Source organism: Lagopus leucura, unplaced genomic scaffold (assembly GCF_019238085.1).
Source record: "Lagopus leucura isolate 7727_CA_CO unplaced genomic scaffold, USGS_WTPT01 Super-Scaffold_100027, whole genome shotgun sequence".
In the NCBI taxonomy this organism is placed as follows: Eukaryota; Metazoa; Chordata; class Aves; order Galliformes; family Phasianidae; genus Lagopus; species Lagopus leucura.
Window position 1 is genome coordinate 6,666,390 of NW_024962278.1, and position 51,201 is coordinate 6,717,590.

Here is a 51,201-nt window from a genome sequence, read left to right on the forward strand (position 1 = left end):
GGCCGGGGCCTGCCGAGGGGCCGGGGCCGAGCGGGGGAACCGCGCCGCTCCGCGCCCGCCTTCCCCGCGCCGCGCCCGGCCGCGGGGCTGCCGCCCGGGCCGCAACTTTCCCGGAACGATGTGCGGGCGTGCTCCGAGCCCTCGGCCCCCGGAGGGTCTCCCCCCTTTCGCCGGGAAGGGGCCGGAGCCGGGGGGCCGACGGGCGTGTGTGTGTCCCGCGGTGCTCCGCGGTCGGATCCCGGCTGGGGGCTCTGCTGCTCTCCCCGCCCGCAGCGCTCCTGCAGCGCACGGCGGCGGGGCAGCGGCCTTCCCGGGGCTCCGGAACTTTGTTTTCTTTGGGTTCGGCTCCTTGTGGTGCGTGGAAAACAGTTCTTCAGATAACTCAGGTCCTGGCGCTGCCGTGGGTTGGGCTCTTTTCTCTCGCTTTTTATTTTTTTCTCTCTTTATTCTCTCCGAGAAAGATGGATGCTTTCTTCTAGCCTGGCTCACCCTTGCTAACAGTCAGCTTCCAATGACTTTAGAAGCTGGAGCGGTGTGCTCTCGCTGTGTGGAAGCGTGTGCACCTCCTTTGTGCAAACACTGCTGCGGTGTGAGTGCCTCAGCCCTTGTGCTTCCCTCCACCTAAACGTCTGACTGATTGCCTTTTCAATCTGAGGTTTGTGGACCCCTGATGTTCTCCAGCAGAGCTGTATGTGCTGTGCGGTCATTTAAAGTCAGCCTACCAGCACTACAGTTGGTGTATCGGTCGTCCTTGCACGTACAGGGGCCACGGATTCCAGGCTGAAAACTGCTGACCTAGATCTGCATCTTCCCCCTTGCCTTGCAGAGTGTTATTTATTGGTTTGGTTTCACTTCAGGCAGCCCAGCTGGTTGGTGTTCTGTCACATCAGTGACTTTACCATCATTCCATAATATATATACAAAAAATGCAGCTTGTACAGTTACATCTGAAGCGGCCACCTGCTGATTAATGCCAGGTACATAGTTTACAGAAATACCAGGAAGTCCAGCTGTGTGGGATTTAATCACATCATTTTCATTAAAGGAAATTGCATAGCTTTGTCTAGTACAAGTCTTCCTTGCTCTTTGCATCTATTTTTTAAAAAAGTTATTCTTAAAAGCTGTGTCCAGTGCTAAGGAAATTTATCAGCCAGTAAGAAATGGAAAACTGCGTCAGGGACATGGAAGTCAAGGAAAAAGAACAGCGGAAATCTTCACGTCCTCTAAAATCTTGACAAAAAAAAAAAGCCATCAGAAAGCTGTGTTGGCAGTTTTTTGAGGCAGGTGTTATGAGGTAAGATTGTGTCACAGCAATAGCTGTGGTTTAATTTCCTTACTCTTATCTTGCCTCTGATGTCCAATGAATGAGATAGGGGAAAAATAATTATTATCAGCATTTGGCAGATGTTGTAAAATAGTAATGCTGCTTTCTTACGTGCTTGGTAGCAGTGCAGAGGTACGTGATTTCCATCCAAGTTGTGTAAAGATTGCTGTCCCAAGAAGACTTAGTTGGAGCACGTTCCTGTAAACACCATACATGGCATGACACGCTGCAGCCTTTGGGGTAATAACCCACTGTGCTTGGTGCATCAGAACTGCAGCTGGATTCCTCAAGATTGTGAGATGCAGAATGCATGTCAGCTGGCTCGTGTTGATTCATGCTCTGAGGATAATGTTCCTTAAGGTTGTCTTGCTGAAGTGAGAAGTGATGTAATTTCGGTTGAATTATGTGCTTCTTAGGACTGTCTTAAACAATGAGCTGCAGTGTGCGATAGGCTGTTCTGTAAGGCTGCGTATCTGTTCTGCTTCTCCAAAACAAAAGAGGGGAGGTGGGGATATAGGTTAAGAGGCAAGAACTTCAGTACCTCTTCTGTTACATTTAACTCCCAAGGCACTGAAGGCCTGCCTTTGCTAATCCTTAGGGTTACGAATTCTGAAAGTGTGCACATGCTGAGAATGAAATCTGACTTGATCTCTGGAGGAACCTTTTGTCTTAAGGCATCAGAAAACAAACCAGCTGAAGTCCCAAGTGAGTGTCATTTTTGAGCCCTTCCTGGACAGAACAGCAGCCTGCTCATCCTGATAACAGGGCTTACTTCCTCCAACTGCTGTTTTGTGACCAACTCAAGTGTAATCACTTTCAAATTGCTGTCAATCAGCAGGGCTGCCTCATTTTATAAATCTTAGGAAGATGTTTTAGAATAGAAACGTTCCAGTTCCAGCCGGAATGTTGCTGCTGATAGACTTACTTTGGAAGAGGTTTGTTTTTTTTTCCTCAGAACAGGAAAGTTTCTTAAAGAATGGCAAGCAGTCATGAGATTGATTAGATAGTAACAGCAGTGCTTGATGTTGCATAAAAGTGGGAGCTGGATCTCCAGTCTAATTCATACCAGCCTCAATCTATTACAGTGCAGTGAAGAGCTGATGAAATCCTGCTAGATGATATCACTGGAATTAAAATCAGAATTTGTCACATCCCTGTATTGTCCTCCGAGCTTTTGTCAGTCACCGGCACTTCCAGTTATTTCCCTGCTGCTCAGCAAAGCTGACAGTGTGCTGACTGTGTGCGGTTCCTTTCTCTTTTCCTATTGGAAAGGTCAGAGAGATGCTTGCGTTTATCCAGAGAACTATTTAATGTACTTAGGTGTGTCTCTGAGCGTAAGAACAAGCTAATCAAATATACCAGCTCGTATGTGTGTGTACAGCTTACTGTGTGATCTGTTCCCATTGACCAAAGCAGGAGGAGTCTGTCACTTAGCAAGAATTAAACAGATGCTGCTCTGCCCATCCTGCTGGAGATGAAATGGTTTTTTCGGCTTGATGCCACCTGTTTCGTTATCACTGCTCTTTCTAGTGGGTTTTCATTTTGATAGAATAGTTTTGTTGTATTTAGAAAAAAAAAAATCCTGTCTAAAGCTTGGGGCATTATAGTCCAGCAGAGCTGCGTGGTGGATCCTGGATGATGAGGTGGATTTATTGGAGACTCTTTAAAGCAGATAAAAAGAACAATGGGAGATGATTGTACACACAGATGTTTTTTCCCATTGCTTTAGCTCAGCTGTCTCCTGTCAGACATTCCAAGCTTTCAGGAGCCAAGCAACAAATCTCCTCTTGCTGTGCCTTGTCAAAGGTGACGGAATTTCTGCCGAACGGGGAAATCGGGGGAGAAATAGCTGCTCTCTGGCTGCATGCAGCTTGTGTGATGACCTCAGATATCTGTTCAGAAAAGCTTTGAAGCATTGGGTTTGGATTTAACTGCTGGAGAGCTCTACGTTGTGTTTCCAAGCATGGTCTAACAGCTTATCAAGTTAAGTTTGGTTTGGCATGAAGCAGAAAATTTGCATTCCCACGTGCAAGTCCTCTTCGGAGGGTTCTTATTTCTTTTCCTTTTCTTGGAGAGGAGGATGGGAAAGATTGTGAAAGAAAAACGAATCCATTCATTTTCTTCTGGTAAACTCTGTTACTAGCTGCAAATTACTTTGTCTTACTTCCCAAAGTTCAAAGAGAGTTATCTGTGGAGAGTAACACAGGGCAAGAAATGTGGTGTCCTGACGTGCTGGCATGACAAGTCATTACAGATTAAGTCTCTCGGCTGTGGCTGTCTGATTGCTGCTGTGCTCTCCTTGTCGGGATGCGAGCTGCCTGTTGGAGCTCTTATCGCCTTCTTTGTTAGGTAAGACGATGATTCTGTTTGAAATTTGTCTTCTTTACTGCTGCCCCTATCACCCAGCAGTGATAATGGCAGCAAGCAGAAATAGGGCTGCACATCTGACTGCCGCACCAGAATGTGTGAAAAGTATCAATTATTTCTGCAATATTTGGTACAGTGCTGATGCTTCGTTAAGTTCTAGCAAGCCACATGCCAGGCTTGACCTCTGCTTTCACTGGCTGGACAAAGGTTTCTGAAATATCTTCAGCTGAGTGGCATCGTGCTGTATATCACATGTCTGATCTGGAGTTACAATAACTGCTTTCATGGTGCTTCTATGGAAGGCTGACCAAGGGAATTTGCATATTAAGTAGTCAGATTTGTTGCTCACAATTGCACTAATACAGTAGGCCCATGCACAGCTAGCACAGGGCTTTTAAACAAGGATCTTATGACTGAGCAGTTAATAGCATTTGGTGCATACCCCGTATGTCAGCATACAAAGAATCTCTGAGATTGCTTTTTGCAGTGGTTTAGCAGTTGATTGCAAGCCATGGATAGTGTGTGCCAGTTCATAGCACCTTCCTGGGATTGTGGTGTTGTGTGAAACAGGTTGTTTGGGACTTCAGGTTGTTCCTGCTGTTTTATAGTGCAGCCCTAAGATAAGGTGCTGTTTTGCAACTGTAATGCTAAATTCGGAACAAGCATTGGGCGTCACATCCTACTGTTTTTTTTTGTTTCAAAATGGAATAAAAAGGCTTAGTATGGTTCTCACTGTAAGTCTCTCGTGATTTCCACAACAGTACATGTGGTTTTAATCAGGGCATTTTAATAAAAGCCATTAATGAATGACTTGGTTTTCTAATGGCTGGGCACCCTCAGCCTGCTTGGGTTCAGTGGGATGTGCAGTTTGGCACAGCCAGCACCTGAGGATCACTTTGATACCATTTGTAACCTTGTAGACTTTGTTTTTCAGGTGTTAACAAATAGCTCTTAGAAAATGAAATAAGGTATTATTTTTACTGCTAATAAGGGCTGACTAATGCAGCTGTTCTGTTTCCTTTTTGGCATTGTTCCTTTGTGTAATTGTTTGTTTGGTTTCTAGATGAAGCAATTTGTTTTAATTTCTCTGCTTGGGATTTCGGTGTTGAAATCGCTGAATATTAAATATAATAAATTGAACATTCTTTGTGCTTTGGAGATTTTTGATAAATGAAAACATGTTATTCATTGCCTGTTTGAATAAACTCTAAAAAATAACATCAGTAATCCCCTCTTATTGCAGCGGGATAAAATGATAGCTATTATTTTTCATATGAATGTTGAACAATGCAATTTATGAGTCACGAGTTATAATACAATTGAAGCCAGAAATAAAGATCTGCCTTGCAGTTAGGTCCTAGCCATTCCTGCAGGTCCTTTTGCAAGTACCAGGAAGGATGAAGGAAGCCACAGGTGCTCTGATTGCCCAGCTTTTAAAAATAGATTAATTCTGATTCTGAAGAACTTTGGACCAGATGTTGATGTTCCAGCAATCAATGCAGCTATTCCTTTGTTTAAGTATCACAGTCCTTTGCTTGGAGGGTGTGAAATAAGAAGCACTTTTGCTCTGTCCTGAAGTCAAATACTTATATGTCACTTAGGGTTTTTAGGCAGTTGTTACCTGCTAGTAACCAGTAGCAGCATCTCCTTCACTTAAAATTCAGGCTCCACTGAAGCAAGTTCTTACGCTTTATTTTCTTTTTCCTCTTAGACTTCTGTAGATTTGCTTTTTCTTAATGTTATACATACATAATCTTGTAAAATATATATAAGTTTGCAAATTTTGCTTGTGCATGCTACAGCGATGAATGATTTCTTGGCCTTCTGGGCAGGTAGGTACTGACCTGGTACCTCATGATCCTCCCAGTTCTTTCCCATCACATTGCTGTGACTTTGAGCTTGGCTGCTGTGGTGTGGCCATCCTCTGCTGCAGGTACCAACATGTATGCTGCTGTGCTTTGTGGCTTTCCAAAGAAGTGCTCTGGAGGAAAATGCAGTGGGTTGTTTCCATTTGTGCTGGGGATAGTCCATGAGATTCTAACTGAAAAGTACAGCTAGGTGTGCAGCAGGAAGCTTTGCTTTTTCAGTGTCAGTGGCATCCCTGCTCCTGGAAGGGAAGGACGAGAGCCTTTCCAGCTGGGAGTCCTGCAGCTGGAAAGAAGACCATGTGGCATCAGTTGGGTGCATGTCTGGCAAATGTCAGCCTAAAGGCAGGAGCCACTGGTTTGCTTTCATGTGCAGGTGCTTAGGGTGTAGTTCATGGGCATTTGTTTTTTCTTCTTCCAGCTGGAAGCCCTATTGGTCTTAAAGGCACATTATGAAAATAAGCCTTTTTTTCTACATGTTCCTGTATCTAGTTTTAAAAACTATTCCATTTAGACAATTCTCATCATCTTATTCATAGTATGCACGCAGTGAGCAGGATGAGCTTGATGACTCCCCAGTTTGGGGTGCTGGAAGGTGGCTGACCTTGGGTGGGTGCCGGGCAATGCGAGCAGTGTGTGTGCACATGCTGGGCTCTCAGTCCTCTCTGTGCTCTGTTTACTGACAGCACATGGTCTCTATTTACTCACAGTGATGCTAAGCCTTGGGTGTTTGCGTTGCCCTGCAGCAGCAGTGCCACGGCCCCCGTTGCCCTCCATTGGGGACCACTGTAAGGACTGGAGTGGTCATTATATGGTATGGGAACAAGGCAGGGGTTGGAGACCTGGCTTCAGAGAACTGGCCCTTTCTGTGAAGCATGCAGAGCAGAAGGAAAAATAAAAAAGGTAAAGTCAGTAACCTGGTTTCTGGCTGTTGGAGAACAGCTTTACTTGCACCTTGGGGTTTCCAGTTACAACTTAATCTGCTGCATGTATGTTGTCTGGCTGAAACCTAAGATTTGAAGGAACACAAATGTTCCACTGCTTGAGATGCAAAAGAAGCAAAGGTTTGTTTGTTGACTTTAAAGAAAAACAGTTTTTCCCTCACAGTGTGATTGCATTTCTGGTGTGAGAAGTGCAGAATTGAATTCAGTGCTTCATACTGGTTTATCAGAGATGGGCAGAAGAAGTACAAGTGACACATCCAAAAGCTACCAGCTTGTGTTACTCGTACAGTTAACTTGCTTGTACAGTTAATGGAAAACACCTCTAACATCGCGTGTAACTGGATATTTTACTGTCTTGACCTGCTTGCAGTAAAATATGCAGGGATGTCTGATGTGGTTTAAGGTTCAGTCAGATCCTGAATTTTGCATTTCTGCCTTTGCTGACCCTGGGCTGATCTCCCAGATGTCACCTGGCAGCAGCTCTCTCTCCTTGCAGGCTTGAGTTAGGGCTGTGTGAGTGAGCAATGGCCAAAGGCAGAGCAGTGCAAACCGTGTAAGTGGATTTTAATCTGTTTCCTACCTTTTGAAGTGAACTAAAAGCTCTGTTCTAAATGCTGAGTGGTGCTGGTATCTCTTAGGCTACCTTAAATATTTGAAATGACATAAGCAGCCTGTCATCCTGAGGCTCTACAGTATTGAGAGAAGCAGAGCAACTGTAGACTGTGCAGGTGAGAAGTGCAGAAGCACCTAATACATGCTGTTAATGAATTTGCATCCATTTGACCCATTGGAAGCTAATGTGCAGCATTTGAAAACTATGTGAAGTACAAATACAGGTGGAGTTGGGGGAGGCTGTGCTTGCTTATTAGACTACTTTTTCAGCTCCCCCATTCTTCTTTTTCCTCATGTCCTTTTCTTTTCCCTTCCCACGTGCTCAATGAATGTGATTTAAAAGGAAAAACTCAAAGCATTGCTTGGAAGCCATTTGTGGGAGGAGATGGGAACAGTTCAAAAGGGAAGAATCATTTCTTCAGGAGAAACTCAGATGTGTGCTTATGTGTGCATACGTGTATACATGCATATGTGCATATAGACATCCTTATGCTGAAACGAGGTAGAAAGGAGAGGGGCTGGGAGTTTCTGCATGAGCTGTCACGTGATTTTCCCACATTCTCAAACTTGAAAGAAAAGGCCCTTTACAAATGGCAGTCAGGAGTACTTCAGTGGTTTTAAATGAGAACAGGTGCTGCCATGGAGAAAAAGATTACAGGCTAAAGCATTTGGAAATGTACGGTGTAATGCTGTACAATGCATATTTCATTTCATGTTTCGTAGAGACTGTTTACTCTTAGTATATGTTCCATCTCCCATTATTGACATTTTTTTCTATAAGTAACTAAAATATTGCTCATAATTATTAACATTTTCAATTTGTAATCTCAAGTAAATGTCACAACTGTAAATAATTTGTGTAGTGCAGAGAACCTGTAATGTAGGAAGGCATTTTTCACCTTTTTCTCATTAGAGATGCGTGTTCTTTGAGAATACTCATAGGGTCTGAAATTGCATCAGAAGCAGAGCACGATAGTTCGGGGCTGGAAGCTTGCTACCTTTGTATTTTTAAAATTCAGTTATGGAACTCAATTTCTGCTCTCACGCTGTGATCAAGGGCACTCCAGATTCATGAGAAGGATCTCTTGTGGCATTTACTTTGTCGCTTTATTTTTCTGCCATAGAACTATCATCTCCTGTGATTTCTTGTCTGTAGGGATAAATACAGTCTTTTTGTAAAAGAGTACCTACAAAACAGTGGATAGCACCTGCAGCTGGCAAATGCCATTTCCTCCTGCCAATTTTTGTTTGGCAACGTGCTGCTTTTGAGCAACTGAGCCTAGTGTGGACCATTGGTAACTGCAGAGTAATGCCTATCTGGCGAAAAGGTAAATAGTTGAAGAAAAATGGCTAATTCACCTGCTTACAGTAGACTTATAGAATGGCTTGGGTTGGAAGGGACCTCAAAGATGGCCCGGTCCCATGCCCTGCCATGGGCTGGCTGCCCCCCTCCAGCTCAGGCTGCCCCAGGCCCATCCATGGCCTGGGCCACCTCCAGGGATGGGACAACTGCAACACAGAATGAATTGTGAGATGAAGGCAAAGGAAAATAAGCTGTTTGGAAATGGGAATGGCAATGAGGAAAATGGTTTGGAAATGATAAACATTGCGTGGAGGTTAGACTAACAATTTCACTAACACTTGCTGGATGCACTCTCGAGGAAGCTATGTTTGGTGGCAGCAATGGTTAAACATGGGTTGAGATGAAGCTTCGCGCTCCAGTCCTTCACACCTCTCTCTCACTGTCCTGCTGCTGCTTTTAGTGCTGTTGTGTTTGGGACGTGAGCAGAACGCCCTGCTGCTGAGGGCCAGCAAGCTGTGCTTTGCATTGCGTGTGTTGTGCTCTGAGTGCCCACCACAGGTGGGGAACTGTGGTCCCAGCTGGGGGCTGGCACATCCAGGGCTGGGGAAGGGGAAAGCTGTCAAATCACTCTTCAAACTTTTTTTAAGGAGTGGGAACTGATTTGAGTTACATGTTGATGACTTGGCTCAATAAAACGCATAAATTTTTTTTATTTTTTTTTTTTACTATATGCTTATAGATTACAGTAAAAGAACATGGCTTGCTATTCACTAAGGGCTTATGTTCAGTGAAGTGTTCATCAATACTGGGTGTTGCTCTTAGACAAGTTAAAATAATCACTTGAGATAAGTTCTCTTATTTGCTCATTTGTACATCAGTTTTTCACATCTGTGTATCTCCATTGTATCCCTGTCCAAATCTAAATCTAGTTCTGGTGCCAAAACAGCTTGAGTTCCAACAGAAAACCACATGTGTATTGAAATTTCATTGCTCAATTGAAGTCACATGCTTTGAATCAGTCACGTATTGTATAGCCTCATGCTGATGGTACTTAAGACAGTGATGGAACATTGCATTAACACGACTGAAACAAACACATTCATTGTACATATCCAAGGCATTCCAGCCGCTGTATTGATATTACGGCACAGAAATAGCTCCAGAAGTATTACAGACTCAGTTTCTGGCCTCAGCAAAATGCCTTCAGAAAGGAACAAGAGGGAATTCAGAATTTTGGTCTCCCCTCTGAGAGAAGCAAGGAGCAGCACTGTCAGAGCAGGCAAGCAGGGATGTTGTGGTTCAGCATCTCAAAGGAGCACTGAAACGAGGGGCCTTGGGCCGTAGGGAACCCACCAGTTCTCCAACTGCAACTCACAGGAGAGGCTCTGAAAGTCTTAGTTTTTCTCTCAGTGTGAGAAGAACAATATAGAAAAGAGTTTATTTTTCTGTAAACCTTTCAAAACAGCTTAACTATGTTGAGATTCTTTACAATTTATTTGAATGGCATGATGGCATGAACCCTTTGAACGCATACCTGGTGCTCCTACGCTGTGATGAGGTGCCAATGGCCTAGGCAGCTCCAGAGAGGTCATTATAGAGTTCATGCCATGTCTCCAAACAGGTTTCCAAAAGCTTTTGTACAAAAGCTTATTTCTTCTGGGGAAAAAAACCTTGTCAAAATACTCCAAATACCCTTTGAGTTAATTTGCAGTGAGCAGGAATACTGCAGTGTTTCGTGACTTGCTGCGACCTTGTGGAGCTGTCTCGGATTCTGTTCTGCTGCTGATTTCTTTGGGGAAGCTGTGCTGGATCACACTGTGTGAGTAAAGACACAGAGTCCGTGTTGGACGAGCTAATGAACACGGGGTAGATTGAACCAACGGAACAGAACCGGCCCCAGAGGGTTCATACTCAGATGGCCCTGAACAGTCTTCTTAGAGGCAACTTCTGCATTTTCTGTTTGCATGTACCGGTTTTTGGTCAAGTCGGTCTGACTAAAAGTGGTTTTCTTTGATTCCTTTTCCTCCCATCTTGCTTCTGTTGTCACCTGACTTGTTTACCATTAGTCAGTGCTCTGAGCGACCTTGTGTGAAGTGCTAACTTCTGCAGTGGTTGGCTGTGTGGGCCTTCCCTCACTGAAGTCCGGAGAGATGTCAGCAGAGGTGAAGCTCAAGTTCTGCGTTTGTCTTCCTGGGATGTTTCATATCCTTTCTCATAGGCTTGCTAGTCTGTTGTGCCTAATTCTTCCAAATAACATACTTTCTGGGAACTGGTTTTAAATTCAGAAGGAGGAGAAGTCATAGCTTGTGGTTAAATGGCCAACAGAGCTTTTTATGCAACTTGAAAAGGCAAATACTTCACTGATGTTTGGAGAGTCAATGCCCAGCACTGGGGAAGGCAAAGCAACCTTATTTTAAGTAGGAATAATTTATATTCCCTGTTTAACTTTAAAATAGCGAGTGCAGCTTAGTTTTGCCATTGGGGAATTCCAAGCATGTCTGACATAAGTCAGTTAAGTGTGGATTATTTACCAGGCAGCCGAGGAGTAGAGGTCTGGTGGTGTGTTAATTTGTGAACCCAAAGGGAAGCTGGCCCTTAAGCCTGCCGGAGGCTGGGTCCTGCTGCTCAGTGCTGGAGTAGCAGTGGCACATGGGAGGGCTCTGTCACTGCCCAAATCCAGACCCCAGGGCTGTTGTTCTCTTCCTGTTGTTTGTACTTAGGGAAACAAGCATGCTGTAGAACTGTGGAAGAAGCAGTAGTGTTTTACCATCTTGAGGTGGAAACGTATTACCGAGAGCCAGTAATTAACATGAAGCTCTGCTTTGGTTAGGAAAACACGATGGGTACTTGGGGCGGTGGGGGCGGTTCAGTTCCTGCAGGCACCTCGCCTTATTAACGTATTTTGGCAGCCTTTGTGCAGAGGGATGCTGTGAGAGCTACTGTCTGATGAGCAAACCCATTAATAGTTTTTGTTTATTTGCTTTTGTAGAAGTAATGATGTTTCAGCTTGAACCAAGGTTGTACGAAGTCCAAGATGACAGTGCTGGCAGAGGTGTCTGTGTTTTCTGATTCAGTGCTGTGTCAAACAGAATATTCCCTATAAGAAATGCTACCGACCAACTTCATCTTCTCTTAAACTCTTTTTCCAGGGTTGCCTACTCAAATATGCTGTCGCTATCTGATTGCTCTTCCTGCCAAATTTCCCAGCTGAATTCATCTCCCATTGATAAAGCGTGCTTCTAGTGGCTCAGTACAGCCACCCTTCATTCTTTCTCATGTTGTATTTTGTTGTTATTAAAAAAATGAGACAATAAAGGATTTTCTCCAGCGGGCAGTGCTCTTCCATGCAGGTCAGATTTAGGTATTGCCCCTCCTCTTCTGTTGTTTTGTTTTGATGCGTTCCGATGCAGATTCGCTTGTTCGTTCTGAAGGATAATAAATAAAGAACATGGTTTCTTGGAAAACAGCTATTTTCTAAGAAGAGTACTGACTATTATGTATGAAAGTCAATTTTATTGCTGAATAGTGAGCCCACATGAACAGGCTGTTTTCGATTAGGAGAGCAAATGCTGTTTTTATTCTACAAAATGTGTCTTAGGATGATTCAGTAAATGGTTCTGGGCAGTGAATATTCTGCATTGCTTTTGAGGACTGCTGGCAGGCTTAAGAGAACCCTGCCTTGAGAATGGGATTAAAGACAGTTATGCCTGACACAATCTAAATTTCATATTATTTTCACTGTTTTTATAACTCTCTATTGAATGATGTGTTAGAGGGCAGTAGGGAATGTGTGATGTTAGCAAGGCGTGCTCATTACAGCTGCTTAGAAAACTTAATCCTAGCAAATATCTGCTATCTAGGAGTAGCCATACCTTGAGCTGTATGAGCCAGAAATTGGCCTTTTTTGTTTGTTTTTTTTTAACTCAGTGGCTACCAAATGAATCAGAAGGCACAGGCTATTCTGTGACAGCTGAGAGGAAAACGCCGTGATCAGAGGAAGGGAATTGCAGCTCAGTTGTAAAAATAGAAGTCTGTTCAGAATGCAGGAAATCAGGTTCAGGTTTAGTGTGAAAAGAATAAGAAATTCTTTCTGGTGGTTTCTCCACCCGTGTCAAAGTAGCTTGTACTCACCATGGACATACCCAGCAAGGATTACTCTTCCCACACCAAGGGAATCTTTTGTTTCTTGCTGCTTTTCTGGTTGTCTTAATGGCCTCTGTTGCTAATAGTGCCTAAATATTGCTGGAGAGGGGAGGGTCCTGGATGCTGGCCATAGTTCTCTGAACCAGAGATACAGCCTAAGAAGTAAAGAGAAACTACTGTTGGAAAAACCCCCTTGCCTGGGGGCTGGCTGTGATAACAGTGCTGGATTGATGGCTTCCAATCCCGGCCGTACGTTTTTAGTTCTTAGTTTTGATACAGGCTTTTAAAAGCAAGAAAACTCAAATGGTTTCTTTGTGTGTTTGTTCTATTCACTGGGGGATGTGAATGGCTTTCTTTCATGTTTACAATGACATTGCTGGTGTCAGGGAGGCAGCAGTGGGGTCCCTGCTCGGCCAGGCCCTGGGTGCAGGGTGCCCTGATTGCCGCTTTGCAGAAGCAGCGTTCTGTGTGCATAGTTTGCTCATTAGAGCATAGCAATTAGCAAACTGGGTGAATCAAAAGTGTTCTTGCAGCCAGTCGTTCTGCGAGTTCTTCCCTTAGCCTCTGTAAGCAGCATTTTGCTCAAGGCTTTCAGTATTGCCTTCACCTAAACAAAAGAGTTGTACCTGTGCAGTAAATGCATGGAACTTTGCAGGAGGTGGCTTGTTTTCAAATGGCCCGAATAAGAAGCTCTTTTCACCGATGTTCTCATACTCATTATCTGCCAAAATTTCTTATCCTTATTTTTAGCTTAAGTGTATTTTCTCATCAAGAAAGGGGAAAGGTTGGAGAAGAGGCGTCTGTCTGATGATGCCTTACCCTCAGGGCCGAAGACTTCACCTACAAGAAGGTGTACTTGGGAAGTAGAAAATCTTTGTCAGTTTTATATGCCTAATACTGACAAATAGACACAAATTTTGCAGCATGGTCTTCTGAAATTGCTTGGGCATTGTATGTAGAGCATAAAATACCATAGATACTCTTTGTGCAATTCTAGAGAAGTCCTGCTTGTAGATAAAAAGTAACAAAACCTCCTATGAGTTGTTCTGAAGCTTTACCTGTTAAATAGCCTTTCAGAATGTCTCGATATCCGACCAGTCTGTAAGTTCTATCAGTGTTAATCTGATCAGCGGTGAAAAGTAACTAAACCAGTAGAACATGTTCAACTTGGCCTCTGCTAAAATACAAAAAATACCAAGCAAACCACCCCAAGCCCTTGAGCAGAGTTTGTTTCACGTTAACATCATATGCTATTAGCTTTGTCATCCTTCATTGTATACGTTGTGCACAAAAGAGAGGGATTTCTCTGCATTTACCACCAAAAGAAGGCTTACTCAAAGGTAGCTGTGCTAACCAATGGTGAATTATTGTTATTATTAAACTCTAGCTACTTCTGAATTATGTGGCAAGGCAGTATGGAAAGTAAACCTTCATTGTTATTACAGAAGAATAATTGGCTGAAAGATGACCCAAAACCCTCCCATTCTGGGTAACATTTTCTCTCCTTTACTTTTAAGGTAGTAATTGAAAATCATTTTTACCATGAAAACTCAATTCCTGGCATGTTTTAACCTTTCTTCCATGATCCACCTTTCCACATGGAAACCAGAGCCAGGAGGATGGCTGGCACCCTGTCACTGTACTGGAGCCTGATGGCACGAGAGGGAACTGCATGCCCCAGTCACAAGCTGGGACACATGGACAGGTGCTGGTGTTAGTGGAAATCATCCAGCTTTGCTTATACTTGAGAGAAAGCGGTCCTGATCCTGTTTTCGTGCTGTTTGGAGATGCTGGTCTGGAGCCATGTTGAACTGCTGTGCTGGAGGCCACGGCAGCACCTGCTTGGAGCCTTCTTTTGCAGGCTGACCAGCCTCAGCCCCAGCCTGTCCTCACGAGGGCTGCTGTGTGTGCAGCAGCTGGGCCAAAGCAGAACGGCTACTGGGCATGAGGTGAAACTATTAAAACATCTCTTAAATGGGAAGCACATCAAAAGCATCTAAAAATTGATAAAGAAATAATTTGTGAGGGAGTGTGAAGCAGTAATTTCATCATGGAAAAACTGCCTTGTAAAATAGAGCTTAGTGAAGCAGCAAGTGTAAGAAACAGAGCTTATTGATTAAATCCTTCAATGTTTGCTTATTGTGTCTTACCCGTTCCTTACACTGAGCAATTGCCTTTTGGCTTTCCAAATGGTGGAACATAAAGCAGAACTGTAAAATTAAATCATTAAGATAATGTATGTTTGGTATGTGTGTCAGGTGAAATTCCTATTTTCAGTTCATACTGATCTCTTAATTAACTGACAAGCTTAAGTAGCTGAGATGCAGTAGCAGTGCATTTAGTTAATTGGCTAATGTGAAATTCTATCCCTGCCAATAGCTGTCACTGGAATAAATTCAAGGTACGGTGTTGGGCCTTGTTACCAAGCTAATTTAATCATTGATCTTTGTAAAAAACAATTGACAACTGTGGGCTTTTTGTTCTTTCCCCTCTGGAGCTGGTGACATCTGAGCACACCTGGCACTGTGCTTCCCATCCCAGCTCTGCTGGAAAAGGGGGAAGCCTTCAGAAGTAGCAGCATCACATTGCGTGCAGCTAGATGTGGTTCTGCTGGCAAGGGCTTGCTGGCTGGATGTCAGCAAGATTGCACCTAATCAGGGTGGACCCAGCCGCATTGTTTAAAAAAGTTAACAACTTAATAATATTCTTATAACTCTAGCAGGATGAAAGATAAGGCTGTCTTTGATATGTTATCCTTTTCTTACATAAGTCCTTCCAACATCAGCAAAATTGTGGTGCACTAACTAGAGAGCAGATAGGCAGCAGATGACTCTGTCACTTGGTGGATGCGGGGAACTCGTGTCACCTCTGTGCTGCCCTGCTGCACGCAGGGGCTCAGCGATGGCACCGCTCCATGGACGCAGCCTCTGGGAAGCTGGGCTGTGCTCTGAGCTGAGCCTGGTGCTGCCTTTGTCTCACTTGAAGCTCACGCAGCTCAGCTGTTAGCTTGCAGGGAAACGCTTGCAGCACTTCGGCTGAAAGTTTTTTGGTGTTTGCTGTCCCGTGCAGCTGGCCACGGGAACCTCACTGTACGGTTTTATCAGGCGGCTGAAGTTCCTCTGCTAGCGGAACAAGAGGGAAGCTACAGCAAAACCTTGGTACGTTAATAGTGAAGTTGCCAAATTGCATTCTTCCTCATAATGGGAGACAGAATGCCCTGGGTTTTTAGGTAATTCCTGCAGAAGCTTCCTGCTGCATTCCCACTGTGGTTTCCAGCTTTGCTGTGCAGCATGCTGTGAGTGTTTTGTTTTGCCCTTGAGAAGCTGTGTTGCTGCCAGGATCTCAGCTGTGACCAAGTCTCAACTTGAACCACATTGTACAGCCTATCTCAAACAGAATCTTAGAATATCCTGAGTTGGAAGGGGCCCTTAAGGATCACTGAGTCCCGCTGACGCCTTTCTTAATGGTGGTTGCCATAGGTATCCAACAGGATGGCCAGGTCACAACCTGGCTGTCATGATGCACAGTGAAGGTCTCGGTGCTTGCATACAGTGATTTGCAAACACACGAATCTTTATCCTGCTCTGCATCAAGCTGAAAACAAAATGTTCCTATCTGCCAGACATAGAAATAGTTTAGATGCTAGTTTAAAGAGCACTGAAAGATAGTTGTATTGATAAGGACAGTCCCTTGAAGCTCATCTACCGCAGAAGGGCTGAAGCTGTGCAGTCAGCGTCTGTGCACTGTGTTTGCCTGCTGCAGAGCAGGATCTGTGTCTCTGAGATGCCTCTGGGGTGCAGTCATGGCAGGGCCATCTGGCCATCGCCCTGCCTGACAGCATCTGGCTCCATGTGCCATCACCCCTTGGCAAAGGTGGCTAAGGATTGGAGGTGGCAATTGCTCCCACAGACATTTCCTCTTTCTAAAGATGTACAGTATTAGAACTTCGAGGTGAAAATTTTTTGCTTGTGCTTCCAGCAAGGAGCCGGTGGACAGGCAGGGCTCAAGAGTAACCATGATGTCCTTTGAAGCTTTTGCAAGCAGATAATAATGCCATAGAACTAACACTAGGAAATAGTGCTGAATTTCAGTGACAGACCAGTGTGAAAAAGTTCCCTTTGAAAAATTGTTTGAGAAGTTGAGGCAGATAACAATAGAGAACCTCGCAGTGGCTTTTCTTGCATTATTGCTCTACCCTGCAGCACTTACTCAGAGCATTTGTAAATGTCAGGGTTCGGTGTCCTATTCTCACAGCCTTGGAAGCACAAAAACCATCCTCGTAAAATGTGAATGAACAGACCAGAGGCTGACTCTCACTTCTCGCCAGCTGGCTCTCTGCTGGGAGCTGCACCTCACAGACAAAACACAGGTAGGTTCCTGAGTTCTGTGAACAGCACCTCTGTTATCACCGTGCAGAGCGGGTGCCAGGGCTGCTGGGTGGCTGGACAGAGCCTGTGTGTGTTTTGGGATGGGCAGGGATGCTTGGGTCTGGTATACTGTCAGTGTGCACATCTCACAGCTTTGAAGCCTTGACTTCTTGTTGCAGTAGTTAGTTTCCTTGGAATGTGAGAGGTGATGAGATGAGCTGCTGGAAATCCATGCGCTCTTGATTTCTTCTGCAGTTCCTGTTGAAAATGATGTGAGCACTGGAAAATATAGCGTAATAGCTGGTAGTTAGAGTCAGCTCTCTTCTTTGTCTAGCACATTTGTACACCTTCATCCTTCCATGTGTTTTATCTCGTGATGTGAAGCCTCTGCAAGGATCTAGTGCCATGTGTCTGCGGAGTGCCTTCTGTATGACTTGTCCAAAGCTGCCTGTCGTTACCAGCATAACTTACATTTTGCACCATGAAGTTGTTTCTGTACAATGAATTGGTTTTAGAGGAAGATCTTGGGTAAAAGTTGAAGAGAAACTTTGAGAAACGGGGAAGGTGTGTTCCCTGTTCCTGCTTCGAGTGATGCTCTGTGACACCCACGGTCTGGCACCAGTAGGCAGTAGCCACTGGGATGGCACAGGGATGGCACCTTCATCCCCAGTGGGCTGCGTACACTGCTTAGCACCAGCACACTGCAGTCATGGAGGAGCACAGACTTGGCTTTGAGTGATCAGTTCCCTGGCCTCAATTGCTCCTTCCCTTCTGCCACCTGTTTCTTTCCTTCTTTCTTCTGTAACATTCTGTTTCATGACACATCTGTTCAAATACAGAACTTGAATTCCTATCAGGTGATACAGTTTTACTTCTGGTGTTCATTCCTCCCTGCTTCACCGTCTCCCTTTGTGAAAAACTTAGTTTCACAAACGCTTAGTTTCAAGCATTACCAGGTGGGTAGGTATACATACATATACAGAATCTGGAAAGTTTGTGACTTTCCCAGTCCTCAGCATCCCCAGAAGCATTACCCTGCTCTAAATACTCTCATGACTGTCCTAATAGACGTTTCTTTCAGTTTTCTTATGAAATCTCAATGTTCCTTCTTTTACTTGTTACAAAAACTTGGTTATTTGGTGACACCTTACATTTGTAAGGCAGAAAACTTTTTATTACTGCCCAGGGACGCTTCCTTTCCAAGATACTGTTCTTGCCTTGCAAAAATGTAGCCTCCAAAAGAAAAAATAATGTGGAAAGCAGTAAACATCAGATTCTGCTATTTTCCCATTGATGTGTAAGCCTGCATTGCTTAATGCAGTTTAGATTGTATAAGCCTATGTGACTTAATGTAATTCAGATTGTCTTCATCTTAGATGCAGTGCATTTCTCCCTACCCTCTCCCCAGTTTCTCTGTTCTTCTGCACCTATCCTTTGTAGTAACTTTTCCTCCAGATGTGATTGTCATTCAGTCTGGAAGGATTACACCAGAGACGGGCACAAAGACAGGTACCGGATAGTGACGCCAAATTACAAGATGCCTTATGAAGAAATTGGAGCAAAATAGATTTAAAATGAGAGTCATTTGATGATAGAGTGCTACTCACTGATTTTGGGGAGGGAAGCCCTTGGGACTATTACTAAAAGAAACTTTATCGGTAGCAATTTATTACTTTGCATTTCATTTGTCTTAGAAAAGTATTTTGTTAGCAACCGATCCTGAACTGCAAAGCAATTTTTCAAACATTATGTTTGATTAGTTCAAATTGGCTGACAGTTAGTTAACTTCTCATGGCTGTCTTCAAATAATTACCCTTTGCTTCCCAAGTTGCTCATCCCCGGGAGGATATCACTTCCACTGTTGAAGCTGTGCATACCTATGGTTTAAGTGCACTGCGCAGGAGCTGCATGCCGTGATCCTTGCTGCCTTACACAGAGCTTGGTCCGTGCTGTCTCCTCAATGATTACTGCTTCTGTCCTCCCCCCCCCCCCCCCCCCAAAGCCTGGTAGTCATCAGACCTCGCCTTTTCACTGAGAACAGCTTTGGAAAATCTGTCTTTTTCTTTTCTATTCAAATACTCTCCATTTTGTTAATTTTCTGCCCTGCTTTCAGCACTTCTGTTAAATGTTCCTGCTCTTTTCCCCACACTTCATCCAAAATCTTTCATCTCTTAACACTTAAGCAGTTGTCTCCATCTCTTACATATTAAAAAAAAAAACAAACCAAAAACAACCACATTCTCCCAGTGCTGTTGTCATTTCAACATTTTTATGTTCTCTGCTAATGCTTGCCCATATCTGTTCTTAACTTGTGTTCTCCAGGCTGAGGAATCCTCCATGCCCGTCTTGCTCTTGCTGTACATCTGCAGAAGTGAAAGCTGCAAAGGGCTTTTGTTCTTTCAGCTTCTGATAAACACGTGGAGATTAGCAGCTTTGGGCTTCAACCCCAAAGCAGAGTCTGACCAGACCACAGGTCTCCTTCTAAGAATCGTGCTGCCAGGCTCTCCACACCATGTGGGCTATGTGTCCATAGAGACATTTCTGATGCATGCTTTGGCCAAATTTGGATGTGTTTTCTTGCAAGAGCAGCAGAATTCTGATGCTGCAAGCAACTGTTTCAAAAGGAAAGGAAGAAATTCACAGTGGAGCACTTGCATGGATTTAGCGTAAGCCAAATATTATTCCTAACCTCATTTTAAGAAATAGATGAAAGATTTCTTAGAAAGTGGAATGAGAGGAAAGAAGCTGGCATGAGGATGACTGAAAGCAAAGAGCCCTTTCCTGAGGTGGTTATGCTCAGTTGCAGGAGGTAACTCAGGCTGTTGCGACAGACCGAGTCCTGTGGTCTTAGGGGGTTACCTGGGTGGTTAATAGCAGGGAAAGAAGGAAGACAGAATTCAGCACTGAAGCAGAGATCTACCTGTCCTTCTGTGGAGAGAGTACTTTGTCTGATGTCTCATCTGACTGTTGCATTTGTGTTATTTGATTTGACAGTAAGCCCTCTGGGGCAGAAAATATTATCCCATTTGATTATCGAGGGCTACAGTTCATGGGTTTATAAATGAGAAATTATGAGTGCTTTAACTGGATATTGGCATTCAGTCATAGTCTGAAAAGAGTTCTATGTAGAAGCTTTGATGTTCTGTGAAGGAACTGATTTAAATATCTGGTTTTATCTGCATAAGCTCGCTCAAAGCGTAGATAACCTACTGATTCCATTGCTGTGCCAGGAGGCTGTGGGGAGAGGAAACAAACCTTCAGAATTCATGTTATGAAATAGTGTGAGAGCACAGGGGTGTAGATCTGTTCTGCTGAAAAACAAGATTTTGAGTTTTTTCAGGACTTTGGTTAACAGGACCTGCAGTAGGAGCTGCCGCCAAGATTCAGGGGTGTCCTCTATCTGTGAAGAGAAAGCATCGCATGCTGCTGCACAAGCAGCTTACTTGCCTCTCTAAATAGTCTTAGGCCACTCTCAGGGATGAAGCAGCCCAGTAAGGGACGCTTGGCTGGGTAGAGACTTGAGCAGTGCTTGCATTCTGCATGTGTAGGAGCAGCATGTTGCGGCCATCCCTTGTCCTGCCCTGACCCCCCCCCTGTACACTGCAGGATCTCAGCAGACAGGCATTTTTCTTCCTCCTTTGCATGCTGAGCCCTAGGAAATTCAAGTCTCTTTGTGCTGCCAGTGCAAGAGAACTCCAAATATATTTTTTTGAGGTGTCATTAATGTGCTGACCTTTGTCTTTTTGAAAAGCAGACTGTTAATGGTCTTTGTATTTCCATCTAAATAAATGACTTGCCAAAAGATCAACCATTGCCATCTATCGAGACTTTCAGTATTGCTTTAGAAAGAGTGTGCCTTTTTGGCATTTAGAAAACAGTTTCACATTTTCAAGGATATTAATAATTTCTTAGTTATGTTGAAGTGATGTAAGATGAAACTTTAATGTGGATGTGACTGTCTATTTGAGACCTTGTAAGCTGTGTGCCTCTGATATACGTGGTTTAAATGAAGTCAGCGTTTTCTTCTGAGCTGTAGTTAACTTCTGAAGTGAGGATTATAAAACTGGCATTGTAAATACCTGACAAACTGCTAACATTCATTTCAGTGCGGATTCTAACTCATCTTTATCAGCTTTATTACAGCTCTGATGTTGTCTAAAACTTTAACGATACAAGTTCATGTAGTGATGTTTCTCTCTAGTGACTGAAAGTTGAAGTGGAAAATGAGAGATTTTAGCTATTTCACACATCACATTTTTTACACGTCTTACTGCTTTTTATGTCATTTCTGCTCCACCTATTCACACAGCTGAAGAGATGAATATTTGTTCAGCAGGGCCTAAAGCTTTTAGGGGATTCCTGAAGCGTTTCCAATAAATAGTAAACACATTAAAGACCTTTTTGAATACTAGCTCCTGAAGCCAAGTTGTGTTTAAAGGCTTAGTGCTGGCATGGATAGCTTTCACCATCCTTTCCTGCTTGGAAAGAAAAGTTATCGCTGGGTTGTTCATCGCTGCTGTCTGTAGGCAGGGTTGTATTTCTAGGGAAAAGTTACTTGAGGCTGCTGAGGTCTCTGCCTCTTTTGGTCTCTGCCTCTTTTGGTCTCTGCCTCTTTTGGTCTCTGTGCTGCTGCTCTTGTCTGGTGATGACCCATCTATTCAGGTGCTGTCTTGGGCGGGGAAAGATGGGAAGGGGAGAGAAATAGCCTTATGCAGCTCTGGGACTGCAGGAGTGCCTTAGCCTGCTTCCATAATTGATGTTGGGTAGGAGGAGAGGGCCCAGTGGGATGAATTAGCGTCCATTGAACATACATACTAACAGATGTTAGCTGAAGTAAAATGGAAGATGCCCACTGACCCAAATTTGGTGCATTGTCCTGTTTACTCTGTCTGTCTGAAATTTCCATGCTCTGACTGTTAAGCCTTAATATGGAAACAATTCCTTGCTCAAGTGTTTTACCACGTATGTTTTTACAGTTTTAATGCATGCAGTGCATCTTGTCTGGACTGCATCCCTTCGCCGTTGTTCTTTGCTGAGCCATCATCAGCTCCCAGCCCACATGTGCCCAACCAAGGCTTGGACCATTAACGTGGGCACTTTGCCGGGAAACTTGGTGTTTTGTAAACACTTAGGTTTGCTGTTTTGAAGTCTACTAAATGGTCAGCACTTTTTTGAAAAGCAAATGGAAGCAATCTTGTGGAAGCAATCCCATGGAAACAACAGGCAATAAATGCTTGTGGTCACTTGAAAGGATTCTGTTTCAGAAGTTTATTATTGTTAGTTTCTGCATGGGGCACAGAATAACGTCTGGAGTGCCAAGCAGTTGTCAGTTGGTACTTTTGATTGTGATCTGACTTAAGTTTCCATGCAGATAAATTCTCATCCATAGTTTTATTTTTGAATTTGAAGAAGACTCATGGCTTCACATAGTTGGAAGTGTCAACTTGCCCTCAGAAGTTTCATTAAATGCTCTATTTTTAATGACTTATATCACCGCTTCTTAAATATGAATATCCTTCTGAGCTATGATTTGAAGTAGATGCTTCTGTGGTGCTAGAAAATCAGGTTGTATGAGGGGGCAGGCTCTAATGATGAGCGTGTTTTAATCTCCTTAAAGACTGTGTGAAGTCAGGTTGCCTTCTGCATGACCAGACGCTGGTGGTTGGCCCTGAGACGCAGTACTTGCTGCCACTGCTGTCCTGAAAGCAGAGCTGAACGCGTGTGTGGCAGAAAAAAATAAGGAGGGAGAAGGAATATCGGAGTAGGATATTTAGGCAAAGTGTTACAGCTCACCTGAGGCTAGTATTTCTGACATATTGAAGTTTGGTGTTCTCACTCATGTCTCTTCCCCATCCCTCACACGCACCCGTGCTAAAGAACTGTAATAGACTGCGAAAATATGTGCTGCAGCTAAATGAGGGCATCATAGAATCATTAAGGTTGGAAATACCGCTAAGATTGCAGGTCCGACTGGCAGCCCATGCCTGTGACTGCTCTAAGTCATGTCCCGCAGTGCCACATCTTCCCTTTCCTTTAAACACCCCCAGGGACAGTGATTGCACCCCCTCTCTGGACAGGCTATGCCAGTGCATCACCACTCTTTCAGAGAGTAAATGGTCCAACCTGAACCTCCCCTGGTGGAACTTACGGCCATCACCTCTTATCGCTGGTTACCTGGGGTGCATTGTATGTCTGGATCGAGAGTTGTGAAGAATATTTAGACATAACATTATCCTTCTTGTGGAATCTGAGCTCTAAAATAAGACTAGAAAGAGATACAAGGCTGTTTGGTATCTGACTCCAACTCTGACAGAAAAATCAGAGGATCTGGAGAAAGACAGTGTGCCTGTTTATGTGCAACGACAGCTGGGGGATGCAGGATGCCGAAGGCCTGTGTTTGTCCTGCTGCTCTCTGGTCCTTGAAGACTAACCAGGAGCCTGATCTCAGCCTCCCAGCAGCTGGGAAACCACATTCCCATGTGAGGTGTTCAGGCCTCAGCTCCGCAGATGTGGGGTGACAGGAGGTCTGCTCCATGGCATGGTAGCAACTGCAATCCCTCTGCTCTCCTGGGACTGCCCGAACACTTCACAGAGAAGGGCTGTCATGACTGGATCCTTACTGGTATCCTAATAGCGTTTACCTGTCCCTCGGGAACATACCAGAGCCATCATCTAGTGTTTGTGATCCCTCTGTGTTGATGCTGCTGCTTATTTTCAGCTGCAAACACCCTTAACTGCAGTGTGACTGCTGCAGGACGTCTTGCTTCCTCTGGAGACATGTAAGCTGTGTACTCGAGGTTTTGCGGTGGAGAGAGCTGCTTTTGTGGTTTGTCATTGTTCTCTTCCCGTGCTGCTGTCACAAAGTCCCATTTCAGCAAGGTTCCTGCTGCCAGTGGGTTCTGACTCTTGCAGGGAGAAGTTCTACCCTGTGTGCACTGAAGTTCAGTCCCTTCTTTGTCTCTGTACCTCAGATGGCAATAAAAGCTTCCCTGGTCCATCTCAGTGTTGTACAGCTTGACTTAATTTTTAGTCTCTGCCGAATAAAGCACGTGAAACAATTTTTAGAAAGCACAGTTTTCATTTTCATTTTCGTTTCTGTAGCATAATGGAAGCTAGTAATATGTATCTGATTGCCATCACAATGTATTAAGTGCTCGTGAAATGTTTTATACTTGGAATGGATGTCTTCTAGCTTTCTCACGTAAACCACAACAAAGAGCCCATATGATGGGTTCTTTCTGTCACAAGGATGTGTTTGGGGCAGATAGTAATGACAGGGCCTATTCTGTGTATAGGAAAGAGGCATTCACCCTGCTCCCAGGCACCTCTGGGCATCATGTTTGGACAGGGTTTGTAATAACACCTTGCTTGCAGAAACAGGCAGAAGAAGACTTTTAGTGTGCTCTCAGCAGTGTGTAATTTAAAGCGAGCAGGTAGTTTTAATCCCACAACATTAGACCTAAGTGATTATCTTAACTGGCTTTTGCATAAACATAGCTGTAGTTAAAATAAAACAAACACTCTCATGTTTATTGTGAATGAAGTAACTACGCATGAAAGCTTGACAGAATCCTGGATATTCTTCAGGGATTCATCTTCAACTATTCTAGTGTTCATGCATCTTATTTGCCTTTCCCCACTTGTTCTGAATTAAAACAATTTAAAAGGAGAAGGTACAAAACAAAAATCCTTAGCCTCTGAAGTCCACATTTAACAGAGCATTGCATTAGCTGAGCAAAATGCAGGGTAGTCCCTCGGCTTCTTTGGAGAACTGAGAAATTGGAGCCCAGCAGGAGGAAGGTGATGTCCTGGAGAAGATTGGCTGGGGAAAAAAAGGATTAGGGCTGCCCAAAAGTAAGCTTTGTCTTCGTAGAATAACCAAAGAATACTGGAGTAACTTTGTGCTGTTACTTTTTTTCTAAGCTTCTCTTTCTCTTTTTACCCCACAGTTGCTCTTGGTCGTAATCAGCCCTTGAAAAAAGAGAAACCAAAATGGAAAAGTGATTACCCCATGACGGACGGGCAGCTGCGCAGTAAGAGAGACGAGTTTTGGGACACAGCACCAGCTTTCGAAGGCCGCAAGGAGATTTGGGATGCCCTCAAGGCTGCTGCACACGCTTTTGAGAGCAATGATCATGAACTGGCACAAGCAATCATTGATGGTGCAAACATAACACTACCACACGGTAGGTTCAGCTGACGTGGGTTATGGCCTGTGAACAGGTTTAACTAATGAGTTTTTAATCTGAACATCGTTTGAGGCATGCAGCAGATTTAAGTACTTATACTTCAGTGTGCATGGTACCTTTCTATTTGATGGTTCAGAGTAAAATGGTCTTAGTTTGTAGAAAGACCAAGGGAACCTTTCTGCAGTTATTTAAGTGTGAATGTTTGATCTGTTACGTTTTATAAAGGGCAGGTTAAGTGTCTGATCTCTGTGATTAACAGTTTTATCTTTCCCTCATCCTGTAGAAGGCTTGGATGTTCAAAAAATCAGTTTTTCCAGTCAACCTCTGCAAGGCAGTAGCTTTTTTCTTGATCCTATGGGAGTCTGTGGCACTTAAATTTGCTCTTAAAGTTTCTTTTCTTGAGAGTATGAAAAACCAAACTCTTGGTGCTGGTGATCTGCTGTAAGCTTTTGTGCAAGATGCACTGTAAGCACTCAGCATTTTAGTTGCTTTCCCTTTCACAACGTTGTTCCAAATTCTGTTTTTTTCAGGTTCTGTTCTTATTCACTATGCCTCTCTGAATAGAATCAGTTCCCTTTATGCCAAATACAAATATGGAAGAGAGAAAACTGGGGGGGGGGAGAAGGAATAACGAGGGTTATACCAAAAAATGAGCTGTTGCCACAGACACATGGAACTGAATGCTTTATAAACAACACTGTATTTATGTGGTCTTGGGTCTCCTGGGAAGAGGAAAAAGATAATTTAGAAGATTTTATACTGTCTGTGCTAATTAATCTTCATGACATTCACTACTCATATAGCTACTTTTTTTTTTTTTTTATCCTTTTATTGGCTGTGTTCAGGATCTCAGTTTCCTTCAGTCACTGTTTATCTTGCTTTTCCTTCGGAAAGGGTGGGTTTAGTGGTCTGGCTGTCTTTTTTCCATATAGAAGCATGAAACATTGCAAGTTGCTGTGCCTTGGGATGATTTTCCCACTCCTGTTCAGCACTCAGTCTGTAACTTAGCTGAGAGGTCGGAAAGTTTCAGGGCTGCAATATGACCTGTCTTTTCCATAATTCATGCGCAGTGCATTGTAGTCCTCTAGAACATTGTTTGTTTTCAAGGAGGTTTGTGTTTTGCTGGCTTGATTGATAGCTTCAAGGGCAGTTACACGTATGGAAATGATTTCTGAAGCAGATTTAAAGAGGAATTTGTCGATTATTTTCAGAACCTGCCAATGCTGAGGTAATCTTACTTCTTATACAAACCTGCTACAGTTATGTCAATTATTAGTCCTAATCAATTGGAGAGAGAAAGGTAAATCCCTTCTTTACAAGCTAGTGTGATTTTCTAGAGATAAACTCCTTTCTCTAAAGTGGAACTGATGTCAGAAGACCTTTCTGCAACTGTTTGTCATACCAACTATTACCTTTCAGGCTGCTTGATTTTATTTGTCAATACTGTATTTTAAATAACATATTACCTTTATTACGTCCAAGAAACAAAATGTTCTTCTTCTGAATAGATGGCATTATTGAATTTTTGTCCTTCCAAAACATCTGTGCTGTTGAAAATGTCCTGGAAGAAACTGTCCTGGGTGTTGAGGCAACTTATGAACTAGTGGGAGCTGTGTGGGTGAGAGGGGTCTGGCAAAGTGAGTGAGTGAAGATGGCAATAATTCTAAGTTGCCATTCAAATACATGGGAATAATGCCTCAGAAACTGAAGATTTGTGAGGCATAAAACAGCCACTGTGTTGTCTTGCTTACTTGCTAAAAGAAAAATGTTACAAAATATAGATTACCTTCCACAGTGGTTTCCTTCTGCGAATATGAGCTGTTCTCCAGGTTGAAATGTAGCTTAGTGTGAGGAACAGTCTCTCTGTGAATGCTTGCTCTGCAGAGAGAGTCTGATGCTGGTTATGACTGTATGCCAGACTGACAGAAACATAATTGTTTTAGAAAATGATAATCTGAATCACAGAGCGTGCTTTTGTGGAGAGAGGGTATTATTTGTGTGATGCAGCTCTGGAATTTGACAAGACCCTGATAATGAGCTATTTTGACAGCATTAGAATATGTGTTCAGTTTAAATGTTGCACAAGTGTACATGTGAACAGCACTTCCAGGGGAAATGTTAAATTCATGGCATCCAGTCATGCAGAGAAGCTGCTTGACACGTTGGGTCTCTGCTTCCACTCGTCAGAGTGACACAACAGCTTGTAATTGCAGAGGAGGATTTTATTCAAATGGGAAAGTTTCAGCAGTTCAGCTCTGCTGGGAGCAGAGTGTCTGGATTCTGAGATGGTGTTGCTTGTTGTGTCCTTCTCCAAGGAGAGAGGTTGTATTGTGTGCAGTTCTGACACTACCAAATTTTGAATAACTTAATTTCTTGAATAACTGCTTGCTGAACCCAGTCAGTTTCAGGCGTTAAGTCCCAGCGCTTTCTGGTTGCAAGCAGAAGTCTGAAACTAGGCAGATAGCTCTTGTTCTCTTCTTTAGGCAGTCTGAGGGGTTTAGGATGAGTGCTTTGCCTTGGGAAATGAGCCCTTTCACTGTCACTGAGTGTAATACTTGAGGGGGAAGAGGTGTGTGCACCCTGAAGTTCTGGCTCTGCAACAGATGATGCGCTCAGGATACTGCCTACTACTGACAGACTGAGTCTGCTTTCCGAGGCCCACATGCAGAATATTCTGAGTATTTCAGAAATAAGCCAGGAATCAAGCTTGTATTAGAGCATCTGTTGCCTAGGCAGACCTGGCCTTTGGTCAGGTTTCAAACACAGAAAACATTCCGAGTATTTATCCAAAATCTTGAGTGCGGCACAGTGATTTTGTACCCTCAGTATTGAGTTACTTTGCTTGTGACACTTGTCTCATGCATCAGCTGCTTGCATATTCTCTGTTGTGTGACCTTTCCACTACAGAGGAAGCAACTTTGTGTAGGAACTCAAGTGCTTCTTAGTCAGCAGGCATTGTTGGTGTCATGCATGAACAGATGATGAATGAAAGCCTTCCATCTGCAGGGCTCCTGTTGTCAGCTGAGCTTGTCTCCAAGTAGGTAGAACAAACAAACTTCCCATGTTCCAAGTGACACCAAAATTCTCCCCATTTTAATTTACAAGAACTCAATTTGTGCAAAATTTAAGAAGAAGGGAGTTGTTAAAGCTGATGAAGAACCTGGCTGCTGCGAGTGCATTAAATACTGAATTCTGTGCATGCCTTGTGCCACTGACCACAATTTAGATGTGTGCTCACAGATGTGACACAGAGCTGTTCCCAGTGCCAGTAGCTCTCTCCGTGGGGTTCCCTCTCTCTGCACTGACACTGCAGCATGGCAGTGTCACCCATGTCACCTCTCACATCCAACTTTGCACCCATGACTGCTTACTTGTCCATGTAGCAAAGGCACTGCCAGTTCAGGCTGTCACTTATTCAAAGTTAGGATGCAAACTGAGTGCCTGCAGAGCTTCCTGAGAGAAGATGTATACATTCCCACCTGTTTTGTCTTCTCCACCACAAACCCTGATAGGATCTGACCAGGAGTGCCAGCGTACCTCCCTGCAGCTTAGCTTTTGCTTCTTCACGTGAGAGGAAAATAGGAAATGGGCTGCCTAGACTGTGCATAAATACATTGTATTTCCTAGAGGAAAGCAAGCATTTAGGAAGATGAAGTGAGGGAATCACATCAAGACTATTTTTTCTGAGTTTAACAGTGTAGTTCTGGTAATTCAGTGCATGAAAATCTGTATTTGTGGTGGGGCTTTTTTGACAGATGGGGATGAGACATTCTTTCTTTGATTTCATAGCTCACCAAAGAGTGTGGATTCCTAAGGGAAAGTATGTTACAGGCACCTTCTAAGACAGATTTATTTGGTGGGAAAAAAATAGAACGATGCAGTATGTTGATGTGAGCCTATGGCATTTCCTCTCTTTTATTTTCTTTGTACAGCTGAGGGTTAAAAAAGTACCACCACAACAGAGCAGCAAAGCCATAGCTCTGCGTTTGCCGCTCCCCGTGTGCTGACACGCTGTGTGCCCTGACACGCTGTGTGCCACTCCCAGAATGATGCCTTTGGAGGAGTGCGAAGAGGGGCTTGGAGCAAGGAGTGGTGGTGGTCAGCAGCTAGAGATGCTAGCTGTAGGAGGGAAGCTGCCCTTTCATCCCAACAACCTGGTGGGAAGTGAGGAGGAAATGCATCTTTTAACATTGCGTTTGGCATTTTGTCACCTGGGTGAGGAAAAATCCAAACCAATGTCATTTTTCTAACGGATGCCTTCTGCTGTCTTCTGCAGTTAAAAATAGCACCTCAGTATTAAATAAATAAATAAGCTTGTGGGATGGGCTTAGCGCTTCTCATCTATCTTGGGTGCCTCTGTGGGATGTATTTAAAAATAGAAATAGCATTCTCTCCAATTTATACGTTTTTCTGATGTCTTAAAGTAGCACATCCTCAATATTTTATTAATGAACCCATTTAAGTTTAATGAATGCTTTTACATACTTCTCAGCTATCAAAAAAGAAATGTTAGAAAGTATAGTATTTTATTAGGGTCTGCACCAAACATTAGAGTTGAGCTGAACTTATCCTGAAAGTAGTTAATTTTAATGGGAATCTGTCTGGGGTTAAGTGGAGTTTTTACATTCCAGGATGGACACTTAATCTACTGTAGCATAGTAACCAGAGCATTGAAATTAGCTTGTTTAATACTGTTTGAATGATGAAGGTCCCCTCTGTAAAGCCTGGTGGCTTTGTGCTCAGGAGCAGTCAGCTTCTCTGTGCCTTCAAGTGCAGCTGCTGCAGCTCGCAGTGTGCTTGCTCAGTGAGCAGTGCTGCTGTGTGTGTGTAAGCTGAACTGTCATATTTACAGTGTCTAACACTTGACATCATGAGAAGTGGGGATGCATTTACCTTAAGTACTGGGGAAAAGTTGGTGAGATCACTGAGATGTTCCAGCAGTGAGCAGAGCGCTTTCTTCGCCTTCAGGTGATGTCTGGGCCTAAAGTTCTGCACCTCTCTGCACAGTGCCTCCCATCTGTGTGCACTCACATGTCCAAGGCTTTCGTGGTCTGAAAGGACACGTTGTGTGGTTTCCTGTCCGCGTCATCGTGACTTAATGCAGTTCAGTACAGCATATCAGGAGGTGGTCACAGGGGGCCATGGCTCAGCACACCATCAGGATGCATGTGCTCCTCACTGATTTTTGTTTGCTTGACATACATAGCCAGAACTATGGCAGCACTCACTAGCTTTATTTTATACAGATGTTGAAAACTGCTCCATTTCTGTTTGTAAATGAAGGCTTGTTGGATCCACGCTGTTGGATGAGACTTTGAGAGCACAAGGTGAAGGGGAAAAGAGGGGTAATGGCTGAATGTGATCAAACTGTATATCATATTGGGCAAGTGGGAGAGCAGCCTGTGGTCTGCGTGTGTTTGGCAGAGTGTCAGTGCTGCTTTTAGTGCTGATTGCACTCATGCTGAAGGTCCTGAGGAGGTTGTTATGCTACATAAGTCAATCACTGGGAGAGCTTCTGTTGCCTGCTGAGGTGGGTATTGCACCTTCCTTACTGGTCTGGGAGTAAACCAGAAGAATCGAAGGGTTTTTAGAAATGCTTTTATTGAAGAGAAACCAGTCAGCTCTCTGTGCTGGTGGAGATTAGGTAGTACCTAAGAGCTTTCAGGGCTGTGTCAGCACTTACTGCCTGTGGTGCTTACTATTAATTTAATAAAAGGAATTACATATCACAGACAAAATCTTCTTTGTATTGAAGCCAAATCCTATATCAGAAGAAGGCTTCTTCATGCCATACAGAGAGAAAACAGACTTTTTTCCTAAGTGGTGTTGAAGCATCATCTCCAATTCAAATGATAGATATGAATTTTGTTCTGCTGTACAGCTTGTACATTGCTTTCTAGAAAATACATCTGCTATGCTGTTTTCCCTACTCACTGGGGATATCTGCCAAACTTTTTACTCCTTTGTGAGTGTTAGGACTCCTACCACACAGCCAGCCTTTGCTAAGGCCCAGGTGCTGTGCAGGGATGCAGGGGTGTGATGCTGTTGTAAGACAGCTTCCTGCAAAGGGCCCTGCGTGTCCATCTCCTGTGCTGTGTTCCAGGCTCCCAACCAGCAGTCACAAAAAGTGAGCTGCCAGACAGAGGTGGGAGAGGAAGCAGTGGGAGGCGGTCAGTAGGTGCTCAGAAGCCGGTCTTTAGATTTGTATAAAAATTCCAGAATATCCACAGCAAAATTGTATAGTAGATCTGTAACACCAACTATGTCTCATTTAAAGTAAGTACTTTCAAAAGTGGAACTCAATTTTTGCCCTCTTTTGTGTGCAGTAGCTACGTTTGACATCTTAACTATTGCATTGATCAGGCTACAGTTGCAAAAATCTATATGGTATATTTCACAGTTGCACAGTATTTTAAATTTAAGCTGCTTCTCTGAACGGCTGTATCCATTGCTTAGCTTTTGCTGGCCAGTTGAGTACCTTATTTGCTTTTTCATACCTTATTTGTCTGAAGAGACCTTTGTCATTAAGGAGAAGTTTTTTCTTTATATATTACATTGTCTACATGCAAATGTGAAAATAATGGTGAACTGTGTTTTCTGTGGATCTAGAACACTTGATCAGGTTTTTGTGATGTCTGTTAACTTATTACCATCATTAATTTATTTACCATGGCTGTAGCTGTCTAATCTTAGGTTCCACACTTCCTAGCATTCCCTTTGCTGCAGGCTGAGCCCATCCAGCTGGTGGGATGGCTTCTTCCACTTGGGAAGCACCTTGTACCAGGAAGGCACCTGCACGAGTGGTGTTGGGAAAGAGAGGATGAGCCGTGCCTGTGCTGCAGCCCTATTGCATGAGCAGAGGCCTTATAGACGTTGGGTTTGTGTCAGGAAGGTCCCTTTGCTCTGTCATTGTCATCGTTTATGGCTGGCCAGAGACTTATGTCTAGAGAGTTGTCTGGTAAAAGGAAGAGAACTGCTTAATTTTTGCCCTGGATCCAAGTGAAATTTAAAAAGACAAATAAGTAATTCTACCAGTGTTATCACCTTCTGTTGTCCTTTGAAAAGGAATTAAATATAGATGCAAACTGAGATGCCATTTCTAAAGGCCTTGCTTCGCGTTCTCTTCAGCCATTTTGTAGCTGTTTGGTTTAGAAGTCCACAAGCTTCATCACACGACTGCATTGCATGACAAGCAGCTACAGCTTCTTTTGTTTTTTCTTTTTTTAAGCTAGAACTTCAAGGAGGTGATACTGGATTTACAAATATGAGTGAGAACAGTTCCTTCAAACTAAAAATGCAGCACATTATTTCAGTTCCTGGGTGCGCAAAGCAATGCATTCGTTTACCTTCACACTGAAAAAGGGCAAGTGTGCAGCATTCATTTATAGACCACAGCACCGCAGAAACACTTCCAAGTAATTTCCTCAGAGCTGGTAGTTGAAAGCTTTGGAGAAATTTTTGATTTGATTTCTATGTTTAAGTGGAGCTCTGAATTCTTAAGCTCTTGAGTACTTTACCCATTTCCCTTTTGAAAGCCTTCTAGCAGAGAGGGGCAGGGAGTTAACGCGAATAACACAATCCTGTGTTGACTTGGGATCTCCCAGCCAATTGTTTCTACTCTTCAGTTCCGTTTTCTCTGGTGTTTGCTCCAGGTTTTGCTCCAGAAGGACCCGCACAAGCAGGGTGTTAAGGTGGCTATGAGACACACACACTGAGGAAGAGAATGCCTTGATTTTACGTGAGGTGATATAAACGATTGCTTTCCTAAATAGTAAAGCTAGCTGCTGGTACCTTTTTTTTTTTCATTTTATGTACTTCTCAGATTGTACTTGAGTCAGGAACAGGGATGTAAGGAAGCAGAGCGTCAGTTCTGTACAGCAGGATGGGGCTGTTGGTTTGCCATGTCCTCATCTTGAGAGCTTTTCATACTTTGGAGCAGAGGGTTGTGTATCTTAGCAGGGCAAGAGCTGAGAACCGTTTACTGTAGTACAGTGTGAGTGTATATTCACAATTTTCTTTAGGTACAGGAGGCAGGAGAAACATTCTTAATTCAAGAGAGTAAGGGTGAAGTGGAAGCGTTGGCTTCCCAAAACTGACCATGGCTGAGGATCCTGACAGCTTTAAGCAGCAGATCAAGGCTAAGCAGGTTGCTTGCACTCCTCTGTGTGACCTCCTCATTCCTACAGTACATCTGTTTGAGGGGCCACAGCAGGGTCAGAGAACTTCTCTAGGTTTAAAATGTCCTTTGTCACAATTGCGGGTTGACTTTGCTATCCATCAGCAGTCCAGTCTTTAATGTAGCTGTGAGCACCTATAGCAACTCAGTGGAGAGTGGTGGGAGGCAGGCAGCTGCTAGGACAGTTTTGCTGCTTAAACAGGGATCCGTAAATCCACAGCCTCAGAGGTGGTTGTTGAAGGGATCATTTGTGAAGGGCCTTTACCATTACAGCCAGCAGCTTGTGAATATTTTAGAAAAACAAGAATATAAACCAGCACTTATTTAAAGTGCAGTGCACTGCAGAGGAACCCTTGTCCCGAAGCGATTCTTAACAGCACTGCTAAATGGATTATTCATTTCCATTCCCTCCCAGCTGGGTGTGATGCCAGGTTTCCAAACAGCACAGAGATGTATCCATTGTGTCCTGAGAGGATGGTGTGCCCCAGTGGTGTGATCGGAGGGGAGAGGACGAGATGTTTTGGTCATCTTTTATTGCCAGGCTGTCCCTGAGCAGCTTCTGACCAGGTCAGAGCCACCTGTTTGCATAGGCTTGTTCATTAGAGAAATACCTGTTGTAAAAGAGAGCTCTTCAAGAAAAGTGCCGATATGTTCTTTTGTATTTAGTTAATTCTTCTGAGAAGACTGGATTTAGAGTGCCTAGCACATGGTGCTCCAAAGAGTTGGTGTTTCTTTCCATCTGAAGTAAAAAAATAACAGCTAGGTTAACATTTGGCCAGTTTGCTTTTCTCTGTACTGCAACCACCTTTCATAGTATGTAGTGGAAAATTGAGCACAGAGACTTTTGAGAAAAGAATGAGAGGAAATGACAGTAGCTATTCAATGAGGCAATTAAAGATAATCATTTGAATTGGGTTAGCACATCATTACCGTTTTTATTTTAATGGTCACCCCTTCTTTTATTTTGATTTTGTTTTCCCACCTTCAGTGTTCCAGACTGATGTGTAGAATGATATTTTCCCATTGCTTCAAGCTGACAAGCTGGGTCGGTACCCAGATCTCTGCTAGGGGTGGCTTTCATTCCCTTACCCCCTTATAGCGAGCACTTGGCACGGCGATGCGCCTGCAGCAGCTTTCTCATCACTTGTGTTTTCAGTAGAGATCTCTCATTGCTGCTTCTGATGAGGTGTGTTGGTGCCAGTGAGGGACGTGTCACTGAGGTGCCTGTTGGTTTGGGTACTTCACACAACTCCTAACCTTGAAACGGGATATTTTCTCAAAAGCCCCTTGAGCCCTGAGTTACAGCTAAGGTGATGCTTTCTGCCATGACTGCCATGATTAACGCTTTTAAAATAGCTGCCAACATCCTGTCTGAGGGGTGCTGGATTTCCATGTTTTCCTCACACGGAATACTGAAGCAAATCATCAGGATGTGAAGCAGTTGTGAGTGACTGAAATATTTATAAATCTAAGTGCAGGTTAGAAACGATCAGCCCTTCAAATAGAAACCCACTTACAGCTACATCCTACAGTTGTTTTCTTTAAGTATTTTTAACTTATGCTCTTGTTCTCTGAAAGGTATTTTGAGAAGTTTCATCAACATAATTGCTTGGACTCTTCTCAAGTCTCTTCCCCTGGTAGCAGATGCCCGTCTGTTTCCTGTCTTTGGTTTTAGTTTGCCTTTTCTGCTGTGCTGAGGATGACTGTACAACACTATTTTCAAAATTGCAGCTTGTTTGTTTCTTTTTACCGTTAATAAGTGATCAGGAAAGTACAGCAAACCCCTTTAAAGGAAAAACAAAAAGCAGACAAGACGGACCGTATGTTACAGCCATAAAACACTCAAAATAAAATTGGCCTCGTGATGAAAAAATATCTCAAATTCTTCTCAGAAGAAGCTGCAGACTGCTCACTGATACAGTGGTGCAGATCATGCAGACAGCAGTTCATGTTTGCCTGGAGTGAATAATGTTCCTTTGGTCTCTGACAGCGGCGAGGACGTGATGAGTAGTTTATGAGATACTCCACGTTGGACATTTACTCCATCCCTGGGTGCTTGCAGCTGGGAAACCAGGTATCAGCTTAATGTGCCTTGCTGTCTGCTACCAAAATGAGAAAAAGAAATACGAAGAGTTTAAAATGTGTCTGTCATAGAAAATTTCAGTGTAAGCCAGTGAGAGATGCTGCCATCTCTCCAAATAGGTGATCTACTGTAGGAGATAGTAGACTACGATAGGAGAGGTGGCATTGCTCATTTCTGTGCTTGACACAGAGCATTTTGTCCCCAGGTTTGTACACCTGGAGCACACTGTCTCCTTGGAAGCTCAGGTGGATAAATGAGGTGTCCCTGTGGGTGCACCCTGCTTCTCTTCTATGATTTCCAGTGGGCAGTGGTCAGGAAGTTTGTCGTCATTCTCTATTTTGGCTTCAGGTATCTGAGTAGGACAACAGTGGTACCTTTTCTCACAAGGCAGTTATGCTCCACATAGCTGGAGAAGTCGCCTCATATTGCAACTTTCTGAGGCCAAGTGAGGACTGAGCGAGGTGCTCCTTGGTGTGTCACACAGCAGTACAGCGCTCACAAGCCTGTAAGTGTGCCAAAAGGAGATGTTCTAACACTTGGAATCATCTGAATCCTCTTTCAATAAATTCCTTGAGGTGGCAATTTCAGGTCATTGCAGTGTTTCAATGAGCGGGTGATACAGCTTTAACGTTCAATCTTCTACATTTATTCTCAATCAATACTTCTCTTTTTTCCTTTATTTTAATAAAAATAATTCTAAAGGAACAGTGGTGAACACCTGAGAGGTGAAGAGGATATTAGATAAAATAAACTGTTCAGCAGACTTGCCTCAAATCTCTCCAGTAACCTTGTTTAATCATCCCCTTGCCCTTTTTAAGCAGTCCTTTGTTGTAGCCTTAGTCTTTTTTTAGGATGTAGATACTAATGTGGGGTTGTGTCAGTGTGTTTGACCTCTCTGGAGCCTTTAACATTTTTCCTGGTTATCCTTGGAGGCTGTGCATGCAAATGAATGACTCCTGTGCTTATTAACTTGGCTTTGAATGTTGACTCAGGGATATGAGCAAGCTTGGGAGCAGTGAGAAAAGAATATTCCAGGGCAAACTTGACTAGGTTATTCTGTGCTTTCATTCCATCCCCTGCTACATGCAGATGGGGGGTAGTGTTGTTTAGTCTTAGAAAGAAGAAATTTTCTGTGTATTCCTCTCTCATTGCAAACAGATGTGGGATTTCAATGCACTCCATAAAAGCCTACATTCACTTTTTTTGTTAGTCTGTAGGGTTGTCTCCATTGCTATGTTACCTCAGGCTATAATAAGTACTGTCTTGAGCCAAATTTCCATCCATATTCACTTCTAGCTCAGACTAAACCAAGTCTCAAATGTCATTTTGCTGCCCAGAGAGGGCATTGTGGCTGGCAGGGGATTGCTCAAGGTTAAGCACACTGACCCTGGTCATGCAGGGATGGGATGGCTCGAGTTACAGCAGTCACCAGTTGTTGGTTGAAGCTGCCTGTGTACAGCAGTACTTCTTTCCCTGGCCAGCCTGCGCTTCCTCTGCCTGATAAGCAAAAGGACATGCTGCATCTTGGGGTGGGGATGTGAGCGAGTCCAGAGTCGAACCAGCAGAAAGAGGCACGTGGATCATACCTAATGAGATCAATCCCAAGCAAAGGTAAAGTTGTCTTGCCTTTATGTATTGCTTGCAAGGGAGCGCAGCCAGCTCTCGCATAGTTGTTGGATGCTGAAGTAGTCAGTAGTATTGATCGACAGTGTCCTGCTGATCTCAGCTAAAGGAAAATCCTTTTACAGTGAAATGTGGATAGACAGCAGTTATCTTGTCTTCCAGGAGTAACTGGAAATAGCAAAGTGTTTGTCATGGTAGGAAAGCGAGGCTGAATAGCTGTGTGTTTGGTGTATCGTTACTGTGCAGTGTCCTGTTGTAATGGACAAAGGCTTTTTTTTTCTCAGCGCACCTAAAGCAGGGCCCACAGAACACACTGCAGTTCATAGGATGATGGAGTCCTTTTGTAAATATAGGGATTCAGTTTAAGCTCAACACAATTTCTCCAGTCTGAATGGCATCTTCTGTTTGTGAAAAACAAAGCGGGGTTTTACCCCAGCGGTTGCTACGCTGTGCTTTGTGGTGACCTTTGTGCTGCATCGTGGTCAAACATCCATGAGTTCTGCGTCGGAAGGAGACTTACACAAGTCTGTATCAGGAGAGCAGAGCAAGAACTTGGTGTAAGACCCTGTTGGCAAGAAAAACCTCCAGCAGTTGTATAACATGCTGTTAATAACCTCCCATCTAGTATTCTATTTTAACTGCTTTAGTTATAGGATTTTGTCTGGTGAGTGCTAAGTGTTCCCTGCTGGCAGAGTACTTAGAAATTCAGTGGTTGTAAAGGCAGTGACAACTTTTGTGACTGAGGACTGCTTCTGTGCATCTTCACACTGAACAGTAACCTGCTCCCATTGCCTGCTTAGCTGTCTGCAAGGGGATGTGATTGGGATACTTTTACCCTAGCACCACTTCACCCCCCTTTAAAGAAAGTGGGTAATGGAGAACAGCAAATGCAAATGAAGAGGGTATACAAAGGAGCTCTTTTACCAAAAAATAAAAATCTGGTTATCCAAGAAGCCTGTCTAGACAGACATCCATTTTAATGAAATGCAAAGCAGGACAGTGCATGAATACTTCATTAGTAAAAAAGACTTGTCATCTTTGAACCCTGATATAATATTTCGTGGAAGCTGTTACCTTCTTGCAATATTAGATCCAAGTTTTAGGGAGTGCTAGAGAAGTGGCAGAACATATGGTATTGTTAATATGACAGCTACTGAGCAGTAATGCATAATTGACTTTCGCTATCCAGCCTCGTTTGGATAAAGAAATAACTCACTGGTGAACCTGTTCTAGAGTTCTTATCACAGCAAAAATCTGCACAGAAAGGGAAATGGAAACTTACTGTAAATGATGCTGTAACCAGGTGACTGGTTCACCAGCCTCTGATGCCATGGCTGTGGTTAATGGTCGCAGTCTTTTTGCATTGTTTAGTTAGTAGCATAGGTGAGTGTGAGATTCTGGAAGTTCACTGCAGACAGCGCATGCAGCACCCTGCATCCTCCTCTAGTGTCAGTTGCAGGCCAGATGCAGTTGCTGCCCTGTCTACCCATTAAGATTTGAGCTGAAATGATGCTGTCTGATTGTTAGAATTGTCAAAAACAACCCATATGGGATCAGCTCAGTCTGTGTTGTGTAGAGTTTGCAGTAGCTGGTGTGTGTGTGCCCCACTCAGGGTGAAATACAGTCGAGTGGCTTGGTGCTGCTGAGTGTCATCGAGGTGTCTTAGCCTGTGGCTGGGGTTTGAGCCCCCTGATGGTTCTCAGGGCAGGACCTGGCAGGAGGTGCTCCAAGTTGTGCTCCCGATGGCTGACTGAAGAAAAGTGGATTGCTTATCTGATTTCTGTATTTCAGAAGGCAGTGTTAATTATCTTTCACCTTCAGCCCAGTTAATCAATGCTAATGAATTTCAAAAGAAACACCACTGCACCTTCCTTTCCCACTCCCTCCCCCTCAAAAATACAGCCCAGTACAAAAAGGTTTTTGACAAATGCGGGTAGCAATGACATGCAGACAAGTTGGCTTTGATTTGCAATGCATGCATGGGGTGTACCTCAGATTGGGTAATGATGGCACATCCCTCTTTTCCAGCACAAATCTCATCCCATTGCCTCTCAGTTCCTTTGGCAGAGCAGCATTCACAAAATACCATTGCAGGGCACAAGCGCTGCACTTTGCGGTGCTGCTGCCCTCTTGTTCCTGCAGGTACCTGGTGCTGCTGATGTGGTGATCGTGGTTTGGGTTTTCTCCTGTGTGCCAACTTGCAGAGTCGGAGTGGTTCCCTGATGAGATCTCCAGCTCGGTTCCAATCCCTGCCTTCAACACTCACCCCTTTCCTGGCTGGATGCTCAGGTGGAGATTTGCTGTTCATTAGCATCATTTGATAAGAAGGGGCCTCAAGAGGCTGTCCAGTGCAGTGCTGTGCTGCAGGCACGTGCAGGTGTTTGCTTTGCCAAGCTCCTCAGCTGGCTGCATGCACAGTATTTTCAGTGATCTCGGAGCCTAGGTGAGCTCTCCTTTCTGGAGAACATCCAAGTGTGGGTATGGGCACAGAGCAGCCACGAGCTAATCCTCCTGCCGAGGAATGGGAAGAGATGTTACAAAGGCAGTAGCAGAATGCCCACGTCCTCCTCTTTCCCCTTGCTGTGCTGTCCCAAGTGCCATTCATGCTGCCTGTGGCAATCTCCTGGCTCTGGGAGCAGCAGTGCTGCAGAGCTGAGCCAGACCGATGATGGTCCCCTAATGGAGCAGCTCTTTTCCACTGAACTTGAAACAATATTTATTAGCTCTTATCAATTACTATCTACAAAACCCATTCTTTAAGGTGGTGAAGTTCTTTGGAATAAAAGAGGCTGAAGAGGAGAGCAGAGCTGTGTGGGTGAGTGCTCGTGCTGTCCCTTTGCAGGGAGTGTGGAGCACGGTTTTGTATGGTAGCCTTAGGGTAGCTGAAGTTTGCATAGCCTGTGGAAGCATGGTAGGAAGAGACCAGGGAGGGCACTTGTCTGTGTGCCTTGTTATGAAACGCTTCATCTGCACCGTTAATGATGAGTGCAGGTTTATTGTTCTCCATACATGATGCAAGGCACAGCTTCCACAGAGCTCCCACACAATGCCCTCCAGGAAATGGAAAAGCTGCCGTTAGTAACTGCAGCACCAATCTGTTGTCAGCTGCCCATGGTTGTTAAGTTACATGGGCTTTCCTGTGGAATTTTGCTTTTTTTTCTTATTAACTCCGTTCAGTTTGCAGTGGTTGTAGGTGAGCTAGAACAGAGCTCTGCATGTTTGCACTTGTTTGTCTCGACCCTGTTCTCTTACTGAGCAGTCACCACTCATGCATGCTGTTGACAGCAGTACACTTTTTTTTCCTTGTAAGATTCTGTGTTTCCCAGCCATGACCTGGAATCAGCTGCTAATGAAGGTGAAGAGAAAGCTCAGCTTCTTTGCCTGGCTTAATCATCACTCTCCAAGAATTGTACTGTAGCATCCAGAATAGAACCCACTTGTTTTCTGATGCTTGTAACGAGTTTTCATGCATTTGTGATCTATAATTGGATACAACCAGTAGAATACAGGTGAGAACTCTGCTCTTGCCAATTTATTGAGCAATTCAAGCTCAGCTTGGTTTTGGAATGGAGTTTTTCAGTAAGAAAAACAAATGAACCAGCTGTTCCTTGGGCAAATGTGTTATACACAGACACTGAAGCTCCTTAAATAGGTAGTCTCATTGCAGTGCTAGATTTTGTTTTGTGTTGGTTTAATTCCTCTTCCCTGCAGCAAGTCTGGCTGAGGAAGGTGAAGAGGAAAAATCTGCTCAGTTTTTAGGGTTGGGGCATTTCTGAGCAACACTCCTCAAAGTGCTTAAGATCTTAGAGAAATGAAAGATCCTTTAGGAACACAAGACAGGAAATTCAGCTTTTTTCTGAGGGGAGAATAGTACGTAGCTTTTAAGCAGTGGCATCAAAATGCATTAAGGCTTTCCACGTTTCTGAATGAATGTGATCATGTCAGCTAATTTCAGTAACACTTGAAAAAGTTTGGATTTGTGCTGTGTGGGTCTGTTAAAGTGCTGGTGTGTGGATGTGTGTCCAAGTTCTGAGCTGCTTGGGGATGGAGCAGTGTCCCAGCCTGTCCTTTTCCAGAAAAACATCCACGTACTGATCATCTCAGGAAAGCAACCTTTTACAGCCTGCAAAGCAATTTGTTTAGGAATGTTCCAGTTCCATGTGCTGGAGGATCACATTTGCTCACTTTTCTGCCCAAAACTATCAGGCTGTCTCCTACCTGGGTGGCAACCAACAAGAACCGCTGTCTTGTGATTCTTTCCAGAGTTCCCCAGTCTCCAAGTTTATATTACTTTGAAATACAAATATAAAAATAAATTAAAAATATATATATACTTCACTGTGTTTCTATCATTGGAGAGGCTTATGGTTTTAGTGCATTTTTTGCTACTTTTTATCAATGGCTTTGCTCAAAAGCAGTTCTTCATATTGCTGTCTGGGTACTCTGTGCAGAAGTTTATTGAAGTCGTGCTAGCATCTGGAGAGCTGTTCAGATATTTGAGTATTCCTTGAGTATTTACAGTGTCAATACGCTTGCTCTGTCCTCTCCTGGCTGTTGCTGTAAAACCCTTCTGGAACACGGTGATCCTTCACATGAGCAGCGATCACTTCTCTTCCTCCTGAGGGAGCTGCATCCTTCCTGCGCTGTAACTGGCTGCTGGGGGCCCTTGTTGCCTGGGTAACAGGGAAACCTTAAAAAATACATATTCTTTTGCATTCTCTCTGTGTTCTCATGAGAACTCAACATTCTTTTCTGTGTCCCTTTGTGCTGAACAACTTCAGTAGCCCAAGCTGGTGCGTTATGCAGGAGGGCTCAGAACGTTTCTGACTTGCAACAGTGGCAGTACTGGGGGGCTGCAGCTCAGGTGTTTGCTTGCTGTGCTCCGTGCAGGGCTCACTGCATGGTCTGGGTGGGAGCTCTGCCTGGCTGCAGCAATGGGAGCACTCTGCGGGCAGCACACTCGCCTTCTCATCCCCTCTCTGACAATTTGCATTTGCAAGCATTGCTTAAAATAGCTCCAAACTCACCGTGCCTTCTGGTAAATGCATTCAGTCTTCTCTTAGCTTTTGGACTCCAACCACCGTGACGCTTCTTTGCACTCTGCCTTGGAGCCATTTACAACATTTTAAGGGTTGTCAGTGGAGCCTGACCCTCTCCAAAAGTCACTGCCAAAAGCCTCACAACCGCGGAGCTGTGCTTGTCCCACTCGGCTCCTGCAGGTGGGACTGACGTAGGTGCACAGCCATAAAATGAAGGCTCTGCTTGCAGTGGACTGATTCTGTGCCTTAATCCATGTGTCCACATCCTGCTGCATGTTTTGAACGTGATATGGCTCAAGAGTCTGGAGTATTTTTACCGACAAGAAAGAAAGGATGTGTGTTTGGCCAGGTTTGTGGTAGCCTGTGACATTAGCAATTTGTCGTAGGCTGGTGGTAAGCCTGGGATAGCCCCAACCAAGGCTGTGCATGAGCTGGTGGGGGGCAGCTGGCCCACAGCAGGGATTGAAGCTGGGTGATCTCCGAGGTCCCTTCCGACCCAACCCATTCTATGAGGCTATGCTTCTGTGGTAGGGCTGTGCAGTTTTTATTGCAAGAGGTTTCCTCTATGGTGTCTTGAAGAACAAGAAAAACAAACCTAAAAACACACGCCCACACCTCCAAGCTGGCTGCTCTTTAATAGGATTTTTTATAATATGACTTATCTGATGATGATTAAGCAATCGAATGTTTATAGCATATGCTTTGACCTTGATGTTAGTTCAGCTGGGCAGGGATATAAACGGTGACTAAATTCCACAGCAAGCTTATCCCATTGTGTTTGAAATCAGCTCTTGGATATACTTCTCTAAAACAGGGACACTCCTGTTGAAATGCATGGCTTTTAAAGAACGATACAATTTTAGCTGCAGTAGCTAAATATAAAAACTGTTGGGGTTTGGCTCTTTCTCTTTTTTTCTTTCAGCAGCAAACTGTCTGCTTGTTTCTGTGAGCCGCGATCCAGAATTTAGCGCTGCGCCATTTACGAAATTGATGAGGTGTACAGAATGAAAGGAACATTTTAAAGCTGAAGGCTGAGGACTTCAGGACTCACTACATAAATCACACACAAAGCATCCTGAAAGCTCTGGAGCCAATACAGTTTTGATCAAGCTGGTTTGCTCGGAGATTCATAAATGATACAAGACTGCACTGAGTGCCATGTTTCTCTGAATTTCCTTTTCTTTTTGCTTTGTTTTCTCAATAAATACCACAGCACGGCAGTCTTGCAGCTACTGGTACAAACAGAAAGTCCCCAGAAGTGGCTGATGCTTTAGCCAAACGTTTCCTCTGTGTGTTTTCGTCAACAAAAAAAAAAGCGGGGGGCCCATCTGTCTAAATGACAGCACATACCCAGCATGAGAGTCCCAGCATATCCCCAAGTTAAATGTTAGAGCGCGCTCATTTTGCTGATCAAACAGCAAAGTTTAAGGGAACCCACTGTCAACATGAAGAAGCCTCCAGCCAGAAAAAAAAAAAAAAAAGCAGCCATCATTTCTAACAAGGAGCAGTTGGGTGTTTGTTGTGTGCAGGAGTGCGGAGTCAAAGCATTTCTGTAACTATTCTGTAGCTCAGGGCTTCCCTTCAAAGGCTCCAACTACAAAAGGATGGATAATGTTGCAAGTGAATGTGCCCCCTCTAGGGGCAAAAATGTGGAAATTCGATGGAGCAGGTAAACCCAAGGCACTGGAGAGGCATTTCCTTGGAGTGGGAATATCTGTTTTATTTTTAACGCCACGGAGAAGGGATTTCTGTTGTGGTGGGGATGCAGTTCCCTTGGCATCTCGCTTCCCTGGCTCGCTGCAGGCGGTGACGTGTGCTGTGCGTAGCAGGGCTCGTTTCTTGGCTTCTGACACTGCAATCGTAGGATGTTAGAAAAACGTGCTGCTGTTTTTCCAAGGTAGCTCTTGAAATGCCTTTGCACAGGGTGTGTTTCATACTGCATTTAACATTTATCCGCTTGCGGTTATTAGTTCTGCAAGAGTTGTAGGTTCTCGAGCTGTTTAGCGTGTGTGCTATGACCAGTAGGGAAGGATGTGCTGTATGCAAGGCAGCATAGCTGTCTTTTATAGCTACAGCCAGGTTATCCTGGGGAACCTCTCAGGAGTCTGAGGAGATGGAAATGACTCTTGACACTACAGGGATGTGGGACTGCTTTAAATCTGCTCTGGTTCCTTGTGTGCCACATGTCACTGCTCCAGCAATGACACCCTGCTCCATTTGGAAATGCAGAGTTGTCCGGCTTGGGTGCCTGTGTTTGTTTTCTCTGGCAGTGAGCACTAAAACATGGAGCCTATATGAAACCATTTCAGCTATTTCTGCATGTTTGAGAAGTTACAAAGTCTTTTTTTTTTTTTTTTTTTTTTCCATAGTGGTCTTTTGCCTCCAGGCTTCACCATTTTGTCTTTTCATAACTCATGTTTGGGATCATGTAATTCATCCCAGTAGTATTTTCTGGAAGTTTGCATGCCCCTAAATACCAGGCTGTGCTGCCAGTGAAGCGCCCTTCTACATGGCTCATGTAGGGTATGGCTCCATCTCATTCTTCTTGCTGCTCCTGAAGTTTATCAGCTCTGTCTGAAGGGTTGGGTGCATTTGGGGGACTGCTTCAATTCAACCCCAAGTTTCCATGTGGAGACAAGGTGAAGCAGTTCCTAATGGGAACTTAAGGCTGATCCTTTAAGACCTCAAAACCTACCTCATTGCCTAACAGTGGGGTTAGCGCTCCCAAGTGTCACTGCTTCCGTTTTAAACGTGAACCACATCCACACTCACTGTTTCCTGTTCTCTTACCCCTCAAGGTGCTCTTACAGAGTGTTACGATGAACTGGGCAACCGGTACCAGCTCCCCGTCTACTGCCTCGCTCCGCCCATCAACATGATCGAGGAGAAGGGCGACCTGGAGACTCTGGACATCCCTGACCCACCGCCCAACTCAGGGCACGAATGCCAGCTCCGTTTGCGCCTGTCCACAGGCAAAGACCTCAAACTCGTGGTCCGCAGCATGGACACGGTGTACCACATGAAGAGGCGGCTGCACGCAGTGGAGGGAGTGGAGCCCGGCAGCCAACGCTGGTTCTTTTCGGGCCGGCCGCTCGCAGACAAAATGAAACTGGAGGAGCTGAAAATCCCAAAGGACTACGTGGTGCAAGTCATTGTGAGCCAGCCCTTAGCAAACCCGACCCCGGTGGAAAACTGATTTCTGCTTGTTTATCGATTCTCCTTCTTTCCCTCTCTGTCGTGGGACTGGTTTTCACTGCCCTGTCTTCTTTCGTTTTGTCCTGCTAATGGATTGGTTCCAAGAATTGACCAGCAAAAATTCCATCTGTGATGGAGATCTGCAAAAACAAAACATAAAAATGTAAACTGGCCTTTGGGGTTTGCCTGATCTCATATTTAACACAGCAGCAAGCAGCAAAGGGTGATGGTGAAGGAAGGAGTGGGAAAGGGAGGGGAAAAGGGAGGGCATGCAAAGAGGGAGGGGCGAGGTCATCTTTCACTTAAACAATAAAAGCATGTAATGATCCTTAAAACTGTAGGTGGTGTCCTGACCCACGGAACACGAGTAAGAGAGCACTTTTATTTAAAAAAATAAAAAATGGATATTTCATATCAGCACCACCTACAGTTCTCAAGACTTGCAGCTGCCCTGTGTAGGTCCCACTGTGTGTTGTGGAGATCTTGCTGGCTAACCCGAGGCACGTCAGGGTGCTGCCGAGGCATCGCCAGTCCTGGGCAGGGAGCAGGGCTGGGGCTCAGTCCGTCCTTCTGGCAGCTCCTGCCGTGCTCAGCCCATGCAATTGTACATTCCGAGGTGGCAATGCAGTCCTGTGCCATTGCTGGTGCCAGCACTGGGGACGCAGCCTGCTGGGGCCTTAGGCAATAACTGTGTGAAAGTATACTCTCATGTACTGTACTGTAAACCTACAAGACTGACTTTGCCTGAAGTTTACCTGCTGCCTGGCACCTGGGTGTGTGCCTGCCGCAGTACTGTATAGCACTCAGAGCATTAAAACAGACTTTGAACAAGCTAGCTAGGAGGAGTGGTGAGCTGGTCTGCAGTTAAGGATGAGGTGCATGACTGTTGTCTGGTGGCACTGGTGTGCCCACTGCAATAGGTTAAGTGCAGTTACACCCAAATGCAACGAATTGCAGCCTCCCCTGCTCCGTTCTGGAGGGCTCCATGTGGAAAATGGTAAGAACATAAAAGCACACAAGTTTTAGCTTTTCCTGTGTCATTTGAAGCAGCAGTCATTCTTGATCTGGAAATATCCTCACCAACACACAGCAGCAACCCAGAGTGTGGCTGTGGTGTCCAATCAACAGTACTTTCTCTTCAGAATGTCAGAGGAGTCCTTGTGACAAAAGACAAATCCTTTTCTAGTCTCAAAAACATGAATCAGACAAACATATCTGGGGGGGAAGAACCTGATCATCGGTTACCTCGGGTAGAGATGTGCTCTGTTCCTCAGGCTTGTCTGGCAATGCCTTTGCTTGAGATCAAATCCACTGCTCCTTTTAAACTTCATTTCTAGTTTGCTTGTTTTTGCAGCCATCAGTGAAATCATTTCTTCGAAGGTCCGACACACTGGCCAGGTTTGATTGTTTTTCATGGATTTCTGCCTTCCCATTCTGAATCTGCGATCTGAACCTACGGTTGTCTCAACTCTCACTCATCTGCTGGTGAAACTGCTGGGTTAGGATTGGCCATTTGAAACCCGATTAATTGCATAGAACGCCGTTTGTCTGGCTGTGAGGGAGTTTCTTGCTCCACAAGTGTCACTGCAGAGCCAGAAGCACCCTGGTACCACATTGCAAGTCTGACCCAACAGGTGGAAGCAGATGCAGGTAGTAGGTGCAGCCAACTTTCACCTCTTGGAAAACAGATCCACGTTTCATGTGCATTACTTCTCTATCCCAAAATGGCTTTCATTTTGGTGCCTGTGTTGTACGCTAAGATTTCCTTCAGCTCCTAAAGTCCCAGTTTTGTGCAGGATGATGGAAGTGTAGTGACAGAGCTGTAAAGGAGAATTAGTTCCTTGTTCTCATAAACACCCAAGTGTTCTTCGCTTTTTTGGTTTATTTGTGGTTTTTCTTTTTAAAGATTAAATCAAGGCTGATAAATACTAATCTAGAACAACAGTTTTCTATTGTGGAGTTTTTTATGACAAATATGCTTTCTTATACTGGGGTTTTGCAGCCAAGTCTTTTGCATTCCAGAGGGAAAAATATTTATTTGGTATATAAACAACTCAAATCTCTTTGATTTTTCACTGGTTAAAGGGTGGCTTTGTGCCAGGAAGGCTCTACTTGTTGTGTAAGGCATAATTGTACATCTTCATATGAACATTCACGTCCCTCCAGTCCTTTCTGGGAAGGGAATTGTGATGGGTGATTAAGAGAGAGCAAAGTTAAAACCAACGTGACATTTCTGAAACTGTGAACACTACACACTGCTTTTTGAGGGGTACATTTTGGAGGTTTGGTTGTTTGTTTTCATTCAGGCAATTGTCACCAGGTACAGCTTTTGAGATTAGACTGTAGGAGCTGGGAGACTTTGTTCTTCCCTTCTTGACCCTTTCAGAATGGCATCAGTTGCATTTTGCTGTACCAGATGATCATGTTTTTTGTTACCTGTTTTTCTGGCAGGGTGTTTTTTTGCACAGTGATGGTCTGAAGGTGGTGTCATGTGTGAGCTCTGACCAGGACAGAGGACTGGTTGGTGAAGGTGCTCTGTTCTGTGACAGCCTCTCCTCTCTCCTGACCACTAAGCACACAGCCAGAACTGACAGAAATTCAGTGGCAGAAGTGTTTTTACAGGTGGCAGTGAAATCTTTTCATTTCTTCTGTATGAAACGAAGCAAATGTGCTCAGCACCTACCCTGCTGGAAACAAATTTTACAAGATTTACATGAGAAAAGAATTCCAAGTGGCAAATATATATATACATATATATATATAGTAAAAATCAGTAAGGAATACATATAATAAGGATCAGTAAGGAAAGCATACAGCATGTTGACTAACTTATCCCTTGTATATTCCTGGAGGCTGCAGTATGCATTGAGAGAACAGTCGCTTCTGTCTGCAGAATGCTTTGTCTTTGAGCTCCAAGATGGTCTGCAGTGCCAGTGCAGGGGACCCTGGATTTGCAAGGAGCTCGTGATGGCTCCCTGAGCAGGGCAGAGGGAAGGGCTTGTTCCAGTGCAGAGCAGGGAGGCACAGCTGAAACGAATCCAACCAAACACTGAAACGCCTTTCAGCTCACAGCCCCAGGGAGAAGTGGGACTGGGCAGGTCTGTGGCTGCTCACAGGGAGGACGAGAGGAGCCTGCTGTGCTGCCTCTGTGTTCAATGGCAGGGGAGAAGCTGAGCGGTGAGCTCAGTGCTGCTGGCAGCCTGGGCTGTGCTGGGCTGAGTGATGCAGCTACTTTGGTGATGCGCACAACCGCGAACTGCAGTGCCAGGTGCACACAAGTGAGGAAAAACAAGACTGTTTTTTTGTTAAACCTGTCAGCCCTTTGTGTCATTCCTGATCAACTCTGGCCGTGAATTGAGCCAGTAGGTGACATTTTTTGCTGTCTGATGTGCTTCAGATATTTCAGCCTCTCTTGTTGCTTCTTCCTGACCCAGAAGTGACGAACCAGTAAAAGCCCACGCTCCTGGGCAGCGGAGAGTGCAAAGGACAGAACGCTGCCTGCTGGGAGCTGCAGGACAGAGGGTACTTGCAGCAGGGTGCTCCTGGTTTTCCACAGCCAACTGGCAGCACTCCTGCATGGTGCCCTGCACCTAAGAGCCCAGTTCACTGCATTGGCTGCTTGTGAGTGGCTGTGTATCAGCATCCTGTACAGCGGACGCAGCTGGAAATAACTGCACTATGAATGTTCTTAGTTTTCTGGAAGCCTTTATACTCTGGAGCTTGGAAGATTTATTGATGTGAATCAGCAGTGTAATGAGTTGGGTTTTTAATAGCCACAAAAATGCTGAAAGTAATAGAAACAACACAACAAGTGAACTCATGGACCAGACAAAGCACAGCTCCTCTTTGCCTTCCACAGCAAGCTCACAGGTTGGCTTGGGGAGGAGAGGATGGGATTCCTTGATGCAACAAGGCAACACGTGCAGTGCGAGTAACAGTAGAGCAGATGTCCAGCTGGCAAAAGTATTGCTGTAGTATGACATGTTTCTGCATATATATCTATTGTTAGTATGTAATGTAAAAACTTCAGTGACACTATTAAAGATCCTAGTTTGTTGCGACGGTGGGATGCTTTCAGCCACAGCATTTTGGAAGCATTTTAGCTGTGTGTTGGCAAACTGAATGCTGTACATTTCTCCATTTCTGTCTTGTTCAGAGACACAAGCAGTAGTGACATTTCTGACTCCTGATGTATATTCTACAAACTCTTTTCTGCATCACTGTAAATACCTTCCAGACTCCCTGCACTTTTTGCAGATCGTGTTAATGTTGGGGAGAGGGAGGGGGGCGGCAATGAAGGATTTTTGTTGGCTTTTTCACTACACTGCTCAGATCTCGTTCTGTTGAAATAAATGGAGGCTCTGTTGGAAAGGGGCTTTCTTCCTTTGCCCTTCTCCACTTCCCCATAAGCCTGATCCCTCCCGGCTGGCAGCTCTTGGGCAGCTTGTGCTCCCTGGGACAGCATGGAGAGGGGTTCTGAGAAAGGAGTTACTGCAGAGTTGCTTTGGGGATGAGGGATGAGCTTCCTACACTCTGCAAACTTGCTTGGACAAAACAAAATGAAAGCCTCACATGCCTGAGATGGTGGTGGTCTGCCTTGCACGTCAACCATTGTAGGAAGTCCTTGAGCTAAACTCAGCAACTCTGCTTCTGTCTTCTCCCAAAGAAGATGAATGTCCTGCTTTGTATCTGCAGCTACAGCGCTTCTGTTGGTCACTGACTGTATATACAAGTGCTTGGAGACTGCCATTTTCATAAAGAGTTTCTGACTGTTCTGTTGTGCCGATGGCTCCCCTCTCCCACGCTTCATCCATTCAGTGCTTCGTAGCCGCATGTGTGTGTGTTGCTCTTGTTCATAGGAGATGGAGATGGAGCTCCTTCCATGGCAGACGTGGCACCGAGCCTACAGACGTCAGCAGTCAGAAGATGAGGTGTTCAGCCAGCGGGCTTCGTTCTGTGGACTTTGAGACTTGCCATAAATGTGTCCACTGGACTCCCTGTGGAGAAGTTGTTCCAGCAGGACCACTTGTTGGGTATTTATCCGGTAGAACTCGTATCTGTATATTTTACAGACGGTAACCATTTGATCAGAGCCATGGGGCAAACAGAGAACTTAAAATCCTGACTCCTGCCTTAAAACTCTCAGTTCATCTTGAGCTCCAAAAATTCTGCACCTGCCCATCTCAAAGTCCGTTTCCTTAGGAAATTTGAGTCCAGTTAAAGGCTGGAGACAAAGAAAAATTGAAACAAATTTATTCTTAGCTGATGGCTTTATTAGAATAACTAACTGGTCTTGTAATAAAAACCCTGTTTGTGCCTCTCAAGTCCAGGGAATGTCTAAAAAGTGGAGGTGGCTTTTGAGCAATGATTGGGATGACAGCATTAGCTGGAGGTTTGTAAGACACTTGCTTTCACACGCCCTGAGCAAGAGACTTAGGTTTGTGTCCTCTCTGCCTCATGGTAATGGCTTTCAAAGATGGCTGGTACCATCAGATTTGTACTTCTTGAATAAATATCTTCATTTTTATGGTAAAACCTTTTGTACGCAGTTTGTTTGTGTGTGCCATGTAACAAGGAAGCATCCGTATGACGCAGGGCACGGTGCTGGAGCTGGCACTGACACGGAGAGCACATCGTTCCAGCACAGCAAGGACGAGGGAATCCCAGCGATGTGACCTTTCTTATTTTCTCCCCTTGTAATTTTTATAAGGTCTTTTGGAATCAAACACAGGGCTGTGTAAAACAAGCTTTTGAACTTTTCCCCCCTCCCTGGCTCATTCGATCGGTGAAGAACTCTCAGCCCGCATAAAGACGCTGTGAACATCAGGTCACTTTCAGCGCATTCTGTTTTTGTTGTACCTCTGTTTCCTGGCTGACATATGGCAGTAGTGTGTGCACATTTTGAATCGATGGCAAAGCACAAGTAGGTTGTCTTTAGGTTGTTAAATTATGTGATTTTTTTTTTAACCAA

At 44.3% G+C, this 51,201-nt stretch overlaps 1 protein-coding gene across 1 annotated transcript; it reads left to right on the forward strand.

The window, feature by feature from the left end:
- The first annotated feature begins 1,956 nt into the window (after window positions 1-1,956).
- On the forward strand, window positions 1,957-50,765 carry UBTD2 (ubiquitin domain containing 2). Its single transcript, XM_042880591.1, has 3 exons — window positions 1,957-2,029; window positions 24,875-25,111; window positions 44,834-50,765. The coding sequence occupies exons 1-3, from the start codon at window positions 1,957-1,959 to the stop codon at window positions 45,229-45,231; spliced, it is 708 nt and encodes a 235-aa protein (XP_042736525.1). The 3' UTR covers window positions 45,232-50,765.
- Window positions 50,766-51,201: the final 436 nt, after the last annotated feature.

Coding starts and splice junctions, on each gene's coding strand:
- UBTD2 (XM_042880591.1), top strand. CDS start 1,957: ATGAAATCTGACTTGATCTCTGGAGGAACCTTTTGTCTTAAGGCATCA. Junction 2,030..24,874: donor CAAACCAGCTGAAGTCCCAA/GTGAGTGTCATT, acceptor TTTACCCCACAG/TTGCTCTTGGTCGTAATCAG. Junction 25,112..44,833: donor AAACATAACACTACCACACG/GTAGGTTCAGCT, acceptor TTACCCCTCAAG/GTGCTCTTACAGAGTGTTAC.